Source organism: Oenanthe melanoleuca, chromosome 2, assembly GCF_029582105.1.
Source record: "Oenanthe melanoleuca isolate GR-GAL-2019-014 chromosome 2, OMel1.0, whole genome shotgun sequence".
Lineage (NCBI taxonomy): Eukaryota > Metazoa > Chordata > Aves > Passeriformes > Muscicapidae > Oenanthe > Oenanthe melanoleuca.
Window position 1 is genome coordinate 134,957,909 of NC_079335.1, and position 72,089 is coordinate 135,029,997.

At 38.8% G+C, this 72,089-nt stretch overlaps 1 long non-coding RNA gene across 1 annotated transcript; it reads left to right on the top strand.

The window, feature by feature from the left end:
• The first annotated feature begins 1,007 nt into the window (after positions 1–1,007).
• On the top strand, positions 1,008–23,961 carry LOC130250422 (uncharacterized). The gene is made up of 3 exons (XR_008839972.1): positions 1,008–1,056; positions 18,243–18,329; positions 23,835–23,961. It is a non-coding gene; the product is annotated as an uncharacterized LOC130250422 (long non-coding RNA).
• Positions 23,962–72,089: the final 48,128 nt, after the last annotated feature.

Below are 72,089 nucleotides of genomic sequence, written 5' to 3' on the forward strand. Positions count from 1 at the left end.
CTGTGATTAAAGAAGTAATACATTGCAAATTTCCCATATGGACTAAATATCTGACTATATTTCCATTGGTGGCAATGACAAAATCCCACTGACTTCAAAGGAGAAAAGCAGGCCCTGTATGATGATAATGGACCCTTAGATTATAAACTTGTTTTTATCAGCTTCAGTTGTTTCCATTTGCTTGCATAATGGGTGTATCAGTGTCTGTGTTTACACTAAGATAACTGCTGCAAAAAAACAAAAATAGCAGTTCTTTCAAAGTAAGGTTTTGCCAGACTAAAGGTCCATAATCATTAAGAAGTAGGTAAAGAACAGTCTTAGATGTACCTTTGTATTTCTTGTCTTGCTCTATTTTTAGCTGGAAAATTAGTGTCCTTCTCATATAATCTATTCATCCGTAAAGGTCCGTGTGATTATATCATATTATTGGGAATTATGTGCACTACTTCGTACGTGCTACATCTGATAGAACAACTCTAGGAAGGGTGCAATGTTATTAGGGAAATGGAAGCTGTCACAGCAGCACTGCATGGTTGTCATGCACCCCCTTTGGCTACAGTGCAGCAGTCACAGTAAACAGGCAGTAGAACTGCATTCATTACAGACCAGATTCCCTTCCTCTGCCCTCTCTCATCTTCTTCAAGAGATGTTCTCTATCATAATTTTCTTTGTCACTTATTACAGCTGATGTTAAATGGCTTTTCAGCTAAATGCTTGTTTGGGTTATTTATTAACTAGGGAACATTTACATTGGCATACTTTGATGTTAAACATGCAGTGGAGAACCCATTTGTAGGCTATAGTGGATTAACTAGAAATTCAGGGAATCGTATTCAGAGGGATTAACTCCTAGGCAGTGGATTACCTCCAGTCAGTCAGCTTCATTGGAGGAGATGGAAGCAGCCACTAGCAAACAGATCTTTATTCAGGTGATTACATATAATGATAGGAGTATTATTCAAACAAATAGAATATAATTAGTTTATACATCTGCTGCTCTTGTTCTTGCAGTGCAAGAATTTGGACTGAGATCTGGGAGGAGCTCTTAGACTCTGCGTGAGTAAATTTTGTTTCATATCAGTGCTTGAAAGTGTAGAGCAAGAAATATACTGGTCTGATCTACTGGGTTCATTTCCAGAATGTTGGTTGTTTCCAGTATTTTCTCCTTGTTCCTATGTTTGTAGGAATATTGCTCTTAAATGTCATGTTTCATAAAATATCTTTGAAAAAAACCACCACCACCACAGAGTGGAATTTCGTTTTGTTATTTTATCAGGAAGACACAATCGAAACAGAAAGACGTTTTTGGTATGGAATACATGTGGAAAATTTTGTAAAACTTAATTTACAGGGGGCAGTAGAGAGATAACAGAGAAACCCAATGGTACTGTTAGAAAATTGGATTGGCAAATTCCCTGGTATAGAATTAGAAAAAGAAATTAAAAGAGAGTCTGAACAAGGAATAGGAAATTTTATTTTAAAAGGCCTCACAATTATATTGAATTTGCTGTGTTTGTCTTTTTTTTTTTCCCCAAGCCTCACTTTTCTTAAAAAAAAGATCCTGTCTTTTCTACTTTATTTTTAACTGTGTTGAGACCACTTTGTTGCCAATCAAGTCAACCAAAGAACTGTTTTGAGCTTTGCCTACCTTGCTGGGGAAAAAAGTCTGTAAAAGAAGCATCAAAGCACTAGCCAAAGCAGTTTTAAACATCCTCATAATCTTCTCAATCTTATTTTATGAAAAGGGTAACAGAATCATTGTGTCAGGTTTTTCTTTGTCATCTCCCAGGTATAGTTTAACATTTCTTACAGACCTTTCTGCAATCTATTTTTCATCATGGGTTCATGACTTTATATAATTCAGACAGGTTGTCATGAGGAGAAACACAGTTGTTCAGGTTGTCATAGCAGCTAAAACTTTCTTTTTTGTGAAATTGTCACCAGGCCTTTGGCTTCTTGTAACCAAATCACCAGAAACATTATTAGTTTAATGAAGAAGCTCTCCAAAAGGCTGTTTCCAAATCTGTAAGTTATCTGTCCAACAAGTATGTCACTGCTGTGTGCAGTATTTTATTCACAAAGGCCATCTGGACAGCCTTGACAAAGGATTCATATCATTTGCCAGAGAACATCTTGTTTGCTGTGAAAAAAAATTAAATTCAATGTTATTCTAAATCTATCCAGAGACATTGCTTTTTTTGTTCTCAACTGCTCTGTTGGCTTTACTGTGTTGAAGCTTCTTTGTCATCATTGCAGAATTTATAATCATGACACAGTCTCTTTTTTCATCACTGTAGTTAAAGTCTTACACACACCTTTGTTCTTTAAGATTATTTCAGACTCTGATTAGTAACAGTCCTTGATTTATTCCAGTGAGATTTGTGTTTGGATGCAAACTCTCTGACATTTATATGTTACGTTGTTTTTGAGATTTCCTTCATGGCTTGTTCATCATGCCATAGCATATCATAAAACCTTCAATTATTTCTCCTCCTTTGGGGCAAATTCTTCCATCACAAAGATCTTAATGAGTAATAAACAGACAAAAACCAGGTACTACATATAGACTAGAAAAAGGTCAAAGCCCACTTTAACAGCTTGGCAATTGCATGTAGTGAATCCAAAAGGTGCTTGGGTTTTATTGACTGGAATGAAGATGATTTCAGCTAGGCAGAAAATAACATGCTGTGACCAATGGCCAAGAACCCCACTTCAAATTAATCCTGCAAGATATTGAGCAATCTTATAAAAGAGTGAGTAACCTGAACTGCCATACACTGAATAGGAGCTGATGTTTTTTCAGCTTCTTAGTAAAATACTAAGCACGTTGCTGGAAAGCTCTGCATCCTTCATGCAGAAAGTTCACATGTTAATATAAATTCAAATGTTCTTTCACCCAATTACCCATAATTAGAAAAGGGCTTCTAGACCTTTGTGATACTGTATCTGGATGAAACATGAGAAAATTAATGAAATTGATTTTTTGACATATCCAGTATCACTCCCTGAATCTAATTGAAATAACATTTTTGAGAACAAACAGAATTTACCGGATTTATTAAAAAGGCTTCTTTTTTATTTGCTGCCTTGATTTTAAATTTTGCGGCATACACGTATGATCCTGTTGCAGTCAGTATATAAATAACACATTTTGCATTAATTCATATATTCAGAATCTCTCCAAGTCTCCATTGAAGTACAGACACACTATTTTGAAGAGTTTAAGGTGAATTAAAATTTAGAACCAAAGTGTATAAATGGTTCTTAATTATGTAAATGTGGTACCTGAAGAAAAAAAAAAAAAAGTTTGTGATGAAACAGTGGTAACAAACCATTTCTTCTTTTAAATGTAACCTTTTTTATGGCTAAAGAGTACCGGAGGTGTGCTGGAGCTAATTTTCCAAAGACCCACACTTTTGCTGCTGAAATTAGATTTTCTGCATTGACCATTAAAAAAAATAAAAGAAGTACCTTAAAAGTTTAGTATCCCTAGACACAGCGACAAGACTGCATGCAGATGCTGAAACCCAGCAAGGCAGCAACAGGTATTTAGAGAGGGGAGGGATATTTGAGTGTAATCTCTCCCTTGGTGAAAGGGGAGTGCTGGGCAGTACAGCTCGCTATTATGGTCTGTGGCTGCATTCTGGCCCAAGCTGCAGCTCTGCCAAGACACACTCAGGGTCTTTAGCCAAGACATTAACCTATTGACCCACTGCCTCAGAATGAGAATGCTGCCAGCCATAGTCACCTCCCAGTGAAGAGTAAGGTATTGCAGACATTTGAAAGAAACAATTCTTTGGCAACTAATCAGAAGATTTGCCTAAGAAACACTGAACTAAGTCAATGTTTCTGAGACTCTGCTACTTGTCTATGCCCCATGGAAAATTGTCTTCATCAAACTCAATTTCATATGTATTAAAACAGATTAGGTTAATTTTGTTCAGTTGGTAACCTATTTTCCAGTCCAAAGATAAGTTTCTCAGTCTAAAGGATAAATCAAGGACAGAGCGTTGCTCTGTAACTTGAATTCATTTCAATCCCTGCTTATATCAACTTGAAATAGTTTCACATTTCAGTGAATTAAGCAGGCCATAGTTGAACTGATACACTAATGAGGGTGTGGACCTGAGCACTGCTGATAATTGTCATCATGATTTCAGTGTGGTTTTATTCACTGCGAGCTAGCACAGGCAGGCAGCGCTAGGGGAGTAAACGTGGGTCAGTAACCATTCCCCAGAGGAAGTCTGGGTGAAGATGTCCTGCATAAATGAGACTGAGTTAGTTGCCATCAGGCCAGAGCACAATCTCTAACCCATTTGGTCAACAAGTATCCACACAGCTTTAGTAGCTGCACAGACAATTACTACATCTTTGCAAAAAGTGGTACTGTCCAGCAGATAGAAAACCATGTGAGAGTTAACCAAAATGAAGGGCTACTTTTGATTAACATGTTTTTGGTATGGAGTGGAGCCAATCAAAGTGAAGGGTGATCCTACATACTGCAGGATCAGGCCCTGCAGATCTTCCAGGCAGGGTTTCTAGCAGGGTTTTGAGCATGAGTTCATGCAAAAGATTCATCCTCCCTCGCTTCCCAAGTTCCTATTATTCATCTCTTAGGTGATAGCTCAGATTTCTGTGTGAAAACCTGGGTGCACAGGGCTTTCAGCTGCTCTGGCTGACAGGTCTAGGAAGCCTTTCAGTATTCTAAGTGTGAGATCTTGCTCTTTGCCAAGGGGGAGTGGGTTCAGTGTCTGCCAGTTCAAACGCCCTGCTGGAGGGAGGGGGATGTCTTTGAGAGGGACGGAGGGGCACCACCCCATATTGCTGTGTGATCTGCTCCCCACCACACCCAGGAGAGGATCTCACATTTTCTACAAGAGGGGCCTTGTTCCCACCACCCTGCAGAAAGCTATCTGTGTGGTGGTGACTGAGAAAACACTGAAGTCACTGGTAAATGTCCCCTCTCATGCCACACCTCCTGGCTTCCTCTTCCAGCTCTCAGGCCTGCCCGGCACAGTGCCCACCTTCTGCCCATTTGCTGGATGATTCACAGATATTCCCTGTGCTTTGTGTCAGGCCCACAGAGGTCCTTCTAAGCTCACCTTGGCCAACTGTGAATGAGTTAAGTGTGAACAGGTATCAGAAAACTGCGTAAGGAGAAGGCAAGGAATGACTTTTAGGTGTTGCTGTTGGGATACTCTCATGGTAACTACTGTTTTTGAGGTCCTGTGGTGCTACCAGTATGGCCTCTGGATGGTGCAATACCCTGGTGGTTCCTTCAGGGCATCTGGCTGGCTCTCCCGTCCTGGGATTTCCTTTTTCACCCTGCAAGGAGGGTTGCTGTCTCTGTGAGGCCCAGGCTGGCTCCTCAGTGCTCCTCAGACATCTGTTGACATGGTGTTAACAGCTCTTGTCGTCAGGCCTGGGTCCACAGGCCAGGCTGCTAATGAGGAAACCGCCTTACAGCCTCAAGAGTGGGATTTCAATAAGTGTGATGTGGAGAGTATACACATGCCCTGGAGTGTTGTGTGAATATTTTGGGTTGCATGTGAGAGTACGAGGTCTTCTGGGTTAATGTTGGAGGATGGTGACAGATGGAGTCAGCTAAACACAGTATGGCTTCATCCATGCTGCTCCTTGGTGGAAGCTAACCTCGGGATGAATCCAAGCTTCATGTTGAAGAGATGTAAGGGGAATAGTCCAAACCACTATGAAAGAGAATGCAGAACAGACATCAAGGGCTCAATGCTTAAGCTTGCACCCTCAGCCTCTTTGATTTCACAGGATATGGAGATGCACTGCCAGTCCTCCTGGAACTTCTGCCTTGCCTTGGTAGGAAACGTAATTCCATTGATTTAATAAATTATGGTATTATTTCTATCAGGCTGGAAACACAGTCTTAAAATACTTTAATTTAAAAAGTCTTACTGTGTTGCCTATGATCCACCTCTGTGTACTGACACAAGAGGGTGTCTGAATTTCAAAGCTGGCGTTGTTTGACTCACATCCTGGTGAACCACAGTCACTATCGCTCCTGTATACCGTGTTCTGATTGCTGTTTTGCAAAGACATTAATGAGTTTCCCAGATCAAAGCCGGCTCTTTCTCAGCATAGTTTAACATATATAAACAAAATCTGTTGCAGTAACTGTGAAGTCATTTGCATTCATAATTATAGTGGTTTTTCTCATAAATTGCAATCATGTCCAAGAAAACATATAAAAATAGAAATACATTACTTATGCTTTATTGTTCAAAATGGGCTTCTGTTTTATCAAGCTGCAATGATAAAAAAATACATTTACTCAAAACAAGAAACCTGGAATATCATACTGTGGCAAGGTGGTGAAAGATCAAAATCAAGAATAGTGCAGTTATCTCCTAAAAAGGAGCTAGAACCTTTGAAATCACTATCACTGTAGCATTAAAAGCCCCCAAATAAAAACAACACCATGCCGTGCAGACATGAGATGACATTATTCTAACTGAGGGCCTCAACTGAACCAAAACATTTGAATTTTTTATAAGGTTTTACATTTTTGATGAAAATATCTTGGTAAGGAACTGTTAGTAGATTCAAAAATATGTCTGTCAGATAGATATTCAGGTCTGTAGTGTTGTGAAAGCTCTTGGAAGTGATGGTGAATGTGCAGTTGATCAAAAGTCTCAGCCGATTTAAAATGCTCAGTAAAATCCAATTAAGCAAAGCAGAGACTAAGGAATCAAAATGTCTACTTTTTCCATCCAAGCACCTGCATATCTTTAGGAATTTAAATTATTACTGGCATATGTAGTCTATATAGGAAGTAATGAAATATTTTCCCTTCCAAGAATTATAAATTATATCTAAATCCCATTTACTCAGAGTATTTGAGACAGAGACGTTGTATTCAGATAACAATATCTGAACTGGTCAGCTGGAGTAATGGAGGAAGGAATTAGATTCTTGGGTCTATTATCATAAAAACCAGATTCTGCCACTGTTACTCTCATAAAGTCATAGCTCAGTCCCGAGTGTCTTACACCATTTTGGCAGTTTCACTGCTGATGGAGAATAGCATTATCTGACGTGGATACAGATAACAATATTTGTCTAATAGAAAATGTTTAAGTATTCTGCATTAGATACTTTGTAGTAAAACTTCTGACAGGGGTATTCTGCTTAAGCTGTCGCCTGTAATGGATGATTTGGCTGCAATAAGAAGTGACAGGCTTTTCCTATCTTAAAACTAAACAAAAAGGCCTTCTGGAATTTGAGAGGAATTTTTTTATGTCCTAAGATTTTTTTCTGTAGGTCCTGGTTTTAGCAAGAATTAGAAAAAATAAGTGTTGAAATGTAATAAATAAGGCTACTCTCTTGAGCTTTCCAAACCACTTTGCTGACCCAAGAGGCAGGTCAGAAAAATATTGAATCCTGAGAGTGCTTATCTGAACCACACATTTTGAGGGGCAATGGGTCACGGATGGAATCTCTAAAATAAGAATCCAAAGTTCAAGCTCTTGGTGTCAGTTTAGTATAATTTCATGAGGAGTCCAGAACTCCAATGCAGTATTAATGATGTTGTTAAAAAGCTCATGAATACCGAGGAAATTACTACAGGATTCTCAAACCAGTCTATTGTGATAAGTGTGGTGATAATCCAAAGCTACGGAGAAGTGAAGGGTCATTTACAGTGCCAAGCTTAACACATTTGGGCTCTGTTGGAGTAGTTGGGGAAGCCAATTTTGAAGCTGGGAGCTGTTTGTTTTAAAAGCCTTGCTACTGCCTCCTATTTGTTTAAATCTAGAGCTCTAACATTATACTGTCAGAAATTGCTTTGAGACTTCACTTGGCAGGAGATGTTTTTTCAAGAAGATAGGACCCAGGTCATTTAACACTAATTCAGTGTAGAAGCCAGTTTCAATAGGGAGGGAACCATTCCTTTGATGGGGAGGAAAACATAACTCTTGCCAGAGAAGCTATCTAGTATGTGCTCAGTGGTTCCTGTTGCCAGCCAGGCAAGCAGCTGGTTTCAGCACGCACTATTGTTTCCAGTTGGTCCTCATCTGTAGCCCCATATAGAGCACATCACAATAATTAAGTCTAGAATTTAAAAAGGCATGGATTAGAGGTGGCAGTGTCCAAAGCCAAGAAGAAATGTGATAAATGTCTAACTGAAGCAGATATGAAAATCTGTCTTGGGCCCTCAAAGCCACCTGCGATTTGAAATAGCAGTAGGAATCCAAACACGCTCCAGGTCAAAATCCTCTCAAATGGGAAGTGGAAAAGAAGTAAGATCACACCTATTTTCCCTTACACAATAGCCCCTCCTCCATCTTGTCCAAATGAAGCTTCTGTCGGCTTGCCCTTATCTAAGTATTAATCTCTGCCAGGCACAGGCAAAGCAAAGATGCTGCACCATCTGGGTTTGATGAAAATGAGGCATAGAGCAGCGTGTCACCTGCATCTTGAAAGCACAACAGCCCAAACTGTGTTATTATCTCTCTCAGCATCACATAGAGGAGGTGCACTAAAATATAGCCTGGCAGAACCTGTGTGAAAGTGTTCTTTGGGCAGATGAGCAATTGATCAAAATCACTTTCTTTCATCTCCTGGGGCCCAAACCTGTTTTAGTTGAAGCCTAAAGCAGTTTTGCTGTTGAGTTCAGTGGGAACTGGAGTTGACGTTTGGAGAGGAAAGAATGAAATCACTCAAGTGAGTGATAGCATAAAAGCTGTGCTGTTTATCACAACACAGGACCACAGGTATCAAACACCACTGACTGATCTAAGAAATTACAAGAGACATCCGAGATTTTGTCCACTGCTAAGGAGAAACCAACAATTAACGAGACCAGAACAGTCTCTGTGCTATTCTACTAACACAAATGAACCTGAAAAAAAACTTGAAGGACACATTAAGGTTCCAAACTCGTTTATTTATCCTCATCTTCCTTCTTGAAGATCCTCAGAAAGAAGATTGTGGATATAATAGCAACAGAATTGCAAGGACTGAGGCATGCATTGTTTCAGACAACTAATGGTAATATAGTTTTGCAAAAAAGTTATCTTTGGTTCTCATGATGAATCAGAAATATCTGGTCTAATGCATTTGTGCTCAGCTCAGTTCCAAAATCTAGGTTGCAAAATTGAGTTGTTCCTCAGACTTCCAAGCTGCTGCTTAAACTGGCTGACATATTGCCAGAGAAGAAGTCACATTTATCTCCTGCAGTCCCAGTGGTGGGATACACTGCCTGTCTTGGAGAGCACTGAGGGTGAAGGGTTCATTTGTCCATCTCCTTTCCCCCAGGTAATCAATTACAGTGAAGTAGATTGGCTTGGCTTCCTCTGTGGGGTCACCTTTATTCTTCTGAATGGAAACCCAGCTTTCACTATCCTTCAGTGTCTGCACAGCTTAAAAGCCTTATGTAGTTAACCTAGACTGACACTCAAAATGTGTATAAAAAATGAGCGACAGATACATACAGGATGAAGGTGAAGGGAAAAATAGCTGCTTGTAACCAGCTTTCCTCAATTGTTTTAGTTAACCACAGCATGCAAGGTGGGCAAATGTCCTGTTGAAGTGAACACACATGTACTACAGACTGTGCTTTACATCAAGTCTGCATGTATGTCCTTTGAATGGGATAAAAGGTTTGTTTCTCAGCAACCTGGCTTTCAGGCTCACGTGGGTTGAAAGGAAATCTTTGTGGTATTTTAATCCTAGCAATTTTCTGGAAATTTGTGAGGGGGAAAAAAAGACTCAGATTAAAAACTTAAGCTCTTATACTAGTTAAGAAAACCCAGCATTCTAACATGATTAACATTAATAAGTAGTGATTTTAAAAGCAGCAGAAGTGGCTAAGCCACAGTGGAACTGCATTTTAGGAATTTTAAGATAATAATTTGAGTATTAAGCTGTGAAAAATTGGTCTGTACCAAGAAGGAAGCAGCAGGTTTGATAACTAATGCAGAACATGAAGTGAAGAAGACAAAATCCTCTTTAGAAGTGGTGATTTAATGCAATAATGATGTGGGGACATACATGAAGAGTATGTACCAAAACACCTATGTCAGAAATGGCTATTTTAGAAAATAACTAGCTTTCTTTTGATCCCTGAAAGATAAAGTATTAAAAGAATTAAAGAAAAAAAGGACACTTTAACTCATGCTAATATATTTTTTAAATTTAAACACAATTTTATGATAAGCACTACTGCCTTGGAGTTGTAATGGTATTTAAAAAAAGAGTATGCACATTAGCTTTTATGGTGTCATCATGACCTGTAAGTATTCAAATGAAGAAAACATCCTAGGTTTGTAATTTTAGAAAACAAAAACATTTAATAGCTTATGGAGAATAAAAAGCATTATGTTTTGTATAGGAGGGAGCAGAAGGTTCTGGGTGTTATCTTCCTTGAACTGCCATTCTTGTCTTTTATATAAATATTTTCAATTTTTTTTTATTCAGTAAATACTTTGAGTTGTAAGAAATAACACCAAGAAATGAAATTTGTTTTTCACAAAATCATCCGCTTTTGTGCAATTTTTATAATGTGGTATGTTTCTTATGATTTTAGACTTAGCTGTGCAGGATGTATTCAATATACTCACATTAAGATTTTGATGACACAAAAGTTCAGAGTTCATTTTGCCTAAAGCATTCTTTCTCTATTGAGATTTCAGTGAAGAACAGTGAAATGTGACCAGAATAACCAAGTAACGACCAACTCCCTAAGTTATCAGAAAGATAAAAAGGATTAAAGTGGCACTTTGAAATATAGTTCTGAGTGTGGAACATAATGAAGAAAACATTTTTGAAGGGAGAAAAGAGTTTATAAACTACATATAGATTAGCAAAGTGCTGTTAAGAGAGGTGGTTGAAAGGTGAGCTCAGTCCTGTCAAAAAAAGGAAATAAACAGAGAAAAACAAGTCTTTCATAATTTGAACTGTGTATGATCCATTCATACTTACACTTTGTATAAATTAAGCATGTAGTTCTATAGCATAGATGGAGAAATGCATCATAGAAGCATTTTCTAGCCAAAAGTCGTTTTAAGGGAGATAACAGATCTCCTATCCTTTTCCTCTCACTGAAGTAAAATAAATCATGTCTGACTGGAATCTACAAATAGTGAACAAAAACATTTAATCCAGGGATGAAATCAATTCCTCCAAATTTTCATGCTTACACAGATGCTTTTTATATTTCTTTCTAGTAGGTATATAAAATACCTTTTCTTGGAATGTTTAGTAGTGTAAAGGGTATGTGGTTGTTTCCAAAGGATTTAGGTGTCTTACTGATGGGACTAGGCTGCAGGTGCCCTCCATATACTGGGATCTAAAGATGACAATTTAGAGTGAGGCAGGTGTAGGGGGAATTAAAAAGAATATTTGGAATCGTTCTTGCAATTACACGGTCAGCATGCATATAGACATAATTACTTCTATCTGTGCATAATTTTCTCTCTTGAAATTGCCTAGAGGAAACAAATATGAGAAATTGCTTGGGATGAACAAATCTGGAATTCCTGCCCGTTCTTCCCTGAAGAGCTCTGTTTAGTAGGTGGGTGAAAGCACACCTAGTACACTGGCAGTACTGACATCCACACTGCATGATGTTCGCAACAAATGTGGTTGGCAGGTTACTAGAAACAGTTCCTATAAAAGCCTGTTGAGTACCAGTCTACTCAGAAATTAAAGACCTGAACTTTGGGCATGGGGAAAACACCATCTTTCCATATTTAAACTAGTCCCAGAGATAGAGGTAAGGCTGAAAGCCATGGCTTTATGTTGATGTCCTACTCAGGAAAGAGGGGTAAGAGCTGTGAAATTGAGATGCTCTGATCTCCAGCAGCACAGGACAGGAGCCATCTCTGTGGTGGCATTCAGCAGGTGTTAGTGCTGGCCTTGCCTGGTGCTGAACAGGAGTAAATAAAAAAAGTGATCAGCAAAGTGATCAGGGTTCCCATTTCTAACGTACTCAGATCATAATAAACAGCAAGGTCTTCCTTCCAGCATCAGAATACTGGAAATCCCTGTCTTTTACCAAACAGAAATAATTAATTGGTTATGAGGTTATGACAGGGTTGACATAAGGTGTCTCTGACAGCAGTTACTGAGATCAGTTCTACTTTGTCTCAGAGTATTCGTTAACTTTAAATAATCAGATTTCTATAACTGTGTTTACTCACTGACCATGTTTACCTTCTACATACATGAAGTACATCTTGGCAGAAATATTCACAAAACAGTGAGAAAAAGGCCTGAACTTCTGTGAATTCTGCCTAATTCTAGTAGTGCCTGTTTTCCATAGCAATTCTAGTTCAAGCAGTTTTGCGTTAATTTTGAAGAATTTATGATGATAAAAATGAAGTAGTAAAATCAAGCACACTCACATTAAAAAGGTCATAGTGGTACCCATGTTATCAAATAAAAAAAGCTAAGGTAACCTGAATATCAATTATTTTTGCCACTATAATTTTGAATTGTAATGATCAAATATATTCAATGAATTGTTCACAGATGAGTTACATAGCAAAAATTATTTGACAAATAATTCAGAACAATGGTTACATTGAAGGAAGTTGTTATCTCTTCATAGACAATGCATAGACATAAAATAAAAGGCAAAATTAATCAAATAAATTATGCATTGCAAATCAACATCTCAGCTCTTTTGATATCCCACCCCTTTACTGTAGCTCCGTCTTTCACCATATGGAGAAATAAAATGCATTTCTAATTTGTTTTCTAATAAGTACTAATTAGTTCAGGCCTTTAAGATCCTTAAGGAAATAAAGTGTGTCCTTGTAGCCTTCCAAATAAAGCTCTAAAGCTGCAGCTGGTACAGTCCCACATTGCTCTTCCTTCCATCTTCCAAGTAAAAACTGAAATCTTCCCTTATTTAGATTTTAATGCGAGATTAATTTAAAATCAAATTGACTAAAAGTAGCAGCAGTCATTTAGTCAATCAGCAGTGTATGGAAGCTACTCCTTTGTGGTGATGTAAAAGATGATCTGAAAGAAAACACACAAAAAATGTTAAAGTAGAAAGAAGCAAGTGGTTTTAAACTGCTTTTGTCAGATGAGATTATTAGAAATAGTTTAATAGGGAAAGCCCATTTTTCTGTGCAAGTGTCTGCTCCCTGTGCAGAGCCACTCTGAGGCAGTGATGTGTGGGGCATGGGGAGAATTCCATCATTTATCCTTCAGCAATCCTCCAACTAAACTTTATTATGCACCTGACTCTTTCTTTAATCTGTGGACATTTTTAATAATAGACTTGGATACTTCAGCTTTTCCTCTTCTTCCACTACTGAGCTTTCTGGGGGATGTACTCTGGTGTATTTTTAGGGGCTTATCGTGTCATACTGAAAATTTCTGCAGATGTACTCATGGTGTGTGAGAAGAAAAAAAAAATGCTTTATTACATTCACTACTTCCTCTGCCCCCTTCAGCCAGCTTTTTTGGGGTCTCCACCTTGTGAGGTGAAAAGCTGAAAAAAGGTGAAAAAGTTGAAAAAACATTTTGTGATTTTTGCCTACTCCACTCTGTATTGTTTTCTAGTGTCTGTTCTGATTCATGTGATCTCTCCAGCTATTCCCTCCAAAGTTTTTTTTGTCTCTCACTTCAAATGTTTCCTGAAAATCTCTTTTTGATCCAGGGAAAAATAACTGCTCATTAGTCCTTTGTATAGAAACTATATAGAGGAAGGTTATTTCACCTTTTAGAAGATTTAGAAGATTATGGTAGTTTTTTTTCCCCCAGCATTTATTTGGAAAACAAAACTTGATGTCAAAACCAATCCACTTCTGCCGGAACTTTCATTTTATACAAGTCAGCAAGTTCTGAGGCAAAAACACATCCCTGACACTTCTGTGACCTTAGGAAGGGTGGCTGTATCTGTGGGGTCCTGGGTGAGCACTCCCCACGGCATGAAGCAGTGCTCAGTAATTGCTGGTGTGGTGGCAGGGGTGTGCTGGTCCCTGGGGCAGGAGCTGCTCTCCTCTCCCATCCCACTGGCAAACTGGGCTCTGCAGCCACTGTGGGCTCTGCTCCACTCAGCTGAGCATTAAGCACGTGCTAAACAGAAGCACATGAGTCATCCTGCTGACATGAACTTGAGCTGATGAACAGCAAGTAGGGGAAAAGAAATAACAAATTCCTTTTTTCATGCGTGAAGCCCTTTGGTTGTGCAGGGATGCTGTTATCTGTGTGAGTAATACCATATCCAGCAATGTTTGTCTGAATGCCTGAGGAGAAATGGGAAAAGGGCAGGGTACTGATACCACAGAATTGTAGTTTTTGGAAGTCTTACAGTTAAGGTCATTGACAAATATTTTTGTTACTTGGTCATCTCTTGTAAAGACCATCAATAACATTTTCTGGCATGCCTAATTTTCTTCGACTTTGCATTCCCAACTGGACTAAGCCCAATTTCTACTTCCACCTCCTTAGTATTTTAAGTGTACCCAGAGTAGCTGTTTTTGGTGGAGCTAAATTTTTCTAGGTGCAGCCCCAAGAATATTGAGGAGACTGTGTTACAGACATCCAATGTTTGTCAGTCTGGACATCCCCAGCAAGAAATAAACCCTAGGTCATCTAATTAATAACATTAAGTATTACCACCTTTTTATTTGTTAGAAGATTATTTGCCACCATTTATGAAAATAAGAGTGTCTTTGCTGAAAGCCTCATTTCATGCTCCAAAGGAAGCTTAGATGGCTAGATATCTACTTCTTCAGATAGAGATATTATTGACAGAGTTTTGCAGGAAGTAAAATTTGAATATGTAGAAACAAATGTCTGCAGGCACAGAGGGAACTTTGTAAAAAATAAATCCCAAAGAAATTCTGGCAGCTTTTGAGTTAGGTAGAGAACAGGGAAAAAGAATTTAGAATAGCATTTTGTGTTAAGGATACTCAAGCTCCATTGTGTACACCTTCATCATTTGCTGTATCTAGCCTGTGGGGATGTGCTAAATTTCATTTTACAGTCACTTTTGTTTTCCACTTCTTTTTCTGAGGATTATAATTTTTAAAAAGAACACTGGATGTCATAACCATTTTTGGTACATGGGATCTTAAAGAAGATAGACTGTGATGTGAATTCCTAAAAACTGGTTGTGATCCAAGCTCATGTTCTTTGCTTGTTTTCCATTTTTACTGGTACCTATTTGGCTTCTAGCTGGTGTGTTACTTTTTCTGCTCATTTCCATAAATAAAATGTTCTTTCTCTGCCATGTTGCTGTTCCCCCTGATTATTTCCTGCTGTGGCCTTGGTGTAATAGTGTTTCTTCTTTTACTTAAAACAGCATGCAATTGCATTTTGAGTTAAGTTAATGGGGGATGGAAAGGATGTAGCCAAATCTCTGCAGGACTCCCTGAGCCTCACCACAGCATCTCTACAAAACCTTTCTATGGGCCTGGCTCAGTTTTTCTGCTGGTTTCTGTTGGCTTTGTTTATTACCGACCAGTGTAGAGCATTTTGTATGTCACTTGCTATTTAATGAAATACCCTGCAGTAAGTTGGATTTCTAGTATTAGCTTCCAGGGAACCAGTAAGAGTCCAGTTATTGTTACTGCTATTAGGGGTGTATTGGTTCTTTGCCATCATTAAAAGAATGAAGTATTACATCTGCTAGGCCTGCATTACAAAGCAGCTTCATAAAGCTCAATGTGAGCTTTATTATCTGTTGGACTTCCCATAATGTCTAGCATACAATACAGTGCACCTATTTAGCAAAAAGGTTCCTTCTGCAATTGAACCTTCTCTTAGAAATAGAAAAGGATTTTCAGGCTGTGAACCTGCAGGTAGTAATTTTAATAGCCGCTAATGTGAATTAATAATTCTAATAGCCTCATTTCTGATGCATTATCAGAATACTGGAGAGTGGGTTGCCATGGCTGCTATATTTTATCACTCACAGCTGTGTAAACTCTTTTAGGCCAGCCTTTTTATTTTTTCTTTTTCTTTCTTGTTTTTTTTTTTTTTTTTTTTTTTTTTTTTTTTTTTTTTTTTTTGTCTAAGAAATCATTCATGTGACTTCTTGCTTTTAGAGCTCTCATTCAACATGGACTAACATGGCTCCTAGGAAAGTACTTTTTCACTCTGGGAGACTGGGCTGTTTTATTATCAGCTGAGAAAAAATTCACTATCCAGGGAAATGTTCAAGGTAAAACCAGTTGTCATCATGCTGGCATATTTATCATTAGGAATGCATGGTCTGCCCAGTATTCCTCAAGAAATTCAGTTGTGCAGTAAAGAAACAGTGAGACAGAATAATATATTCTCCATTTCCCAGGATGCAGCAAGCTCAAAAAAATACAACACATTCCTTGATTTGCAAAACTGTTATATGTGGATAAATTTGCATGGATATAAATTTTGCATTCTTTGTCTAATAGCAAGACAAATATTTAAGTATATGAGTAACCTCATTCTTGCTTGGCAAAACACTTGAGCATATGGAACTTAAGTCCTTGCTTAAAGTAAGCCCTTAATTGCTGTTTGTATCAGTTGCTCATCTAAGGTAAAAAAGTGAAAGCTCAGGAGGCACAGCACTCGGTTCACAGGCCTTTTTATTGCTGACATTTTATTTATCAAAATAAAATTATTTCTGTGCCATTTTTGGGCAACTCAGTAGTAGCGTTGATTTAGGGAGCATCTTAATCATGTTGGCTGGCATCACCAGTCCATTCATATTTATAAATCTCTTGAAAGCAGCGCTGCAAACTCTCGTGTCAAGGACATCCGACCAGATTTGTACGATAGTTATGCTTCAATGTACTTCAACGGTCTAACCTGCTAATGGATGGGCCTTAGAGTGGAGATTTGCATCTGGTAATGAGACAAACTTTCAATTCCTTATCTGAAGAACATCCAGATCTCTGCAGTCAGCAAAACATCTCCAAATCTTACAGCAACAGACGTTATAGAGATAACGATGGTATTTCCCAGAAGGGCAAGAGTGGTCTTTCTCACAGAATTTTGGTACTGCTATTTCTGGCTCTGGATTTAAGAACAGAAAGGGAGGGGAATTTTTAAAAATGTAATTCACTCATGAAAACATCCCCTTTGTTTCTGTTTTGGTTCTACAAATAGGCACAGGGAGACGAAGGAACTCATTCTCCTGTGCTTTCTATACAACCATGCCTACTTTACCTCAAGAATTCTAGTGAACAATTTTCAGGCAAATCTCTTCTCCTGTGCTGCAATTCCTGCTTATCTGAGGGTGGGATGCATTCCTAGAAACCTCTTTGTAGCACTACTATTTTGGGGCAGTGGAAGACCTTTCTCCACAGCTCAGGGCTCTGTGATGCAGACTGCACTGCTGTTAGTCGATTCTCCAGTTGGCTTCCCAGCCTCTCTGCTCTCATTTACAGCATATTCACCTTCACATGATGACTCATTTGCTTTCACAGTTAAGAGTCACTTCAGGTTTTGTGCTCACAGTTCCTGTACATTTTGTACCCTTAAAAACCTCAAAGGATGACCATGGCAAAGCAGGGATTAAAAATGTTTGATGGATGACACCCTTCCTCTTCACAGAAAGCATTTTGTCTATTTTATATTAAGAGAGTTAGACAAAATTACATCTCTAAATGTCCCAGACTATGCCCTCTGTTACCATGAATCACACCAGCCACCTAAGGCAGGCAGCACAGCACAAAAACAGATCCTCACGACACATCTAAGCAACTGTGTCTCCACTTACTTGGACTCCAAAAGACCATTTAATTATATATATTATATAGATATAAGGTACATGTACACATACATACAGTTAATTTGAAATGTAAACTAATATAAGCATACTCTATTTTTTAACTATGGAAAAATTCTTTAGGTTTTTATTTTCTTGACTCATTCTGCTTTTTAAAAAGGAGCTGATAACTGAATCCTTTTAGATAACAAAAAAGGATATTTTATAGCAAATATAGATGCCCACACACTGTCCCTCAAGAAATAAGTATATAATCGGATTAGAAGATATTTCAGATTTGGACAACTCTAATTAAATTACTTCTAACTTTTACTGGCCTCTGTGGATCAATCTCTTCTTGACCTTCACAGTCCATCAATATAAGCAAAAGCAAAGCAAAAAAATTATTATATCTGAAAGAAGTGTGCTTTTTTCATCTTTTTTCATATTAAAAAAAAAGCCTGTTGTTGGATGGATTTGTTTGGCACTTGACCTCATCATGCATTAACATTAGGTTAAAAAACCCACTTTTTTTTTTTTTTTTTTTTTTACATAGGCTTTATTCCATGGTACAATCCCTGTGTAAAGAAATTTCTTGTGCAATCTGGTTTTCTTTTGCATACATCATTTACCATCTTTCAAGGTAAAGAATTTAAATGTATGCTGATGCCTTTATCATCTTGACAGTTTAAGGATAAAAGTTCTGTCCAATGTGATGAACAAAAGGCTTTCTCCCTTAAATGTATAAAGTAGAAGACATTTTCTTTAAATCTCTTAGAAGATTAAATGCCACATAATATTTTGCATAACATTTAGGAAATCTTTTACTTGAGGAGCCCAGAGTATGTGTCTTTGAGGTTCTATTCTGATCCTTTGCATCTACATAGTGTAATGGTAATCTGATTGTGCATCTCCTCACTTGCCACAGTAATGAATGAGGACACACTCTGCTGGAATTCTGTTCTTTTGATGTAAATGATGTGCCTCAACAGTAGCCAATTTAAGGGGTCTGGAGGTAGGACTGCATATTTAGTTCCTTGGCTCCTGCTGTGACTATGTGTGCTTAAATTTTTCAATTTTAGCATTTATATAGAAATAAAAGTAAATTAAAAGTTTTTAAAAATTAGATTTCTTTTATGAATTTAATTTAATTACGGCAATGCCAGTATGCATTAAAGTGAATTTTGCTGCTATGAAACCACACAGCCAGAATCCAAAACAGTACTTGGTCAACCATGTACACCCACTATATAAAATTTAATCTTGAAATAAGCACAAGCCATCTCAATTAGAGATGTGACATTCTGCCTGTCTCAAGGCTAATTTTTTCCCACCAATTTTTGTGCAATGTAATGAGTGTATCTGGAGGAAAAATGCAGTCTCATGCCTTTATCCCATCTATAGAAATGATTAATCATGGGCTTCACACTGTTAGTGCTGAGGATAGTGCATTGACCTTGGATGACCCTGGTTCAGAAGGATGGCCCATCTTCAAAAGCTGAGAGAACTGTTCATTGTGTCACATTTAGGAATGTACAAAATATGCTTTTGGACTGATACAAAAATATTCAAGGTTCTATGAAGTTTTGAAACTTCACTGAAATTGAAAGCTACTTTTTGATTAAAAAAAAAAAAAAAAAGACATTTGTAATTTTTTTTTTTTTTTTCTTCTCTGAAAGATGAAGCTTGACTGTAAAAATGAGATTTTCCACTGAAGTTCAAAGTCAGAACATTTATTATTTATTTTTATTCCACATTTGTAACTTGTTGGAGAAAAAAATCTTTAGTTGCTAGGAGAAATGTTACTGTCTTTCCTTCAATAAATGAAAAATAGCAAATCAGGAAAACTTGAGGTTTGCCTTTTGCAACAGAGACTTCACAAAGACATATGACTTGGAAAAATAAAAGATAAAAAAATCCCTTCACTTCTGTTGCTCACACTTTTCTGCTACCCTAAATGCTAGTCTACACTTGTCTTCCTTCTCCAGATATTTTTTCTTCTTTTCTAGTCTCTTCTTTCTCATCAGGCAACTGAAAACATCTTTATTTGTTGCCCTGAGGGAATGCAACCATTTAACATAAAATTACCCAGGGATTCTCCAGATGGAATGCAAAGGACATTTCCTAAAATACCAAGTGAACATTTTCTCTGCTGGTGAGCTGAGAAAAGAGTCATTTCCTGATCAGTTCCCAAATTCATCCAGCTACAGTATGATGGATATTGGGTTCATGAAGCCTCAGATGCCTTCCAAACCACTTACTCCTTAAACTTCTCTCTTCCCTTTTCTCCTAAATGATCACTAAACTGTGACAAGGGAAATACAGGTTGGATATTAGGAAAAAGTTTTTCACTGGAAGAATAATAAAGTACTGGAATGGTCTGCCTGGGAAGGTGGTGGAGTCACCATCCCTGGATGTGTTTAAAAAGATTGGACATGGCACTCAGTGCCATGGTTTATTTGAGGTGGTAGGGCACGGGCTGGACTCGATGATCTTGAAGATCTCTTCCAACCTAGTGGTTCTGTGATTCTGTGACTCTATTGTTGCAAAATCTGACTACACACACACCATCCTTCTGCTGTCATGACTAATGAGGAGCCATTCCTCATGAAGCTCCTGTTCTTCCTAATTTCAATCTAAGCAGGGCTAACACAAAGGGAGTTTTTCAGTGACCATAATGGCTGTTGAATTAATCCCCATGGGCCAATTAGTTACAGCACAACTTTGCAGCCCGTGTGAGCTGGGGTTCTCCTGCAAGCTGTCTCTTGGGCAGCCCTGCTAACAAGCCACATAGCAGTCTGGGAATGTCACCAAATGTCTTTTCCTTTGCTTCAAAGACCCAATTGGTAAAGTATTCTCCATAAAATAATAGTAAACAGTGACTTGGGAGTAGTGGGAAAATCCGCTATAAAACTTCCATTAGTTAATGAAAGTGGCTGTCACAATCATGTGAAAAGTTCAAGGAGACAATCTTGTTAAGCAGCCATTTTGCATAGAGAAATTTATTTTGCTATAGACCTTTTCAAATAACTTTGAGGTTTTCCAGAACAATTTATGAATGCTGAGCTTTGAAAGAAGAAAGATCAATCCACAACAAAATGAAGTTGGCTAGCAATGGACATTTGGTCCCAGCTCTGGCACTCTATGTTCATTTATAACATATTTTTATACAGCTCAGTAGGGATTTTTCTCTGCTGAAGAGCTCCACAAGCTTCAATTTCATTTTGTATTGGAAGTTGTTTTAAAACATCTCTGCAATCACATTAAATGCTCAAGCATCAACACAGAGTTCCCAACACTGATGACAAATTACTCTTAAATGCATAGCACCAAAGCTGATGGCCTCACCATCACTGTTTTCATTTGTATCACCCTCTGAACCCATCAAATCTGTCCTTGTCTTGAGGCAACCAGTCTTCTGAGGTTAACATTCTTAGGACTCTGAAATTCTTGACCTACGCAGACACAAAAACTGCAGACTTCAAAGATGAAGGACAAAAAAACAGAGTTTCAATTTACTTTTCCAGCCAGTCATCTCTCATGCATCTAAATTTAACAGTTACTCCCCAAAAGCATCCAGCCAAACCAGCCCAATGCAGTTAAAAAATGCTAACCCAAACACAGGTCCCTTAAAGGTTTGGCTCAGACAGTGTTTACCATGGGCACATGTGTCTCTGAAATACAGGGTAAGGGCAACCAGTTGCTCTCATGGCAGTCTTGTAATAAACACACCTAAAACCAGCCCATGTGTGGTACTTGTTATGGGTACAGCTTCATTACACAGTTCACCTCTGTATCAGTGGGCAGCTGTCAGGTCTCTCTGGTCTCTGGTCCTCTCCTCTTCCTGCACTCCAGGGTCTGTGGTACCTGGTTTTCTGGGGGGGTCCCTGCTGCACTGTTAGGATTGATTTCTCCTGCATTGGTCCTGTTCATGTTTCAAACACTTCTTCGTTCCAGAGATACATTCAGGTGACTGTGATCTTCTGATTCAGTTGCCTAAACCATGCACTCTCCTAACCTGCATTGGCTGGTTATTGCTGTGTGCCTGCTGCCTGGACAGCACTGGGGATGCTTTGGCCCTGCCTCATACTGACCCTTTGGTGATTATTTGCAAATAACATTGCTGCAATATGCAAAAGTTTTCCATAAACATTTTAGTATTACAATGATACCTAGAAGATTCCCAACTGTATTACTAAATAAGCAGTAAGTGGATGAAATAAGACATGCAGTGGTTTAGATGCTGTGGAACTGCAAAATGTACAATCCCATAAAAACATCGTTATTGTTTCAAATTGTAATGCCATGTTTTAACATTTTACTGGATTTATTGGGTCTTCCCTTAATTTTGCTGTAATTCTATTACTGAATAGTTCATTATAGGTGTAGGTGTAACGTTTTTTCCATAATTTCTTCTGTCCATTGACTTAGTTGGAGTAGTTTTAAATGAGCTTAAAGCCAGTGTGTTATTTTCAATTACAACAATGTCAGATGTGTAAGTTTTATTATGCACTTGAAGCCATCTGACTGAGAGCACAGAGCACCAAACATCTTTGGATAAAGTTTGGTTTTCAATTACAAAGTGTGATCTAACTGCCAAGATACCACATGACAAAGTACATAAAGTGAGTGTTTTTTCCAGACTGAAAAAGATAACTTTTGCATTGAGTGATTCTTCATGGTGATGGATATTTGCTGTTATTCTCCCAAAGCAAGAGAACAATTGTTGGACATTTCTAAAGCTACTTGATCAGTTTCTTGAGAATGAAAGAATCTTTCTACTAAATTGGTACATGCTTGCAAGTACAGATTTGTAGTATTTTCATTATCAGTATATCTCCACAGTTAAAGAATTTATGGCCTCTACCATTTCTTAATATTTCTTAAGACAAACACAAGGCCTCTGACTTACACATATTTATTTTAAAATATTCTAAAATATTTCTACATTTCTAAATCTAAATATTTCTAAAATATTTTAAAATATTCAACACTACAGAAAGTGTCTTCAATCACAAATATAATGTAAAGCTTCATGTAATGGTGTGCAGCCTTCAGAAATAGAACTTACTGAAGCCAACATTTTCATTTTACTCTTTTTAAGTTTTGGAATATTTTCTTTTGTAACAAGGTTTGCACACCAGATCATCACACAGTCCAGGTAACAATCCAGATAGATTCTCATGCTGTGTATATAACACCTGAAACTAATGAAAAATAGATGTTGGAAATAACATAGATCTACTTTGTAATTTCCTAGAATGTGTAAACTTCCATTTTCCTATATAGATGCTTTCAGAACGTCATTGCCCATCAAATTAAATGCAAATACATTAGATAAGCATATGAAATCTCTACTATTTAATGTCCCACTCACTACCTGCACACCTCTCATTAAAGTACATAGGTATCTATCTTTCCATCTCACTCATATATTTTTTAATCCATTATCTGCATGTATTTATCCCAAAGATATCTTCCAGCTGATAACTCAAAAATTTGTGTTCAAAGGAATATTAAGTTGATTTGTGTAATATGCAAGTCTTTAAATTTGAAAAACCTTTCACTTTTCCATGGTGGCTTCAAATATGTAGATTTCCCATATGTCTGAGAATAACAATAAAACTCTTAATTCCTCTCTTTGTTTCTTTCCTATTTCTTTTGCCATCACATGCTTTTGTCTGCAGTATTTTTTAGGACCAGGCTAACACTTTGGTCCTGTTTGCTGGATACACAGCTGCATCTATTACAGTCTTACCCATTACTGTATTCACCTGTGAAATATTTTTGACCACCCCCACCCCCTTACTCCTTTAGACACTGATTAGAGAAGGCTACCACTTGAATAATTTTTGCACCCCTTCCCCTACTTATTAACTTGGTAGGATTTTAACCCTCACATTGTTCCTGTAAAATTTCTTCAGCTCTTCACACAATATCTAAGAAGTTGTCCAGTTTCATGGTTTCTGGATTTACTGAGCTCAGTTGTCTCTTCAGCCTGCTTCAGTGTTTTGTGTATGGCTAGTGTGAAACCCTCTTTATAAATATTCACCAATGTTCTCAGTAACTACACCCTGGCTGTGGTACCCAATAATTTATTTTCTTGTGTGTACCCATTGGTGATTTTAATTTGCTCTTTTTTCTGCAGGGTGAAAAAAATGTACCAACAATTTGCCAGCACCTTAAATGAACTGCCAAGCCTGTCAAGTTTCCTTCCTTAATACACTTTTACCTTTTGGGTTACTTTGTATTTTTGAGTGAGTAAAGTCCAGCTAAAATTTGTTGGGGCTGGCTGATCAATTAAAGATCGATTTTCACTGTTTAGCCCTGGATACTCCTCCAATGCTACTACCCAACATGTACTGTTTTCCTATTTAAGGATACAATGTCCTTTTTTGGTTGTTCTAACATGATCAGTATCCAATTCTGCTGCAATAGTGACTAATTAATTTGTCCTTGATTTGGAAAGTAACTTGGAGATTACTAGTTTTGCCATTTCTTTTTGTTTGTTTGTTTTAATGTTACTAATTTGCATACTCTTGTTAATGAAGAGAGGGTATGATATTCTTGTGGATTCACACTAAGTTCTATGAAATTTGGGTCATACTAGATATCTACATTCAAGTTGTTATTCCTCACTTGTACAGCTGTTGCAATATCTATTTTTTATGCTTATGCTTTTAAGTTGGTATTTTAAAAAATGTTTTCAGACTGTCATATTTCCTGGTAACACAGCATGTGATCACATTTCTCCTCTGATTCTGCTTTTTATCTTCCAGCACAACTTGAAAGTAGCCTCAGTGTCACTTAATTTTGCTTTAGCTCTTGCTTCCTCCTACAAGGATTGGTTATTCATTTTTATTATGTTATGTTCCTTTTTCTACAAACCTCAGCACTGCTGCTGCTCATTCCTTTTCTGCTGCAGTGTCTGCATTCATTTTTTTCTACCTTCTGTTTCGATTCACATAGTTCACCTTCTGGTCTTTGATTTTAATTATTTTTTAATCTTGTTTAATATTCGCCTTCTTTGTTCAACATTGTTGGGGCTCTTTTATCCTTCTTTTTTTTTTTTCTTTTTTTTTTTTTTTTTTCCTTGTTGTCTGTGGTTTTGTTTTCAGTGTCTTCTTCCAGTTTCTTCTCCTGTACACTGTGATACCCAAGTGTCTCCTCTTTTGAACACATTGTAGCTGATTTCCTCATTTCATAGTAACACTTAGACATCCAGAACTCATTGTGCATTTTCTAGTGACCCGTTCATATATTGGGACCCCATTGTGAGGTCCATGATTTGTGGAATTCTATGGAAATTATTCTCTGAGAATTCATTTTCCTGATTCCTACAGATGATGAGACAAAGCTTGTAATCATTTCAATCCATGCCTCAATTTTTGCTGTTATGGGTCTGTTACAAGATCTGGTACTGATTCCTGATTTCATAGGATATTTGGGTACCTAAAACTGTCAGTACCTGATGGTGAAGGTGAAAAGACAACTGTTTCAATGGGGTTCTTTGGCTGTGGGACTGAATTGCAGCTGGATCATGCAAGTAAGATAGAGGATGTTTCTGTCCTCATGTCATATTTTCAGTACTGCTTGGTTTTCTGTCTACATTCTCCATCAATTGCTGCAAGCAGAGTTAAGTCAGGCCCCAGGAGGAGCTGATCAGATCAGTCGTGCATGGTCAGACACCAAAACACAGTTATGTTTATGGTAGTAAGACAGTAATATCCTAGTATTAACACTATCATGTCACCACCACAGCATTAAGACAGGATTTCAGGATAGAATCTGAGCCATAAATTCTGCACACCTGATTCTGAAATACAGCCTAAACTCAAAAAATTGCTTTTGTTGCTGTTGTATAGGTAAAGATTATCTACCTGAGCTATCCTTTGGGGCATCTACACATCTGTTTTAATCACCATCCCTGTGTCTATCTGCTGGATCTCTGGCCCCCTTTTCTTCCTGTAGTTCCAAGGTCCTTGCTCCTCAGCTTTGTGGTTCTTTCTGTTGCATACACCCTTATTCTAGAGCCACTGGTAGTTTTCTCTGTCTGACCATGGTGTTGCAAAACACATATGTATGTGCATATGCAATGCTTCCTTGACTTGTCATTGATATCTAATTCTGGTAATGTTATTATTACAGATTTGGATTTGGTTCTTTTCAGGTTGTAACACCCAGAAGAGTAAGCACAGAATATTTACACTAAAAATGAACAGTGTGGAACTGTGACAGATGGGCATTAATCTGTCATCAATTACATCGGACACAGAACAGAACAAAGTTGGGAAGCTGTAAGAAAATATGAACCCTATCTTATTTAAAGGAAAAATAAACTGGACACAGACTGAAACCTCTAATCAGAATAAGTAGACTTTAAATCCTGATTTTTTTTTTTTTAAGGGAGGATCTTGATGCAGATGTGGAAGCCAGCTCTAAAGAAAAGGCTTTATCCTCACTCAGAGTCCTGTGAGAGAGGAGAAAAAAATCGAGGATCAAAAATCCTCCATGTAACTGTGAGACTGTTGGTAGCATTTTCAGAGACCTTTTATGTAACTCCATGTGAGGGGTGAAATAATGGAGGCAGAAAAGTTTCATAGTAAAGAGTATGACTGGATTTACCAAAAGAATGTGAGGGGGCTGTTAACCCATAGCATCCATAACAGTGGTTATGGTAGTGCTGGGATGTCTTTGTGGCAAAAAGATCAAATGTAAATTAAAAAGCTGGACTGTAAGAAACTCTCTGTTCTTGCAGATTTTCCCTCACAGGGTTAATATTTGCACTGTGTAAGTTAGTTGCAACCATAGTTTACTTTATTTCACTTTCCTATTCCTGCCTTATTGATAGTAAATATTGTATTTCTGCAGTGTCTGAGGCTTGTGAATGTCATAATAGAATCATCTCAAACATATAAAATCTTCCTATCTACCTATGTATTTTGAATTATGTGTTTCTATAACTTGTTGCTCAGAGAAACACAGAGTGAGATCTACCCAGCCTAGGATGCTTTGCTGTGAGGTCTGAGAGCTGACAGGGGTCCTGAGCTCAGAGGAGAGCTGAGCTTATGAGGTTATAAAGGGACAAAACTGTATTTTGTCACATGTCTAAAACATCATTCATACCTGCAATTACCTGGATAAATGCTTACACTGATTTATCCCATGTATTTGTTTTTCTCATATAAATTCAGGACTATCCTTACATTTAACTAATAATTGTTTACAGGATCACTGTAAAACTCTACCATTTTTGTAGACAGAAGGAACTCCAGGGTAATTATCAGTTCCCATAAAAACATAAACAGATGCCCCATAGCAACACATATTTTATTGCTGAGAATGTAGATTTTATAAAAATATCCAGAGACAGTGCTGTGAGTAAGACTTGTGTGACTAGCATTCCAGATGCCCTCATGATGGGCACTGCATCTGATTTTCAACATTAAAGTTTCTGCTGAATTTACAGAGAGATTTGGAAACCCGGAGAATCTGGATTTTCAGAAACTCAGTCTGCTGCTTTTGTGGATGAAAATGTGGCCCGTTTTTACCAGAGTAAAGACTCTTCTGGGTGAGGCTGTACTGCTGAGCCAGTGCCAGGTCCCGCTTTGGGTGCAGTGTTTGGGCTGTGCTGAGCTCTGGCTGGTCTCACAGCAGAGAAGCAGAGCTCCTTCCCTCAGGCATGGAACAGCACTAATGTAATTATGCAGCTTTTAGGACTAGAGCTAATATTTCCAACAGAAATCAGAGCTGTGTTATACCAGATTGGCCAGTACTAACCCAAGGATCTCTTTGTGAGAGAGGATAAAGTCTTTTCATGGATACAGGGATATCTTTCTTGTTTGTGCCAACACCTGGTGCTAAGCAATTATGTTACTGATACTGAGGCTATCAGTAGATCTCACTGCAAGTGTTAAACATGGGACAGAAATCTCTCTTTTTAATTAAAAAATAGGATTAGATTGAAACCAACTCCATTATATGATTCTGAAAGGTAAGACTGGAGGCATATTGCTAAGCCTGAGTGAATAAGAACTAACTTTGCAGTATTACCTGTGCAAGAAGAGCACCCAAATACCTGTTTAAATCATCATCAGAGACAGAAGGAAGGGACAAATCCCTGATGGATAGAATACCTTTCTGAAAATACTAGCTCTGGTTTTTTGTCATGAGTGTATCCTTGTACAACTCATTCCACTGCAAAGAAAAAAAATAAAGGAACATCTCTCATGAGTAACACAGCAAGACAGAGTCATATAGCACAGATTAGCACATCTGATTTCAGAGTCATCAAACTGAGCAAAGTCTCTTTAACTAAGCTTGAACTGTTAAACTCATTTTGTTATTGGCTTTGTACTATTATATCCCAATTTTTAATCTGTTTTTGGGGGATCCTTTTCTGAGATATTTTGTGCAATGCTTCCACTGCACCAAGAAGTGTTTGCCAGGTCAAGCAGCACATACATTTTCCTGTCAAACAAAGAGATGTGTCCATCTGTTCAACCTTTAAAGGTATACTCTGCCTGCTTTTTACCTGGCTAATACTTGAGGTCATGGAAACATTTTGGAGATAAGGAGTTAAATAAGAAGTGTTTTTTTCACTGGGACCTCACAGTCTGACCAGGCCTTCTGCTTCAGGTCACTTCTGCTCTGCTCATGCCTGCATGGATAGAGTGCATCTCCATCTGTCCTTGCCAAGCTGGAATAGCACACTATTTTGCCCTACTTTCTAAGCAATGATTTTTGGATACTCTTTAGCCACAGTAAATCTTTGTAGTGAGAGATGAAATAGGACTTTTTTTTACAAATTCCGGGTACAGGTGATGCCTGTATCTCCAGTAATTTTATCTAACTGGTAAATGGCAGTGAAAATGCCAGTAATGCAAAAGCCACTTACATTTATATAACATAGTTCAATCACAGAGCTGTAGAATTGCAACATTACAAAGAAATGTGAAGTTTAATTTACTCTGTCCCTGCCCAAAGACCACATTGATTACACTTCCCTTTCTTGGCAGGTGTCTTATCCTTTAAACACTCCAGTGAAAAACATTATTCTCAAGAAATCTGTTGCATTTCCCTGTTTGTGTATTGCTGGAACATTGTTTATGCACATGCAGCTTCAGTCTCCTTTTCTCTTTCACCTGGAGGTTGTTATCATGTGGCACCACTTCTCTGCTTTAGGCTGTACATTCCCTCTTCTGTCAATCTTTCCTGATAGCTCATGTTTTTTATTCCTCTGATTGTTTTTATTCCTCTCCTCAGGGCTTCCACACAAAGTCCACAGCTGGTTTTTGTAGTGTAGTAGCCAAAACTAGTAGAAATATTTTTTCTAAGTCCCTGTCATTGTTGAAGAGAAGTGGCAGATTAGTCTATCCTACAGGCTAACATTCCTGCTAAGAAATTCATATACTAGCAAATGCATACAGTTTAGACAGATGACTCTACAGAATGCAATATGGAGCATTCACTAAATCAAGCTGCAGTTATGGGATGCATAGCAACATTGTGGTTTTTGTTTTCAAGTCATATTGTTAAATATCTTGTCCAGTTGTTACAGAGTGAATAAATACCAGCAGCATCCCAAGAGTTTTGCTGCTTATTACCCAAAGGTAGACTTAAATCACACTACAAACGACAAGCCTGGTCATTATTAATTCTCAGCAACCTTCAGTCATACAGCTTGTTCCCCTGCAGTCAGTGAGATTCTTCACACAGAGAGGATGGCGACCATGGAGGTGGCCAAAGGATTAACACTACTTAGTTTTGAATGGATATCAACCTATGTGAAAACTGAGGGGAAAAAAATGCTCAAATTGCACAGTATTTTCTATATTATGTACTGATATCTCTCCTCTGTAACTGAAAATCGAGGATTTAACATGCAGTGTCTGACTGAAGCTTTCAAAGACCTTGAATGAAGCTTTACTGCCATTGGGTTTTTATGCAGTTTGTGTCTCTAAACCAGCACAGAGGTCCTTGCCTTAGCTGGAGGCTTGGTGGTTATCGATAAGATGTTAGGAGAGAGCAGACATTAATTATCTGTGCTCATAATTCAAATTCATTTTTTAAACATTGCAGCATCTTGTCATTAAAAATATAGATGGAGAATGATTGGAGCCTAGACCCCCACAGAACTCATCAGCAGATTCCATGGTAGCTATTCCCTTTGGAATCAATTAAAAACAACATCTACAAATCCATTTCTTCTTATCCACATTTAAAAGGAAGGCACAAACAGCGTATTAGGAAAAAAGGCTTTAACATCAATTACACCAAATTGGGTAAAGATTCTCCAATAAATTGCTAAGCTTGACATGATATGAATATACTTAACTGAAACCTTGACTTGATATATTCAAAATATTCACTGTGTGTCATGAAAATAATTTTAATGGGTTTGCCATTAAGACTTCCACTGTTTTAGGAATGAAACATGGACTTAATATTGAAATCACTCTTTCAGACCCTTTCAGACACCCTTTATGCCATATTTAGAGGTGACTACAAGCAAAATGTCTGATTCTGCAAGCACTTGAGCATTTCAGCATCTTAATTTCTGTGACTAATGGAACTCAAAGGTTATTTGTTTGCCTGGATGTTTATGGTCTTATGTCTTTTCAGACCGAGGTCATCAGGACTATTCTGGTCCTCTTCTGCTTTAACTAAGTTGTAATTGTATCTGAGTGTAAGCAATCAGTGAAATAATAATACTTCACTTCTTTTTGCTTGAGAGACTACAAACTATTTTTTCCTTGCAAGTGGCAGTATTTGCCATTAACAGGAAGATGCACACAAAGGCCCCTCTCCTGAGACAACTGAGGAATGGAACAATGCCCTGGCAGCAATCAGCTTCTGCTCAGGCCTCTGTGCATCCTCAGCATAAACAGGGTGAGACATTGCCCCATTGGCTCTTTGTCCTACCCTACAGTCATTAAGGTGTTTGGGGCCAGCTGAAGTGGCCTCCCTTACTGGCTTCAGTTTCAAGACAATGACTCCAAGTTCAGGGTGGTGTCCCCCCAAAGCTGTCTGATTTCTGTAGAACTGTCCTGGCTTTATGGACTTTAAATCCAGGCCCTCTGGGAAGTCTACTCCAAAAGGAACAAAGTTTTTTAGGTAATTAGGCTATGGAGCATAGAATTGAATAGATTATTCCCATAAATAAAGAATTGATTTTTACAAGAAATGAATATTATGGCAAAAAAGATAAATGGAGAATTATACTGTAGCAAAATTGTATGCTGAAAGCAGTGTTGAAGCTCCAGGGTATTTACATATGTTTGTGGATCTATTAAAAAAAGATTGTGACAAAATGTTTTTCAAAGAAAAAAATGGTATCCTAGGTCTGATAATTCCATCCATTCATTAAATCATGGGTTATGATTAATATCAGAGTTTAGTGTATTTTAGGACTAGGAAAAGGCCCTTCAGTACAAATGCCCCAAAATATTCTCTCTTAAAAGAGGAATAAAATCCCCCAACCCTGTCTATACTCTCCTATTCAAAGTTGTCTTGGAACAGACATGCTTTCCCCTTGCTGCCCCTTTTCCTCCTTTCAAGGGACTGCTGAAGACATTCCTTCCTGTCTACACCTGGGATAAGGAAAATGACCTGGAAAGCAGAGACACAGAAGACTCTCTCATGGGAAAAAGTGTGAAAGGAATCTCTAAAGAGTTTTGAGACGTAAATACACATGCCACAAGGTATTGGCCAGTTTTGTCAAGATCTGAACCATGGATCCCATGGTTCAATGGGTAATGAACTGGGCAGTAAAAGGGAGACTGTTGCTTCTCAGAGCTGTGATAAAAGGCTTCTATATCTGGCAAAGTATAGAAACTGGTGTGACAAGATGTTTCACAGAGTCACTGCTCACCAGAGCAGAGTGGAGAGTCAGGAGATCGAGGTCTTTGGTTGAATTTTATCACTGGTCCACACATTCGTATTTTTAGTCCTTAAACTGTGAAATGAAGAAAAGACACAAAATACTTTTAAACCTGGTTTGGGAGTGAGTGGTTAAAAAATATATGTATCAAGAGAGAAGAATATATATGAAATATTTTAATATTTATAAATATCATGCAACCCAGAAAATAGTGTTTGCGATTAAAATACAAATTAATCTTTTCTTTATACCTTCCCATGCTGTGATGATCATTCAGATATTAAATATCATACACTATTCTCACACAACCAAATGTATAACAACTATTTTTTGTCAAAATAATTACCTTTTTTATATTACTTTCCACGGCTTATGTTTCTTATTATTTTCTTTGTTATTGAATGTCAAGAAGAAAAGGCACTCACATTCAGTTCTGTATACAGAGTCAATAAAAAATTGTGTATGCACAACAGGGGAAATCAGAGTATTGTAACTGTCTTGATTGCAGTTGTTTTGGTGCAGATATTAAAAATAAAAAATAGCATTAGCACAGTGTACTTCCCATTGAGATATTCCTCATGGAGAGATTAGCCTGCCTAAACAAAACATCCATTTGAGACACCATCTGGGGTGTCCAGGACAGTTGTAAGAGCCAGCAGACACAAACCACAATCTGCAGATACTTGCACCCTCTAGGAGTAACAACAGGCAACTGGGCAGTACACCCCAGTGCCAACTCCTTTCACATGTGCCTTAAAACTGAGATATTTTTGACTCTGAAACTCTTTATAGGAAGGGTAATAAATACAGTTCACATGTAACACTTCATGTGAGAAAGACACCTCCAATCTTTCAAAGGCTCTTGTCATATATTTCTTCTGTAAGACAGAAACATAAATCAATTAACTACCCCTGAAATATGGATCCAAATCAAGGTCTCACAAAATGTGCTGTTAACAGAACATACTGGTAGTGTATTTCCATTGCATCAATTGTTTTAGTGATAAATAACCCTCACAAAGTGGAATGACTTGTTGACAGACAAAAGCACCATCTAACAATGGGCTATTTAGACTTGCAAATAACAGAACTTAATTATTCCAAAATAACATTTCCCTGTTAAACTATGATCATTAAATCCATCATCCTTCAGTTTATATGCATGAAACATTTATCATGTCTTCTACAAACAGGAGTCAGTCATCTCAATATAGATTTTTGGACCATTCATTTCATCATGGCATTTCATCTAAAGCCCAGGATTTCATTTATTTTCAGTTACAGAGATAAAGTGTTTGTAAACGATGTGATAAGACCATAAAGAAAAGTGAAGTGAAATTCTGCTCCATACAAAGATGATAAATACAATACCTACTTTGAACACTGGGATTATTGTGTGAGAAAAATGAGATATTGGAAGTCGGTAGCTATGTTTAAGATAAGAAGTTTTTTGCCTGTGAATTTTTATTAAAGTCAGGGGCAAATAAAGAATTATCTGAATGATTCAAGCTTTCTTTTAAATGGCCATTACAGACCTTAAACTAAAAATAACCCAAACAAATGTAGAACAACTGGAACTAAAATAAAGCAATTTCTGTGGTTCTTTACTTCTTGTGTTGTGCAATTACTAAAGGACAGTTTTTCAGTTAAAAAAATAAGACAAAAAACATTTGTATTGCATTAACATGTGCTCTGGTGAGATGTGTGATTTTCAATGCTCATTCTAGACAACAAAGCCAAAATCTCTTTTTCCAAACAATATCTAATCTTTGTGTTTCTGATGTTTCCAGCAGAAGCCTGAGCTTTCAGTTCAAAACCTTATTTGGGCAGTTTGCTGACACACACATTTGGGGCATTCATAAGTGCATTTAATCTGTACCTCTTGGCATTTTGGCTTCACCTTTGCATGAGTTCATTTTGGCAGGATTTATTTCTTTCATTTCCCCCCCCCCTTTCCACTCTTTTTCTATTTGGCAGAGTGGCAGCTTCACTCCACATCCCTGCACCCAAGCCTCTTTGAATGATTGTTTTTACTTTTGTAATGCAATCTAAATCATAACTACCATAATGAGAATGTGCATGCATAATTCCTGTGGGACTTATTTTGCACAGTGGAGAACATTTTTATTTCATTTGCCAAGGTAACAAAAGTAGCGTTTTCTATGCTTTTTCTTACTGTAACTATATAGCAGATTAACTTTTCTCCTCTTTCTACCTGAGTCTTTTTCTTTATATAAAAGACCTAAAGAAGAAAACTAAATAAATAATGGATGTACAGAATGTTCTTGGCTTCTGTGTATGCCTACAGGTGTCCTTTCATCATATTCATTTGGCTGGGGAAGTGGAAAAGTGCTTGCAACCTGAGGGTTGCAAAAACAAACAAAATTCAAAATATGTTACAAAAAGGGAAGAAAACATTAGGTTTGGTATACAACCTCTTTTTGGGAGGAGAGGGGGAATCTATGTCTATCATACCAAGTACTATATTAAGAGATTGCTGGATTACAGAATGGTTGAAGTTGGAAGAGACTTCTGTAGGTCATCTTATCCAATCCTTTTAACAGAGAAAAGAACTGAAAAGTGAGGAAATGCTAGTTTTTAATTGGTCTATATAACCTTAAATTGTCTTTCCCCTGAGTATGCATTTCAACAGAATTTGATTAAGTTTGTTAAACTTATTTTTTTCCATTTTGCCCTCATATTATTTAATGCACTGGATTCCGAGAGCTCTCAAAAGGGGAATTATATGCTAATGTTTTTTTAAGCTGACTCAGTTCACTTTGTGATGTCTCTAAGCCTTTGCTTTTAACACACACTATTTAAACCTTTATCACTAACAAAAATCATTACACTTCCTCTTGTGTGTTTATATCATGATCAGAGGGTGGGAGCTCATTAGGATATTTTTGCCTCTAGTCCTCATTTTCAGTGCTCACAGAAGTGTAGATTTCTGCCTCACTTACTCACTCTGGAGCTCTTGGAAGCACAATGTTAATTCAAGCACTTTGTCACTTCTGAAGTTAATGACCCTTCTACATGTTAACGGCTCACCCTTTTTCCTATGGGTTCCTTAAACTTGTTTGTGGAGCAGCCTGTTAGCAACATTCAGTTCCTTCAGAGGGTTCAGCCAAGCCCAGGTCAGAGCAGTTGGCTGCAGTGGTCACAGACTCTGATCAGGGCAGCCCTCAGTGTTTTTGGGCATGGCCTCTGAGACACAGGCGTTACATACCTGGTGTGCTCACTGTGAGATTAAGGCTTGAGGGTAGGTTTAAGCATCCTGATTCATGATACAAGTGTTTCCTGGTCCTTGTTGCAAGTGCTGCTGTCCTCGTGGCTGTGACTAAAGTCTACATAGTCCCTGAGAAGAGCTGAACTCTAATAGTGTGGATAGATGGGTCTACAGGGCTATCATTCCTGCCATATGCAATGAGTACAAATGACAGGGAGAGCCCTTGCACGTGTTTTTATATGCATATAAGTGTGAGTATTCTCCACAGAGAATGCAAATATACACTGTGCCTCAGATGTCACAGTTGTATGAAAAGACAGCATGCTTACTGCAGATAGAGTATTTGGGGAATTTACATTTTAGCAGAATATGAGTGCGTGAGAATTTCGTTTTTTAGGAGATTACAGATGGATCAGATTTCCACAGGAGTGACAGAAGATAAGTCTTGACATCAAAGTAATTTCCTTACTGAGTTTCAAACGTCAGCTCCAAAACTTAGACATGATAGAGTCTCTCAATATGATGGTTGCAAGACTTCTTAACATGACTAAAATAATGTATTTTTACTATGTTCTTGGAATTATCTGAGCTATTTTATTCAAGACTTTCCAAACCCAATTCAGTTAAAGACAGATACCTACCATGGAAAATTTAAGCTGTAACAGTTGATTTTTGGCAAACTGTATAAGTAATTGAAAGTAAGTTCTTATAAATGAGCATTAGGCAATCTTAGCTAAAGGCATTACTTCTCCTATTATGTATAAACATACATGAATAACTAATACATTTACTCCTGCTATGCATGTACATATACATTATATATGCATATGTATAACAGGGAATTAGTGTAATAGTTTTTAGTGCAGTTGGCAGTCAGGGAGACACGGCTTTATGTGGAGCAGTGGCTTGTACTCTAAGAATCCTTGTACTCAGGCAGAATCCTGAGGTTATACACTAACTTCCAAAGCCTCCAAATTTTTAACATAAATTTAAAGTTCATGACAAGTGTCAGCCCAGTGCTTGTTAAGAAGGAAGTTCTTTGTTTGGGTACAGCACGGGGCAGCATGGAGAGCAGCAGCCCAAGCTTCCTATGCAGCTCTATCAGATGTTTCATCCCTGACCTGGAATGCAGGGGGGGAGGTGAAAGGTTAGTCCATTCTTCATGCTCATTCAATACTTCACTTCTCTGCTGAGTGCCAAAAGAGTATCAATTACTGCCAGTTGTGTGTTGCTCTTTGTAATGTGGACTTATGTCCATTAAGAATTGGACTGAGTCCACAAAACCATCTCATTGAGCCTGTTGGAAAGTCATCTTGATGGCAATGGCTCTTCCATCATTTCCACAATTGTTGAATTTGAAACAGGTACCTGGGTTTAATGTACTTCATTACTTGAGTCATACAGCTTCCCAACTTTTCATTTGTGTTTGGAGAGGAGATGTCAGGGCAGGAACTCTCTCTACTAATACTGATAAAATAGAATGGTAATTGCAATCTTTCAGTACAGCCAGGATGCCTGGTAAATCTACGCTTTTTTAGTCAGGACCTTTTGCAAGAAAGGTCACAAAACATTATTCAGATAAAATTGCTCTAGTCAGGCAGTGTATGCACATTCTTGATACTCCCTGAAACAATCTAATTTATGGGATACTGCAGTGAGAAACAGGCTGTGATGGTGCTAGTGTAACAGTATCTTAGCAGCAAATAAACACAGTGTGAGAAACTCTTCCTTTTAAAAACAATGTAAAGGAAAGACATTCAATCCCTCCAGCAATTTCTTTTCAAAGTGTTTGAATTCTACAATGCCAGAGAGATTCTCTCTTCTTATTGCATGGGGGATGTGGACAAATGCCATCTATAAGTTAATTAGTTTTGCATATGCATTTTAGAGACATAATTTCAAATACTTTGCCCTTACTTTCACTACTTTTTGGTCTGTGTGCATGTAATTTATCCTAAAAAGGCAGAACTGCATTTATAAGTGACAACTTTATCTAAGCAAGAATGCTGTACTAATTTAAGTCCAACATTTTCTAACTGGCCATTGTTACACTTTTGTATAAAGCTATTATCCTAGAGCCTGGGATTTTCATCTTTCCAAGCACAGACTTTCTGCAGCCATTCCTCTTTCTCTCTTTGTTCTTCCCCATGATCCCTGTTTCAGACCTGCCCTTCTCAGCTCTCTCACACACATATACAGCAGCACTGGGACTTTAGAAATTCTCCTTTCCAAATGTTCACCTTGGGAGCAAGAGGACCAGGAACAGCAATAGGTAATCCAGAAAGGCATGGCTGGTGCCAACAAAGAAAATTCTCTGGCAACACAAAGGCTCCACCCCAGTGTGCAGCTGGGGCCAGGGAGCTGAGCTGGGGGAGTATTGCTGTGTTTGCCCTGTTTCTTACTCTTTTGTAGGCAGTGGCTGTAGGACAGTGTGAGAGCCAGGACACTGCTGGGGAGCCCTGTGTCTCGATTCTGACCACGCTGGCAGCAAATATTGAGCCCCTCTCTGAGCATGAGTACAGCTTGTTAAAGCACAGCACACGATGAGAGGTTGAAGTTTGGCCTGCTAATCAGCAAGGGCCTCAAATTGTGGGGCTCAAATCTGGATCCAAACTCCTCTGGATTTTCAAGTTATTCAGGTCTATGGTTTTGGCTCTGGCTCATCTGTCCTAAAAACAAAGTGAAGTTGACAAATGTCTCTCTTAGGCAGCTTCCCCAAAGGACTGAATATCATTACAGAAAAGACATTAAAATACAAAAGGCCTTAGCAATTTGTATAGGGTCTAGTTTCCAGTAATGTTGTAAGAAGCCTGCCAGCATTTTGGTGAAAAGGGACTGGAGCACAAATCTTGTTAACCAAACTGAATGAGGAACAAAACAGCCTCACTATGCACTCGCAGAGAAGTCAGTGGCAGAACTCCCACTGGCCGTGGCTGTGCATGATCCAGCTTTTCAGGACAGAACACAAGCACTTTCCATTTATTACCTGGTCAATAAGTTACCAAGGACTTTCCATTCAAAAAAGCAGCCCCATTTACTACCCTATTTATGAACCACATTTAGGAGTTTAATATGGTCTGAAGTATAAATAGATATAATAAACCTGGTATTTTTTCTGAACATGAATCTCTATGAAAAGCAGAAAAAAAGTATAATGAATTAAAAATCTAATATAACCCAGGATCTGGTCATCTTCATAAAAGACTAACCATATTGTATTCCAAAGTGAAAATTGTAAAATACTTCATACTTAGCACTCAGTCTTCATGAGGACAGGGTGAAGCAAGTTTTACTCCTCTCTCAAAAGCTGAGAGCTATCTTACCATGCTGCTTACTAACTGCAGGATCCACTGAGTATTTAGGAACAAAAATCATTCTAGACCCAGTGAATCTGTGTGTGATAACAACATCCATTCAGAAGGTGAGAGAGATGTATTTGTTGTGCTCTAAATTGATGACCTGGATTACTATTAGTGACATGATGGAGCAGAGTTATTGTTGATTGTGTTGCTGGACAGTACGTGCCTGCTGGTGCTTACTGCAGGTAAGGACCAACTCCTACTGTCATGGCAGAGCACCATGGGCTATGGACAATGCTGCAGAGAATTCATTTTTTTTCTTCTCACACATCATGCTTATTAAAAAAAACCATCAACATGATTTAAATCAAAATTTTGACATTAATGAATGAATTAAAAGAGCATCCTGTCCTGGACTCTAATGCAGTTTACTCTATACTGATGATTAATTTTTATTTATTTTGCTCTTTTTTAGTTCAATGATCTTGTAAAAGCTTTTCATTCTCTCCAGTCTTCTCCCACTGCCAACACAGCTCAGTATAATCCAGACTTCTTAGCAAACATTACTACACATGCCAGTATTCTGTCTAATTTTAACTAAACATTCAATAATGCTAAGCTATTTTAGTACCTTGGGCCCACATTCTCTAAGGTATTTAAGCACAGAACTCCTGTGAGGATCTTGGCTTTGTTGCTTTCTAAAAATGCTGGAATTCTGATACGTGCTAACAGGGCAATGGTAAATGAACAACTAATTCTGCTGCTGTATTTACATAAACTTTTATAAATTACATTCTTTCAGTGTAGAACATGATTATTAATCATCCCATTCAGTACTGTGTAATATGCAACTAAATAAGGAACACAGTGGACCCTTTGTAATTACTTACCCCAACTTCACTTTTAAAGCCAAACACATTGTGACCTTGTACTGATTTGGGGTTTATTAAACAGACTCCTATATTGTATGAAAGAAAAGAGAAGAAAATGTTTGCACACGATTTTTTGACATTTATTAACCCCTCAAAATTTCTCTCATACAGTAGTCAGTAAAACGTGCTGGGTGTGCACATGGGCACAGTAATTAGCACGTATGTCAGAGTAACAAATGAACTCTTTCTGTCAACCCAGAAAAGGCCAGAAGAAGGGTAAATCATGATTATTCTCTAGTTATGTGGAATCCAAATAATTAAAAAATAATCTGCTGTCCTTAAATTCTACAAATTATTAAAAGCACTGAAATATTCAGGTTTATCTTCATGATTCCCTAAATTATTACCTCCCAAAGGTGTCAAACTGCTGATCTCGCTCCCCTTCCACTGCCTGCTCCCCAAATCTGTTTCACTGCCTAATTTTCTCTTGTTTAATTAACATTGGCACTAAATTTAGAATTGTCAGAGCCTGAAAGGACAATTTATGATCTATGCATTCCTGTATTAGCACTAATGGAAATAGTGCTTGGGGAAGTATTAATCTAAATTTGAACATTAGTTTAGGGTCATATTTTTCTCTGTCCTGCCTGGTATACTTGCAAGCAGATGACATGTCCATGCAGATAATAGACTTCAGATAAGAGACTTTCATGCACAGGAACTCTAAAACATTGGTTTGCATACAGAAATATCATGTTTTGACTCGGTCAGTCAGGGGTATTTACAACAGGAAGTTGTACTGACCCAGGAAAAAAAGCCAGGGTGTTACACTTTTAGAAAGGCTACAATACAGCTCCATAAACAGTGCTAATGACTAAAGCAGAGAAACCTCCAGCTCTGCTCTGAGGCCCATCGAGATGGGAAGCAGGAGAGTGCAATCCCTGCTTGGCACTGCCAGCACCCAGAGCAGCAGGGGAGAGATGCTGCTCCTGCCTTCCTCCCACACTGCCTGCCTGAACGCTGCTCTCTGTACTCTGGCCCAGAAAACCCATTTTTTGAGAATCTGCCCCCTGTCTTGAGCTATCTTGAGAGAACTGAGCTTTCTGAGGTTCAGCATCTAATAAATCCTGCCCCTAGGCAAGGAAGGGAATGGCCATTTCGAGTTTTCTGCAGCTGCCCAGACAACATATGCAGAGCAGCACGAGGAGGGAGAGACAAGTACAAGAAGCAAATGATGATACAGGGAGAATTTTTTTTAAAGTTCTAAAAACTCTAATTTAAAATTTTAAAATAGTGGACCAAATGAGGAGCTGAAAGATGCCTGTAGGCCTAAGAAGGAAGGGCCATGCAAACAGTAGGGGAGATTTGGGAGGGTGAGAGCCCTGGAAAATAGGAGTCATACAAGTACCTTGAGAAAAAGGAAGGGAGGGGCATGGTGGGGAAAGTGTGATGGAGAGATTAAATTCTGGAAGCAGATTTAGAAATATTGATGTTAATGAGGGACCAATAGGAGAAGCAGTGAGCAAAGTTTAAGTGATATGCACAGTGCAGAAGAAGCTGCTGTGGGAAATACAAATAGGTTCCAGGCAGGGAAATCCAGGAATCACCACTAAGGATTGTGTCTTGAAGGGCTTCCTGTGGGGCACCTAAATATAAATCTGTGGTGTCTTTTAATGTTGTTCATGCCTTTTTTTTATGTGTGTGTGTGTGTGTGTTTGGTTTTTTGTTTTGTTATTTCCTCTGACACAAGAGTAGTTTCATGAGACATAACTGAGAATTTCAACACCTTGCTGTGAAAGGCATTCAAATGATTGAATGGAAAAGATTTCAGAAAATGTATGAAGTCTTTGGGTGTCCTGCTAGTTGTTCAAATATTCTCCCAGGGAACATATTTTTTTCTTAGGAAAAACAGTATGCTTTCAGTTTTGTCCAAAAAATAAGTGACATCTAGCCTGACACCCTGTTTAGTTGCCAGTGAGAAACAGCTCTCATGGACTACACACCATTATGTGTGGCTGGAAAGTCCACTCAAAACAAAATAATTAAAAATGTCTCAGATATCTTCAAAATTTATTTGTTCTTCCAAAGAGCAATGCTTTGAGATGTATGTGGAGATCATTTGCACAACCTCTCACACTGAGGTTACTTGGACTACAACAGCCAAATAGATAAAAATAGTTTTCTTTGATACAAATTCTGAGAAGTAGTAAAAGTCCATTTCCCATTACAGTAAGAAAACCCACAAATAGTCTCCTGTCATTGGGTTACTCCTTTTTTTATGCATTTTTGATCATTACTTATTATGCATGGAAAACATACTCATGCTAAAACTCACATTATCTTCTGCTTCAATGGCCTGTGGTCAAATGTATTTAAAAGCCCAACACTAATAATATATAATATCCTCTTTTTTTTTTCCCTGATAGGTAACCTTAGGAAATGTTCTGAAATATTTCAGATAATTTTGCCTCAGGAAAAAACATTGTTCATTGAGTACTGTTGGCTAAAGCTTTTAAAATTTCTCATTTGGGTATACCACTCTTTCTCATCTCACTGTCCCTGAGATAATACAACTTCACACTCCTTTGGTTTTCTGGATCTAAAAAAAGGTTTTTGATATTTCTTATGAATTTTGATTCTACATCTCAATCATGTAGTAGCTAAATAGCCAGAAGTTTGAAAGATTCCAACTATTAGACACCATGACTAATTGTTTTTTAAAAGAGCTTTGTGCCACACATGAGTGACTCCTTATCTGCAGTTTGCAGGGGGAAAAAAGTACAGGGAAGTAAACATAGTGATCTGTTAAATTATGGATAAAGAATGCACTATTTTATGGCTATTTATAAAAATAATGAGCAAAGCATCAAAGAAACTTTGTTTTTGGATTCTAATGAAGGAGAAATTATTTCCTTCAGTTTTCCCCTATCACAATCCACACAGAAAGAGGGACAAAGAATGCAAACCCGTAAGAACAACTTACAGACTTTCCAGAACTTCTCCACAAAGTGACCCAAGAGTTGCTACAAATGTTTGGATTTATGTATGGATATTAACCAAACACTGGACACTAGGAATACATGTCATGCACAGAGCAGCAAAGACTCATCTGATAATGTGAGCAATGAAGGTAAATAGTGATCTGCATATGAAGTATAAGATAAACAAAAACACCAGGTCAAATTTTTGTCTGCTTTTCTCTGCTCAGCAACAAGCACAGATAAAGTAAGCTTAAACTATTCTTTGAAGATTTGTGGTTACTGATTTTATTTTCTTTTATTATTCCACTGGTAATGTATTTCTGCTTGGAAAGGGATCTTCACATGTCCATGTCAGTTTATTTTATAATTTCCTTTATAGTAGTTTCTACATGTCTTCTAAATTTATGGGGTTAGCAGGTGCTTGTAGACTAAAACTGGATGGTGAAAGTCCAGAAAAACAGTAGTGGGAAGCATGCTGATCCACATGGATATTGCCCTAACTCAACATTTTCATGGTGCCTGCAGATTTTGATAGGAAAAATGAATGTAGAGGTCTTTACAAAAAACTCAGTGGATGAGGGTCTTTAGGAGAAACGGGTATTAATGTCTTTGAAAGGGGTCTTAATGTCTCTGCCAACCTCAAGCCACACAAGTCTGTCAGAACTCAAGACAGTTTGACTACAGTTTAAACTCCTGAACTTCAAGGAAATAGACAAATGGGTCCATGCAAAGCCATTTGCAGAGCCCAGACAGTCAGAACTTCTGAACTCTGGGGCAAAGTGGAATGTTCAAGGCGGGAATATGCAGTAGGTGGTTCTGGAAGGCTGTACATTCCTAATTCCTCAGCCAATGGGGAAAGGAAGAGGGCAACATGCCACCTGGAGTTTAGGATTAAAGGAGGCTGTGTCCTCTGAAACCTCTGGAGAGAAACTCCACGAGGGTATGCCCCAGTAGACTCTCTCCCATTATTCAAATAAAGTTGAGGACTCCTTTGTCTCCTCCATGGACATTAGCTTTCCATAGTGTGTCTCCACACAATACTGACTGTAGGTGCAGTGCCTCCAATAGTAGAAAAACAGGAGTAGAATGATGCTGACTGAAAAGGATGGATGATTTGGATAAGGAGACAAACCAGAGTATGTGCCTCTGTTCATCAGATGACTGAGTTCTCGTTACACATTTGTATCATGTGCTCAATGGAAGTCAAAATGTCTCACTTTTTTAATATCTTCTTGCCATAGGTAGGAATCAGTGGCTTCTTCCCAACCTAAAATTTGGCCTTGGCTGAGGATATAATGGGTATCTCCATTCATTACTGATGGAATTTCCTGTATCTGGGACACTGCATGAAAACCCTTCAGGCTATATGCAGGTTATTGCTGCTGTAGGCTGCATAGAGCACATTGCTGCAGCCTCAGCACTGCTCAGCATTACCCTCCCTTGGCCTTGATCCTGAAGCTGCTGCCAGCTCCAGTTGCTGCTGTCTCAGGGACTGCCTGCCTGCCCATAGCCCATGGCATCCATGGGGATCCTGTGGATCCTGACAGAATCTGAGGTGTGTCTGGCACGTGATCACAAAGGGTTTTCTTCATGTGTGTGCTGACTGGATTGGAGAGCCAGGGCAGATCACAAGTGGTCTTGTAGTGCTGCTTTCTCCCTTGGAGTGGAGAGCCTACAAGCTAATCCTGGGCAGCCAAGCACTACAGCCATTTGCACATGGCAGTTGACAACCAGCCTCTGTGAGCACTCAGCAAAGCTCAGTCTCCAAAGAAATTATGGAAAGTGAAAGGATACAGCACACCTGATGGGAGCCCACTAATAAGGCTGCAGCCTTTTTTGGTTTTTTTTCCTTTTTTTTTTTTTTTTTTTTGGCAGTGTTACCTCCAGCCTGGGTGCTTTTGGCATAACAGATATTCAAGAAGTGAGGTTTTTCCCTTACAGCACCCGCAACCAGGTGGTTTCCCCAAGGCTCAGCATCAGTTGTGGAAAGGGCTGGCAATGAATGCCAATCTGATGGGGATAAGGGGCAGATGATTTCAGCCAGTGCAACCCTGGCATGCTAATGTTATTGCCAGAGAACTGAGATTTTTAGTTAATCCATTGCTTATATGGTAAATGCATTGCTAAAAGAGCCCAGCAATATTGAGAGCAGGAAGTTTGTTTTTCCCCAAATTGCTTTTGTTTTGTTATTCCATTATTATAATATTTCTTCTGCTTCCTTTCAGCATGATTGTTTTTCAAATCCTAAACAAAAGAATAAGGCAAATTATTCTGCAGCAGCATATGAGTTGGCATAGAGTAACAGAAGGAGCTATTACGATCTGTCAGACAACTACTTATTTAGGGACTTTTGAAACTACTGATAATTGACTTAGTAGAATAAAACAGCTTTTCTGGAACTGATGGAGCCTATTGTTTAAGTACTTACTAGATTTGCTGCAAGTCATTTGAAAATACTGACCCTGGAAGGAATGGTGGAAATGTGAGGTGCAATGGGACTATTTTAATATCATTTTACTAAACTGACTGCAGAAATAAGATTTGAAGTGTAAGGTGGTCACAAATTTAAACCCCAGTGGCAAAGTCAGTAAGAGTCAGCTGGAGACTGGAAGAAACAGATAATAATATGCAAGGCACTCGGCTGTGTCAGCCTGACAGCCTCTCTGTCTGCTCCACAGGACTCCTGTGAAGGTTGCCATGGGCTCAGATCCATGTGTCCCTGATGCATATTCAATACCAGACCCCATCTCAGTCTCCAGAACAGGGTAAGTTGTGCAGACATACAAGACTGACACATGCACATAAGCACCACATCAGCTGGAGCAGGGTACTGCATGCTTAGTGATACCCAAGGACCTGTGGGAATCAGTCCCCTAGGTCCCTTGGAAGCACAGAAAACCCGAGAAGGCATTTGTAAATCCAAATCTTAAAATCTGGGCATCCTGTCAAGCTGTGCTGCATAGTCTCATGGCAGTGGTTGCTGTTCATGGAGACAGATGTGGGCTTGCTTTAATGCAGCCCAGCATAGCTGGGAGATGCATTAAGGAGCTCAGAGGTTCCTAATTTCTGTTTCTATGGTTAGGACACCCATCTGGGAGGTGCAAAATAGGAGTCTGGATAATCTCCATCTGACAAAGATACTGAACCAAGTCTCTCACATCACATGCTCCAGCCTCTGACAATTTTGATGGAAAATATTCTGGTGGCAACTGCCTGTGCTTTGTATTAGAGAGGATAGCAGGATCAGTTCCCAATGAGAGGCCATTGCTTTGTTTCATTAATGAGGGGAAGGCAGGTAAGAACTCGCTGGCCTATTCTTTTCTGTGTTTTCTCAGGATGAAGTTCACAAGCCCAGCAGGTCCTGGCAGCATCTGATCTATGTGGTTTACACTCATGTGCTCCCACAACCATTCAGCATGTTTGTGAGAGGAGCAGTGTTGTCTGGATTCTTTCTAAGCATTTGCTGTCCTCTGATCCCCATACATGCTGTGGACACAGCCAGGATTCCTGTACTGCTCTGCTGCTGCTCTGATTTGATTGTTGGGCAAATCTTTCTAATATGATCATGTGCACGTGATATGATCTAACATGATCTAATATGGTCTAATATGATCATGGGAAATCTCATTTCTAATATGATCATATGCACAGTCCTTAAATTCTACTCGAGCAAAATTTCTAGCTGGAAAAAAAGCTTCTTTTATGTGCCAAAATATAGATTTAAAAAGCTTAAAAACACTAGCAAAATTTTTGAGGAACTGTAAAAACATAAAAATTGCAAACCCTTTGTGTCTATTACAATGGTGAAATATTTTAGAACAAAAGCTCAGCATACTTTGGCAATTTCAGTACTAATATGGACATCTTCTTACCTGAAGTATGAAAATATTTATGGAGGTGTATGTTTGTTGAAGGTGTCATTTACCACTAAGAAAAACAGAGACCCATCTTTTCCAAGCTCATAGCATGGCATTGGGTATAGCAGTGAAGAAATTATAAGGTCTGAATTTATCTTTACTGTGCCTGCACAAATCTGACTCACTTGGCTTTCAGTGGAATTAGTCCAGATTTGCACTGATATGAGAAGAGAATTTAACTTGCCTAGATTTTTACCTACACAAAACAAAATAAATGCCTGTCTAAAACTCTGAGTGCCCTTGACTGTGTTTGAAGAATATTAGATAAAACTTACTGGCTCCAGCAATTATCTTCAAATCATGATAACTCAGTTGCAGCATAAATGTAGCAAATATTCAATTAGCATAGCAACAAAATCACTAACTTCATTGCTTGCTGAGAGTGAAATTCTTCTCCTCTCTGTGACAATGTCAATGTTATGGGTAAGACAGATTCTTGTTGTATATGAAAGCAATGTTTATGGAAGAGACCATTTATCAGCTGAAGACAATAAAGACCATTACCAAATTCACAGGCTGAGACAGAGAAAATGATACTGTTTTTATGACATCTTTGCAGGACTGCACAGATATATTGTGCTGTCACTCTATAGATATATTTACCTACACTAAAATAAACACAGAGCTGAATCTTAAAATTGGATGTAAAGCAAAGCAAGAGGGTATTAAAAACATGAAACTTGAAGACACACTGCATTTTTTGACTATCTTTTACCAAGACAAAATCTGAGGAAAAGGCTAAGACAAACTGGTCCACTGGGAAAACAGGTCACACCCCTGTTTTTTGGGAACAGTCTGAGTGATCCATCTGAAATCTTTTGGAAAGAAGCTTATCTGACAGGAAAATCTATTCTGTAGCAAGCACCAGTCACTGACTATTGAGTAGAATCAAGCTTCTTCAAAGCAATTCCATGACTCCCTTAGGAGGTCAGTACCTCCACCTTTGTTAGGGGATCACCAATTATATAAAGTGGTGAGTTATGGGGGCACTGTATTACACTTCTATCACATAAGCCATCAGTGCACGTGCATTTGGACCTGTTGTTTGCAGATTATGCTCTGGTTCAAATCTGGTTTGTGGACATCTTTCTGGAAAGTGGCCTTTCCCTGCAGGAGTAAAAAAATCTGTGCTCAGAAGAGCCATTCACACACAGCTCTTAGGGCCTGTTCCTGCCAGCTCTCACTACAGGCTGTTGTAATGAGCTTTGCTTTTCTGAGATGCTCTTTTCTCTTCTCACTGTTCTTGTGGTTACCCAGGAATGTCAACATGTTCTCATGCTGAAATTGCAACAACAGTGTGAAAGCCCTTTCAAATAAAGGAGTGAGAATGAAACAGAAGGAAGAAAATAAGAGAGAAGAAAAGAGGAAAGAGGGAAAAAAAATAAAAAGACAAGTTGTATCTATTTTTATGTCTTTGTTTGGTTTAGTTTGTTTATTTGTTTGTTGTATTTTCCAGGAAAGAATGTTCACTTGAAGAACTTCGTTTAGAATTGGTGAATAGTGCTGAAAATCCATCAGCTTCTAGTAACATGCCAGGTACATTCTAGTCCATTTTAAGCCATAAATTATTTGGTCTGGAGTGGATTTATGAATGTTCCTTATGAAATCATCCTCAGAATAGACAGAATTAGCTTGTAAATAAAATACTTTGTGAAATAACATTGCATATGTTTTATAGCACATAACTTTGTCTTGTCTTTTTTCTTTTGTCATTAAATATAGCCTTTACCTATTATTTTCAGTTAAATCTTAATAACAAGTATTGGGTTTTCACAGTGTATTTGTAAGACAACTTCTGTATGTAAATATATTTAGATGTACATGCAAATTCAACACAACCCTTAGGCTGTCAGAATGGGAAATGTTGTATTTTGCTGCTCTAAAGGCCAAGGACCTCTGGCTCAGAGGGAATTTTTATAGATGTGTAGTATGGGATACTAGCATTATCCTAAGTGGTGGCACTCTATAATTTTGCACATGATTATGTCTTAGCATTAATTAGGGAGCGACAGATTAGCTTGGAAAAATCAGAAGTGTAAGTTAAAGTAGAATTTTAACCTTGTGCTCTTATAACTGCCTGGTAAGAGTAATTTTCTGACTCCACCTCCCACAACTGACTTACCCTTCCACCCAGACTTTTCCCTTGACATTTGATCCTTCTGTTGAAGAGCCATGAAGGGAATCAGCTCTTGGCTGTCTGCTGATGTCCAACCTTATATACACTGTGATCTAGAGGAAAAAAATATACAGGTTCAATATTATTATTCAGATTTCACAGCATCTCTTGCTGTCACACAGACAGTATGGTGGGACAAAAATGAGAAGCTCTGAGGGGTTTGTCTGAAGACATATGAGGTTAAGGGTAAGTGAGAAGCCTTTAAAGAGTAGGAAAGGTCTGAAGACCCTACATGAGCCAGCCAAAATGCTTATTGAATTTACAGTTCCACCAACTGACACAGCTTGTTGCAAGGTAACTACTTTGCAATGACAAAGTAAAAAATATAGAAGGACAAAGACTAGTGCTCAAAGGCAATCTTCCTTAAGAGATAAGTGTGACAGAAGAGAATAGTTAGTAGAAGAAACAGAGAAATACTGCAACACACTCAGGTAATCTTATGGTTCCTGAAAAACAAGATTGCTCAACATTTTAAAGTTTTCATCCCTAAAAATTATATTAATATTTACTTTAATAATATGAAATTGAAAAAATTTTCCTTCATAGGTGTTAATTAAAATGCAGTATATTACAAGGTAATTGCTAAATGTTGTCAGAGATATGGGGAATCTATTAATCTAAGAATCTATTTTATCTGTTAGTTATAACAATTCTTCAGTTTTATCACATGTGAGCAGACTGTAAATTATACAGAAAGCTATATAAACCTGATTATTTTAGTAGTCTTGGGTGAATGGAAAAACAAGGAATAAGTAAGGTTCCCCTCTCTTAAAGCTATCAGTCAGGTGACTTAGAAATGGCTTGACTCTTAAATTTCATCTCAGAAATTTGAGTTTTGTTAGTGAGATTTTAAGGCCACCTACTGTTAATTCATTTTCATAAGTGTATTAAAACATTATTTAAAGGTACTCCATTCATACCTGAAGATATAGAGAATAAACCTGTTGATGGTGTGATCTCTGCTCAGGTAAAAGGATCTCCATTCTCTTGAACAAATTTTGTGTATTCATATTTCATATGCTAAAGAGCTCTCTCCACATCCTAAATTTTTAAGTAAAGTTGAAATTAAAAAAAAAAAAAGGCAACTAAAGGAAATGTGTTAAAAATTAGCTGATTAAAAAAGAAAGGAGGAAATTAGAATGAAGGAAAAACATGAAAGTGCAAGAGTTTGGGCAAATTCTGGAATAAGTCTAGGGATCAAAATGTGAAAAAGATGTCCAGGAAAGAAGGTTAAAAAGAACCATAGTCCTTGACAAGTTAAAACCAAAATCACAAAAAACATGCCAAAATTTTAGAGAAACTAATCTTTAATGAAGAGAAGCTGCTTCTTATTCAAACCTATCATAAAAAGAAAGCTAGCCTAGTTCCAAGATCTTGTTAAGAAAGAATATTTTTCTAACATGAAGTGACTGCAGACAGGCTGACTGGATCATTCCTATATCACAATCATTCTATAAAGGGAATGAGCCTGAGGAAATGTTTCAGACTGACCTGTCAATGAAAGAGTTTTAAAATAAGTTAACACACTTAAGAGCAATGAATCACTAAAACTTAGTACCACTGTCTCTAGTCTTCTATAAAAGGTAAATATAAAATTGTTGAGCTGCTAATTGACACTTGAAATTATTGTTTATATCTATTCTTATTGGCAGAGAAAAGAACATAAGAAACATGCCATCAAGCTTTAAAATAAAGCTCCACTATGATTCTGGGAAATATGAATCAGTAAATCTGATTTCCACAAAACCATTGAAATTAAATGACATGATAATAAATAAATTTAGTAATACAGTGAGGAATATGGCATATTTGGGAATAGGCTTTTGGTGAAAGCCATAGTTTTATTACAGTTGAGAAAAGAATAAATGAGCATTGGATATGGCTGATCCAAAGGATACAATGCATGTGGATTTTCAAAAGGATTAGACATTATCTCTTTTGCAGAAACTTAGCACTCCTGGGATAACAGAGGAATTTTTCTTATGGATTAATGGGTGATCAAAGAAGGTTAGAAACAAATGACATGTTTATACAACGGAGAAATGGAGAAGGTTTATGTACCCAAAAATTTGCAAAATCTTCTTAAGATCAGTACTGGGACATATATAAGTTCAACATATGAACTGAAATGGAACTGAAAATGAGGATGAATCTGTTGTCAGTCACTGTTAAGTCTCTTCAGCACATAGACATTTTTGGCATAGTCTGTCTTGAAGTTGACTCTGATCTCACAGCCATGAAAAGCTAGAGAATAACTCTGGAAATTCAATTCAATGTCAGTGAAAGTAGGAGAATGTGCACAAAAAGGTACATTTTGCTCCAGGTACACTGTCAAGGGTTATAAACATATTTTTATGAGATATAATAATTATGGGTAGTTCTCTGTATGCATCAATCCAATATTGAAGAACAGTGAAAATGGTAAAAAGAAGATTGAGCAAATAAAATTTGTGGAAAAAAGTCTTTCTCTTTAAGTTGGCCAATTTACATATTTTTTTAAAAAAGGGGTTAACACTATCAAGAACACTTCAGGTCACAAAATTCAAAGCTGCTTATTTAAAGGAAGAGGGCATAGCAGAAGAGATGCCAATCATTAATTAATAATACCACAAAATGATGGAAATGTACCCACTGAACTGAAAGGTTTGATTTCAAAAAAATTCTGCCAGCCCAAACATTCCTTGTCTTATGCTTTCTAATGTGTTCTAACGTTATCTGTTTCCCAAAGTGTTTTTCCAAATTCTGGTCGAAGCCAGTCAGCACCTGAGAGTGGAATGGGACATCTGTAAATGCTCCTCACTGTCTCAAAGCCAATGCTGGGCTGGGCACTACCTTGGGAACTTAGGGCCTTCACCTGTCTCCTTTCTGCTGGTGTTCCACCTAGAAATATTTGTTCTGAAGACTACAACTACAACACAACACAATCATACTTAAATCCTTTTTATTTTTTTTTTTCTGTTAGAAGCAAGCTTTTGTACTATCACCCATCTCCCCTGGCCCTACCTCAGCCTGTCCTGCCCCATCCAAGGGATGCTGATCTCCCACCCAGCCTTGGCCATCCCCATCCCCATCCCTGGGAAGCCTGTCCTGTCCTCTACTCTTGGGCTGGTTCTCCCTGCCCATCCCTGGGGAGCCCTGCAGCCCCAACCCCTCTCCAGGCATGCCACAGCTCCCCAACACCCACATTTGCTTCCTCATCCATGTGTTCAAAACAAAGTGAGTCTGGAAAATGTAGTTAATGTTGCTGCTAGGAAAAAAATCAAATTCTCTAACCTGAGTCCTATTAGAAGTTCCAAGCAGTGGTGTCCTGTGAGCATCTGAACCTGAACTTTTTTAGATGACTGCAAACAGGCAGAACAAAAAGTATGGAAGCAGGTTTTTGTTGTAAGGGGGAGAGTTGGGTCCTCAGTTTATCATTCTGCTGTGTAGTGGCACTGTGCCTTGTTGAACAGTAGCTTTGTCTTAACACAAAACGTGGCTATTATTTGTCAAAAGGGACATATTTCTGTTCAGAAAGGGAATTCTGTTCAAAAGTATCTATTTTTGTGCAGCATGTTTAACTTTTGAAGTATTATCTTAATAAGTAACAATTCATAAACATTACTCCTCACTAGGAAATCCTGAAACAGTCATTACACATAAAACATAATTAAAAAGAGGAAAAGTAACTGGTGCTACCCCTCCAGTTTTATATTTGCATAGCACAATTAAAGTTAAAAAGATTTTCCCCAGTGCGTGTCAGGACCTATGCTCTCTTTCTTGACTGGAAATACAGATACTCTTAAATTTCCCTGCCTATTTTACTTTAGAAGACCAAACTATGGAAAAGCATTGACCAATCTAAAGTACTTATGTATCATGTTTTGTAAATAATTTTTGTGTTTTAAAATAGAGAAATCATCTAAGAGACAATATACTGAATTTCAAAGTGGGAATCTCACCACAGGTAGCAGGAGACTAAGAGATAAACATTGAGATAAGTAATTTCTACCAGTACCTGAATGGCACCCTGAAATTCAAAGGCATGTATTTTAATTGAGGACTCCATTTCTAAATATTATTTCTTTAAAATAAAAGACAACTTGGCAACATGGTTTGCAATGTATTGTGGCCTTTTTAATAAATAAACACAGAAATCACTGATTGAAGATATTTAGTTAATTAGTGGAAAAGAGCTTTGACGAATGCCAGGAAATAATTTCACAGCAGAGGCATAGTTCTATCTCTGTTTTGAATAATTCATAGAAAATACTCTTCTAAAATGCCAAATATTTTATTCCTGGATAAAGCTGACTGCCTTATTGTCTACTTTATAAGTCAGTTATAGATTATGTCTACTTTTTAATTCCCACAAGAAAATGACATATTTTCATCCCGTTAAAGATTAACATTCACTTTGACCCTGTACTTTATGAAAATAAATTTAAAATGTTACATTTTTTGATAGCACTACAGCTCTAAACTTGCTGATTAATATCCATGGGGATATGCAACTCTGGCTGCAAGCTAGTTAAAATAAAAAAGTGCTCCTTGTGCAGTGGTTGCAGCTCAGAGAATAGCAGGTGGTCACTGTTTACCCTGCTAAAGGAAGCCATTCAGTGAGAGAAAGCTCATTTTGGACCAGAGCTGAATGCCATGCCTGAGTGATTCTACTCCTAATAAAATAGCCCAGAGTCTCATTCACATTGTTTCATTTGAATGAGAATTAGCTACTGGCAATGGCATGTCCAGGAGCTGCTGTTTTAAAATGGTTCTCCAGGCATGTTTATTAGACTTTCAGTCAAAGAATTTGAGAGTAATCTGTTAATGAGTCCACGCTTCCCCCATTTGACTTTGCCCGTGAAAGTCAAGCAAATGCAGCTGGGAAGGAGCAGGGAGAGGGGACAGAGTGTCCTCTCCCAGTGCCAGCCACCCTTGAATCCTGGTGGGGGGATCTATATATTTTCATTAGGTAAAGGAAATGTATCTGCTCAGTGTGGTTCCAGTGAAACTAGACAGGAGCCCATGCTCAGGGAGCACAGTGTCAATGCAATCACCATACATAATACCATGATCACGTCCAGAACTCGGGCAAAGTGTTCCAACAAGCTGAGATATGAATGCTTTTAGTTTTGCAGATAAAAGATTCTCCTACCAGCATTTGAAAAACTCTGTCCTGGAAAAGCTGGTGGCTTTTGCCTGGTAGACCTTTGCAGGGCAGGAGAGTTTCACCCTACATCTCTGAAGCCTGGTTGTGTAACAGGAGGGGCTGGGATGTCTCCTCTTATGTGCACTGAATGTCAGAGCTCCTCAAAATCAGCAGTTCACATGCTCTACTCATGAGTGGCATATTTCTCTCACCAGTCCACAGCAAAATAAAAGCTACTGAGGTCTAATTTCACCTTCCTGTAGGCTACCAAAACAAGCTAAAAATTCTGCATGCCTCATGAACTCACCTTTTCAATTTGAATTACTATTTTTTATTTTCTGTAACTTTTTTCCTTCCATCTAAACTGTGGAATTAAAAATTATAAGATATTTAGACTGTTGCAATTGGTCAACAGCAAGAATCTCTGAAGTTACTGACTGTAAGGAAAATGGGAAAATGGTAAAACTCCTTATTTGAGTTCCTAAGGTATACAGGTCATCAGAAATATGTTAAGTAGTTTCTAGCCATGCAAAGTTAAATAAATAGAAGAGAGGTTAAAAATTCAACTCTCCTAGCAGGTTTGAAGTGGTTTAGTTGATATCTTTAATCCAAAATGGAAGAATTTTTTTTTAAATAACACATACATCTATGATCAAGTGAAAACACCAAAGTACTTTTAAACAGACTTGTATTTTGATAACATTCCAGATTGTGTGACAGCAACCAGTATTTGAAATCTTCTTAAAATTTGTGTGATTTGTAGCTTTTCAATCAGATGGATGGCTAAAAGAAATGGATTGACCTTTAACACATGGAATATTTATCTAGAAATTTCTGAGACATTTAGAATTTTACTTTACATTGAGTTTGGTTATTTGTCTCCCCCAATGTTTTTCTTTTTAAACATTTTTTCAATGCTAAATTAATTTAGTCAAAGACTTCTTAGAGTCTTTGACAGTTTCCTGCCATTTAAGAAATGTTACAATCTTAGTTAACATGCTTATCATTGCAAGAACAGAACCATCTAATCAATCAAAGGCAAATATGGAAACTAGTTTGTATGTTTTCTTTTAGATCACATGACACTGACTGCCCTGTAGCTCTTGTAATGTCTTATCAATACAGATTCACTTCTTTTTTAGATTATGTTTTGCATCAATTTAACAACAGAGGAATACTGAAAACTCCTTGGTAAAGCAGCTTCTGATTAAATGATGAAAAATACTTTGTGAGAATTAGGTATTACTGAACCAAGGTCCAAAATAATGACGGGTACAAAGAAACTCGGGCTTATTATGCTGTCAAACTTGAAATCCTTCCATTGACTTCCAATGAAATTCTTTATTAACATTAAAAGTTTGCTTGATAACTCAGACATTTTCTTGGGTTCACATGTTTTAGAGCTGCTGGAGAGACACTCTCCATTTCTCCCTCTCTGATCTGCTGACTCATTCATTTCCTCTTATCAGTGAAGATAAGAGGAAGACTGCTGGGTTAGAGCTTTTACTGTTCTTGTCCTATGCATCTGGCACTTTTTCCTTTAGAGATTAGACTATTTCCAGCTGGGGAATTTTTAAAATAGCAAATTAAAATCTCTTTTTGCTTTATAAAGTATTTGATTGCTGAAACAATAGGATGAGGGATAGCCTCAAAAGTTATTGTAAAAGTTTTTTTTCTCTCCTTTAATATTTCATTTTTATTCACCCTTGAGAGAAATGAAAATCATTTGTTTCCAGAATATATACACTGCCAAATTCCTTGATCTTCTCTGCTGCTCTCCTTCTGAAGATTTTTGCTTTTGCAATTAGAAATTGAGACACTTTCCCCTCTCACAGGTCTTTATGATAACTTAAACATACACCAGCAATAGAACTTTCAACAGTGTATATATTCACAGAGGTTTTGACCTTCTTTCCAGATTAGCAACCGACAAAAAAAAATCATGGCTCTTAAAAAAAAAATACCACCCACTGTGAAAACTATTGAAGGGCTCTTTAAAATGATTGGCAGGATTGAGGATTTTCTGCAGCCTTTTTCAGAGGGATGACTCACAGCAGAAGGTGGCCAGCTCTGCTGCCTGCGTGTGACAGGTAGGGAATAAAAAGCAAGATGCCAAGAGTGCAGGAGGAAAGGCACAGCTTGACAGGTGGCTGGGGATTCTTTCAGTCTCTGCACAGGGGGAGCCACAGGAGGAAAGGGGAGTGTTCTGTTCCAGTGCACAGTGCTGGGCTTTCTGGCAGAGGGTGATGTGAGTTAGAGGCTGTTTGGAGCTCAGGAATTTTTAAGATGTTTGATCTCAGATGACACTGATTAGACTGGTAGTCAGAAATTTGGTCATCGCTCTATTGTTAGCATTGGACTCTTGTTTTGATGGCTTTTTCTAGCAGATTAAAATCTTGCTTGGACCGTGGAGAAGACAATTTCTCCTTCCATTGGCACTTTATTGATGGATTTTGACCCAGAGCTTGCCCCAAGATAACCCCCTCTGGGCATTTCCCTTGGAGATCACACTGATTGCAATCATCCAGAGCCATTCCAGAGGCCCAGATAGCAGGCAGGGCTCTCACTGGAGGATTACCAAGCAAAGGTCCCCTGACTGCAGCAAAAATGTGGTAAAAGTTCTAATACCCTTGACAGCATTGGAACCAAAGAAGAAATTTCTTTCCCAAAGGATTTATCAAATCCCCCAGTTGCTTTAGATTGCAGATGTCTAGGAGGAAAATCATACCTGGCTCTACTCCATGACTGACATGAGATACTTGAGAGAAAAATGGGAGTGCTTCCAGATGGACTTTGCCACTGTGGAGTTAGTGCAATATTTCCCCAGCAGAAATGCTACAATATTTCTGCCTAATTTTTGTTCTTGTCATGCTCTGTGTAGTAGGGAAGAGATTGGTGACATTTGGGTCATGACTTGGAGGTTGAAACCATGAGTTTCACAGCTATTAAATCCTAGCAGGAGGCACTAGGTCCTGTGTAAATGAAGTAGTTACTTCAAGAGCCCAGGTCAGTAACTTCACTAAAAACAGCAGTGATGTGGATGGTGAAGCTTGTGTGGATATAAAGCTTATTGACAAGGTCACGGTGAGACAAAAATTACAGGTTTTAACTCTGTATACTCTCACATATACAAATGCAATATATACATATATATGTAATCAAAGCTTGTCAGGCATAATGTGAAGGCTGACTTTATTGGGCTGGCTAATGACTTTCCTTCTCCTGATGGATGAAGTCAGAGCAGTTATGCATATCCCCTTGGCTATTCATGGGATACTGTTAAAATGCCTGTAAACCTGGATGGTCTGCACTGCTCTGCTCTTATTCTTTACCCAGAGAAAATCCTTGTGAGTAGCTTCAGACAGCTGCTTACTCTCCTCTGAGAACTATTGTGCAAGAGTTTATCCTGCTCTGTTTTCCTTGCTCAGCTTGAAAACAAGGTTTGAAGGTGCTGGTGTGAAGCCCTGGTTAGCTGCCTTCATTGAACAGACACATCAGCTTTACTCTTCTCTCTTCTCTGCTCCAGATGGCCCAGTCAAATTCTTGTTCCTGGGTCTGGCTGGTACTGCCCCAGGGGTATGTGAAACTTAATTGAGCCTTGTGACAGATGATGTTTGCTCTGCTGCCATCTTCACAACTATATGGATCTTCCCTTAAGAGAGTTTTTGGGAGATGTGGGGCTTGGGGGAAGGGAAGGTGGTTCTTCCTCATCAGGCCTCTGAGCAGGTCTGGACACAAAGTGATGAAGAGAATGCAGGATGAACCTGGCAAAGGAGCAGTGAGATGGAAGCCCAGTGCTGGGAGAAGCCAGCCAGGCCTCAGAGGTGAGGAAAATAACTTGTCTAGGGAAGTATACAGGGAAAAGTTTGTTTCTACTCCACAGTAGAGAAGTTTCCAGGAAGCAAGGATGTAATGGATGAGGGAAAAGATTATGTACAAACAACAATTCTATTAATTTTTCCTTGGTTACTTCATTTTCCTTATTTGAAAATTTGCATTACTATTTTTTTCCAAACAAAATTTGTTTGTTTTGTCTTTGGTCTTTCTTGAGGATTTCTTAGTATAACCATGATCTAGACCAGTCCTATTGTAGCCAGTTTGGCATCCTGTCACTATTGCCCAAACCAGATAAAAAAAATGGGATTATTATGAGGAATATATTTTCCTGTTGGATTGCAGGTGTTTGACAGCCATTTGGCATTTTGGTTTACCAGTGAATAGTCTGATTTGATTCTCAATAATTCCATTATTGTCACAGTAGCAGCTGGAAAAGCTTTTTTAACCTTTGTATGCAGACAAGCACAACCTTTGTGCACAGGTGCAAATCCACACTAAAATGATCTATGTAAACTCTGCTTCTTAAATCTGTTGGAATAATTTTGCTAGAACAGAGAAAAGGACTCCAGCTATTCACTGGAGAAATGTTGAGATTATTATATTTTGGGTGCCCTGTGATTGCTTATTGATTTTTGGGTGGAGTTTAGTGTGCTGGTTTGGATTTACAATAAACTAACTGGCTTAATTCGTCCCTTGAAACTAATTTCTCTCTGTGTGCTGTAGTGCTGCAGCAGAAATCTGTGCAGATGCACATTTTATCTTCTGAGTCCAGGAGCTGGTGAGTGGAAGTTTATGGTTCATGAGGGACTCAAAACTTTAGAACTTACTCATCTTCTATAAGGTGACCTCTAAGAAAGCCTGATTTTAAGATGTCCATTCAAAGCCTGGAATTTTAGGTGTGATTTTGAGGAAGAATTTATTCATTGAGGAATGGTGTTCCACTTCAGGTTTGTCTGTTAGAAAGATTAACTTCTTTTTATTCAAACCTGTGGTTCCACTAAGTCTGAGTATTTCAAACCCAAAGCTTAGCTAAGGCTCAGCAAACAGCATATAAAAATAAAACAGGCTCATTTGCTTAGTTTTTCAGATAAAAAGAGGCTCAAGGTTATCAGAGAAGATAGTGGAAATTAGGAGATACTTGTTGTTTGAATAATGTATTAGAAGTCCAGGACAAAATTTACAAATATCAGAAGGTAGGAACAATGATAAAAGTGAAGAATGCATACAAATATATATGGACATTGTAGTGCTCAGAAGATAATCTGTCTTATTAGATTTTTCTATTTCCTCTTTGTGATGGCAGGTGAACATTATTTCCTGTATATTAATTGCCCATGCTTTTTTTGCATTTTCATTAAATGTATAAGTAAGCCATTACACACACAAAAACATGAAACAAAAATGAAACTCCAGAAATAAATGGACAGAAAATAATGTTCATAGGTGAAATATAACATGGAAAATATACCATCTATTGACAAAAGGCATAATATTTATATTAAAATAATAGTTAAAAATGTCTTAAACACTTTACAATTCCTGCTTGAACAATAGACTCTTTTACAGGATAAGCATTCTGGGCCAAATTATGGCATCCCCTCTTCTGCTGTACAGAAAGAACTGTAAAAAGCATCCCTGGCTGGGCAGTGGGAGATTCTCTTGGCATGCAGGTGCATTGTGACATCTGAGGGATTGCACTGGAGGATGTGCATAGATACATTTGGACAAGGAAGCAGGGCCAGCTGTGAAATTCCTCCTCAGGACATCTCAGTCCCAGCCCAAACCAGAGTCCCTGGGGGGATGTTGATCTGCTCCCCAGATCATATTGTATTGCTGTTGTACCAGCTTTCCCAAAACACATCCACAGCAGGATTCCTCATGCTCCTCTCACAATGAACCCATGTGCTGGTTTGGCCAGATTGAAAAACTGTGTCTTTATTAATGCATTGTAATGGGGAATATTCACCAGCCAAAAATGTTTAGCTATTTGCTCATAATCTGTCTGCCTATGCAAAGGAATGGTTTAGTCTGAGAATGTGCAGTGGATTTCCAGCTGCTCTGCACTGCAGTGATGCAGCAATGGGAAGACAGAGTCCTTCATTAGGAGCAGGTAACTGAGTCATCCTTGCATGCATTCTCAAGCACTCTGTTATGGCCCTAGCTTTCCAAGGCAGATCTGTGGCTTGTTGCAAAAGGAATTCTATATCCCACAAGAGAGTAGGCCCAGAGACCCTAAAAAAGAACAGGGAACTGACCCTTTAACTTGCAGTGGCGTCACCACACAGCTTGCTACAAATGAAAACTGACAAATTGTCTTAGCAGGATACAGGCTTTCAATTTGCTGTGGTCTCACATTTTAGCAATTCCAAGCTACAAGGATGACACATGCAATTGACATCTGGTATGGATGGACCTGTCCAAGGCAGGTGTGGCTTCAGCTGGAGAAGGGGAAGAAATGGGGGCTCCTGCTTTTGCCATTCACTGGCAATACAAGTCTTGCACATTCCTTTTTCCTGCTCTGGGAAAAGACCAGGAAAGGGTTTGGGAAGCTGAGAGCATAGAGATGTTATAATTAGCTAGAGTTCTTTTGCCAGACATTCAGATTCTAGAAAGTGAGCCCCTCTAGGTCCACTTGGAAAAGTTTGCACACTCTTTTCTGTTTCTCTCTTAGATTCAAGAGGGAAAGCAGGTCTGAAAGCTGCCAGTACTTCTTTATTGGAATCAGCTGTTTTAGCTGAATCTGAGCCCAGCTATATAAACAAAGAAAGAAAAAGCGTTTTGTGAAAGCAAAACCAAAAATAGCTTGTTTGAAATATTCTCCTTTTCTCTCTGTCTCTGTCCCCTTCAATTGATTTAACTTAATTAGGATCTATTTGCTCTCATAGATTAAAAAAAAAAAACCCCAAACCAACCATCACCACCAAAAAAAAAAAAAATAAAAAAAAAAAAAAAATAGGCATATAAAATAGTAAGAGATACTTTGCAATACTGAGCTTAGGTTTACTGGGTTTTGTTTGCCAATATAAGCCTCAAGAGAGACAGCACCTCATTTTCACAAATATCCCTAGAGACAGCAGGTGCTTTCCAAATTGTCCACATTTGCATCTGTTGAGTTCAAATAGCCAAATTAGTCAAAGCAGTACTTATCCACTAAATCAAATATCAAAGATCCCTTCCTGTTGTGTCCCAGACTAGAAAATGTCATGGAAATGGACAGCTGTCCAACTGCAATTCCATTGGATGGAAGCATTGGATGTGAACAAAAATCTGTTTGAGCTGAAGGAACAATTCCCATGAATTATGCTTTATCTGTTTCACTGCAATATGGGATATTGTCTGAAGTGTTTATGGAGTATTTGAAGATGTCTAACCAGAGATCTCCAAGATTAAGGGGCCAAGCTGGAGACTTCTGAAACATTCAATTTACCATTTGCATCCTTTTCTGGAAGGATGATAGCAATCTGCCCAAAGATGTGAACATAAACAGACACCTAATGAAGATGGCTTGCATTGATATTCTCTCTGGTCTGTTCAGGATACAGAAAATAAAGGTGGATTTGCTGCAAGAGATTGCACTGCAAACGAGCACATTTAGAGTCATCTCACTTAATCTTTGTTATCCACAGAGCAGACTGCTCACCCCAGGCTTCCATAAAAACTAGATACACTAACCAGACACCAGATACTGAGGATAACCTGGGTAACAGTCACACTTGCATTGGCAGAGAAATTCCCTTTACAGTCTCTGACACTGTTGATGAGCATCATGGTTAAGAAGAGCTCCTTTATGTATGGAGTTGAGGCCAAAGCACCACACACTGGCTGGCATAAACTTTTTGAAAGTCACAATGCTGTCAATTACAAAATGTGAGCAGTCATAATAAAAAAAATTTTAAAAAAAGTAGTGGTTTTGCCTGTCAAAAAAACAACCAATAAACTATAAAGATCTTGGCATACATTGTTAATGATTGTGGATGTCTTTTGCTATTCTAACTCCTTTATTAATTAATTTTTAATTTATTGACCTTTCCCCATGTGAAATTTGTGGCTACTGTAGGTGAACTCCTTTGTTTGTCAGCAATCCAAATACATTTGGTTGGTCTGCCACAGATGAACAGGCCACTGCATGGAAACCCCCTTCATCAGATGGTTTCTCTAGATACTGAATGAAATGACCAAAAAGTTGTTGATCTCCCAAACATTTCCTTTTCTTCATACTCACAAATATTTCTTATTCAGAGGCTTGATGTCTGGCATTTCTTTTCTGCCATAACAACTGGTGTTCTGGAGAGACACCCTGAGGCCCCAGCACTGCCTTGTGAACGATGCTCTTTCATGAGAGAAAAAGAGAAGAGCATTTCCAATCTTTAACAGGGGTGGTGTAGGCAGGCTGGCTGCACTAGAGTCATGCAGGACCACAGATAATTCCTCTTAAAAATGCCATGCTCCAGGTCAGTGTGGCAAAAGGAGCTCTTTGCAAAGATTTCCCCTGCTTTGCTTAGGCTGGTGCCACCAGACCTCTTGCAGAGCTGAAAAAGGGATGATGCTAATTCAGGAACCAGGGACAGGCCAGGCATCCCCACAAACATTGTTTGGCCAAAGCACTTCCTGTGCCTCAGCCTCCAACTTATCTCCCCAGCAAACATGACCCAGCACTCTCAGATTACAAGTGCTTATCTGCAGGGAGTGATGACTAACTGTGTTTTTACTCTCCTAAACAAGTTATTTTGGGCTTTGGCAGAAGGGTCAGCATCACATGGGCATTCTCTCAAAGACAGGGCCCATGTTTGCTCTCTCCAGGCTTGTGGAATGCTCAGTCTCATCACTGTGACTCCTCCAGGAACCCTGGTGGGTATTTCTACGATAAACATTTGGACTCTGGATAGCTGAAAACTCAGTTTTGGAGTTTTACAGCCAGGAGAAGTCAGGGGGAGGTTGAGAGGAGAAGGAGTGCATGAAACATGGCTGGTTCTTGGCATGCATGCTGAAATCTTTGAAGTCTGAAGGGACTTGGGTGTCTGCCTAAGCCAGATAACAAGTCTGGGAGAAGGGAAGAGAGTTTTGTATGTAGATTTGGCCAACAGCTTCTAATGTGTGGAGGAGACCAGTGGAAAAGAAAATAAGAAGCCAGAGGAAGGTAAAGGAACATTTTCTCACATCCGACAACAATGATCTAAGTGGTTCCAGCTGTTTCTGTGCTGGCAGGAAGGAGCATCTACTGGTTGTGCAGGATCAGGATGCAAAAATGACTGCTGGCTGTCAGAATCCTAGTTCCTGAGGATCCACACACACGGTTTTTCCTAGTTTTACCCAAGTCAGGTGCAAAATCTGCAGCAAAATATGATTTGAGATTATGCTCCTGCAATCTGTGCCAGCTTGCTGTTTGAAAGTGGTGGTGGCACCTCCAGCCCTGAAATGATGGTTAATACCTCTTACCCACCTCAGAACTCATCTGTCCTTGCCCAAGGACTTCTGGCATCTTCCTGGAGTGCAATAGGTTTAGCAAATCCACATTTTTAGGCCTGCTAGGCCTTTGCTTTCCTCCTAGCAAAGGAGTGAATTTGAAAATCTTTATAGGTGCCCTGAAGGGATAGATTAGAGATTCACAGTTATCAGGGAGGTATAGGTGGGATTCCCCATCACTGGAATGTCTGTGGAGGTGGAAGATGTGCTTCTGTGCCAGAATATGAAGTAGAAAATGACAGTCTCTGAGACAGTGTTGAGAGCAGAAGGTGGCTAGGTAGGTCTGTCCTGAAAGGGTGCAAAGGAGAGGAGAGGTTATGATGAAAATCATTAGGTGAATTAGAAGGGGACCATGTAAAAGCACAATATAAAGTACCGTATTTTAAAGTGGTAAATTTGGTCCTGATACAACTGGGAGTAAGTTTGCAACTATGGCTTTGTAGAACTAATTCACACTTTTTTTTTTTTTACCTTCTTTTAATGGACCATAAACAACTTCCTAGTGGGAGGCCTGAAAAAACATCACCATGACAGACATGATCACCAGGACCACGGAGCATAATGCTTCCTAGGAGGAAGGGATTTCTTACTGGAAAGCTGCAGATGATGAAAATCCTCTGTCAGGAGACTGGGCAGAGAATTGAGGTTAACCTTTTAGGTTTCTACTAGTTTTTGTTCTGCAGTTTTTCCATATAATTAAGCTGATAATTTCAATGTTTTGACTATTTCACCTGGCAAAAATACATATGAAAGACAAGGTTAGGTGCTTGGCAGCAGTGATTCCTTGCACTGAACACAAAGCACTCTGTTTCTGTGGTTCCGTGCTTGGAGAGGTCTTGCCGTGAAGCAGATCAATGAATTAATCCAGTTTGGTCCAACTGAGAAGGAGCCTAGCCTGGGGTTTTCATTGCCTTCTTCCCCCCAGATTATTTCGTTTGCTTGGTTCAGTCCGTAGCACCACAAAGACTGGCGGTGGTAACACTGGGCTGAGGTTTGGAGAGAGAATTCAGCCCCAAGGACTGGAATGGAGCCCCAGGGCAGAGCCAGGTCAGGGATTCGCTGAGCTCTGCTAACCGGGTCATAAACAGCTCTGTGGCCAGATGTGTAATGCTGCTCTACACTTCACACTCCTTTCCTGCTCTTTACTGGTTTCGTTTTGTCAACACTAAGGGGCTTTAAATTCCAAGTGAGACCACACCTGGGGAAGGTTTTTCAGTGGCAAGGTGTCTTCAATGTAGAACAAGCAGGTACAAAATTCTGCCGACTTTTGTTTCCAAGCAATGGATCTTATTATCCTTTCCCTTAGATTAAAGAGACCTTTAATACCGAAAACATTCCCTGCACACAGACTCTAAACCAATCAGGGTGTAATGTTTAAAGGTGCTAATGGCCTGCCATTAAAGGTCACTGATGTATACACATGCAGACCCTAATTAAAGGGACTGTGTAGGCTAAAAGAGAGTCTTTTGTCCGACAATTAAAGCTCAGAGGTTCCTTTGTATTGCAAAGTGGCACAAGGGGAGAGCTGATATTCAGCTCTCACCTTTGAAGGTCACAAGTTTCCAGCAGTTTTTAGGTGAAGGGCTTTTACAAGGGGACAGGAAGTTCTTGTCGTGGTCTTCGATTTAGTGTGAAACTTTAGAAGAGATAAGAAACTTCAGACAGTTGCTTTTTGGGCAAATCAGTGAGGTCTGTGGTCTCTGAGAGGCAGGCTGCCATTTGTTACCCTGTTCACAATCTGCTCCTCCCCACAGAGGTGTGCTGAGAATACTTTATAATAAACTAATCACATCACAAAAATGGCTCTTTTAATATTGCCAAAAGGACCCCCTGATTTATGATTTATGCTATTGTTTAAGAAAAGCTACTATTGATCTACAAAGCAGTAAGAAAATTAGCAGTACTGGAAGAAAAAAAAAGGACAAAACATTTAAATTGGCTTTTAGATGCTCCACAGGTTTATATGTAAACTTAAAGTTTCCAGCTACTGTACAGCTGAGGGTAATTATCCTTATTTTAAAAGGTGGAAGGCAGAGGGGCTAATTTCTACCTTTTGAAGATTTAGCACAAAAAAAAAATGAGATGCTTATGACTATATACAAAACCTATCCAGTCTGATTAATTCTTAGAGTCCTACCAGGAAAAGCTTCCTCACATGATCCATGAAACTTCCTGCTTTTGCTGGACTTGAGTTCAGAGCTGCAAAAAATAATTGTTTAGGTAATATACTGAGCTACTAAGAAAGGTGGATTAACACTGGAGATAAGATAATTTAATATATTAGAAAACAAAAGAGAGGAAAAAAAAAAGAAAAGCAAACTGAAAAGTATACAGTCCATGTGTTTTACTAGAAAACTGGGATTATGGTAATCTGTTGTCACAAGAACACAGTTTAGAAAATCTGTTTGATATCCTAATTTGATCAATGCTACACAAAGTCTCATATTCTGAGGATTTTCTTTTGGAGAGTTATATGTTGTTCACTTGTCATAAAATTTCTTTTTAAAGCACATCAAAAGCTAAAAAACTATATTAAAGATATCAAGCAATCCAGGTCCAACCCTCTGCTACCAGTTTGCAGAATAAGAATTGCAGAATAAGACATGAATGCAAACACCCAACTGAAAAAAAAAAACTTGGGAAAACTTTTGAAGGTAGAAGAGGTCAGTGACATCCTCAAGCTCGACATTCCAGCTGTGATGTTGCTCAGCTGCTCAGAGCTTCTGAATGAAGGTGAACTCAGGCCTGATTACCACATTTTATGCCTGCCCCCACCAACCTTTGCTTATAGGTGATCTTTCAATTGAAGTGGTTTTAAAAGCAAACCCACTCTAATGCCTATCTTAGTGCTGTCCTTGACTGGTATTTTGTACCTTCATGCTGATACAAAGGGTGCTGTTCTAAGAGCAATCTGGACTGCAAAAGAATTGGCTGCTATTATCCTGATCTCCCCTCTGATTTCTTCCACTACCCTATTCCTAGTCCTATGGCCCTGCTTACTCCTTTTTGCTCTGTCCTTTCCAGATGTTCCCTGGACTGCTTTAACTCACTGAGCCAGCAGAAATCTTGCCCTCTCTTAGTCCTCTCCCACCCTTTCCTCACTCTCTTTGAATTAGTTTCCTGCTCAAGGAAGTTAAACCAGCCCAGGAAAGGGAGAGAGACTGTCCAAACCTATTCCACAGCTAGCCCTGAACAGGAGGTTGTGGAGTAGAGTGGGATCTACCATTGTTGGTAGCAGTGAATTTTACCTCGTACTACAGCACTATCAAGAAATTATTTTAGTATTAAAAAATGTGCCACTAATTTCTTGTAAGGTAATACAAAATATAAAAATTCTGACCTCACACTTCTCTCCATTTTGAACTATCCAATCCCCCTTTTCACTCCCTCTTCCCCTCTTGGTGACCACTGAATAATCCCTCACATGCAAACCTCACAGGGTCACCCTGTCTGCTGGGACAGAGGCAGAGCAAAATATGAAGCTGGCCAAAGCAGGGATTTAAGACTGCTCTTCTTCAAAGACTGACCTGATGGAAGTCTGTGCCATTCCCATGGCATTGGGCAAAGACCAGGCTCAGCACACCAACATACTGTTCCTAAGCTGCCAGACCAAAATTCAGTTCGTGGTTACTATGTGATTTATAAATCAGCATAAAGCTACACATCGTAAAAGAAATTGAAATTGAACTGCACATTTCCTAAGCAGAAAAGGTGTGGAGTTAGAAAGCTGGGGAGAAGTAACAATTGCAGCAAAGGGGAAGCAGTTCTCCTGGTGAAGATTTCTTCGGCATTAGCTCTTCCTTCTTCCTTGCCAGAGGTGGAGAAGCTAGCAGCTACTTGAGAAGAATTGCTAAAAGGATGGGGGGAAGTGTTCTGCTTTGCCTGTGATGTTCCCATCTGTAGGAAATGATGGACCCTAATTATGCAGATTTCCTTAGTGAATCATCTCTCTCCACTTTCTCCTACAGGAAATAATAGAAAGTAACAGTGTTCATTAAGTATATTGGGCTGCTATCCTTGGAGACTAAAATCTCCCTGGAATGGCTCATGTGGTACATGCAGTTAAGCTCTCCACATTAGCAAGCTTCAGCCCTCCACAAGTCACTCTGGACAGCCACAGGAGAAAAGTGCAATTTAGCACATGGAAATGCACACATATTATTCCAGGAAACCCACATTTGCCCCTGGGGAAAAGAAAACCACCACAAAACTGCCCAGATGGCATAGCCCCTTGGCCTGAGGTGAAACTCCCTGAGCTCAAGGGATTCCAATCTGCATCATTTCCACCCAGAACTACAGCTACAGCTACCTTTGTGTGTGTGTGTGTGTGTGTGTGTGTGTGTGTGTGTATGTTTATTTGTACGTGTGTGCATTTGTGTGTATGTGTGTGTATTTGTGTGTGTGTACTTGTAGGTATGTGTGTGTATTTGTATGTGTGTGTATTTTTATGTGTGTGTGTGTCTGTGTGTGTTTGTGTATATGTGTATTTGTATCTGTGTGTATATACTGTGTGTGTATATCTGTGTGTGTGTTTGTATATTTGTGTATTTTTATGTGTGTGTGTATTTGTATGTATGTGAGTATTTGTATGTGTGTGTGTATTTGTATGTGTGTGTGTATGTATGTGTGAGCATGTATTTGTATGTGTGTGTGTGTATTTGTATGTGTGTATTTGTATGTATGTGTTTATTTGTATGTATGTGTGTATTTGTGTGTGTATTTGTGTGTGTGTTTGTGTGTGCAAGGCAGTTGCCTGCTGATGGTTCCCCTCACATTGTGCCAGGTAGTTCCTTCCTGGGCTATTCTGTCCAGTGGGGCAGAACCATGGGAACACTTTTCCATCAAGGGCAGTTTTCACCCTTGGTCTGAATCCTCTTTTGCTCCATCCATCTGTCCTGGTACCTCAGCCCCCTGCTCTTTGCACTCCTACAGACTTCAGTATGCAAAAGGGATGGAAATGGCCTGGAAGGGGAGGGAGAAATCTCAGCAATGTAGGGGATGACAATGCAAGGGGCTTGAGGTGCAAATCCTGTGTGGCTGGAGATGATGGCAAACCTTGCTGCCAGTGGGCCTGAGGGGAGCTGGCTGCCTCCCTGCCCTCTCACACATCTCCCCTGCCTCGCCCTTCAGGCCTGTGAAACCATTTCTCCTGCAGCCCTGATTGCTTACCAAGTGCCAATTAGCAATGGCTGTTCTCTAATGTTGACCAACACAGCCAGGAGCCAGAGGAGGCACTGCCAGGTCTGGGTGCAGAGGCATCAGATGAATTGTAGGGAGTCACTGGATGTCAATACCCAAACTGCTTGGTCTCTAAAAACGGACATCTAGAGTACACTGTGATAAACCCTTCTGCTTTTCTGTCTTTTGATTCAAGAGAAGTGACAGTGGTGACATTTTTGGTCACTTTCAAAACTGAGGCTGTGGCGTGTTGAGGGGAGAGGAGCAATATCCTGAGAGCTCAGTCTTGTATGAAACACAAAGTTGCTATTCAGAATGATGGATTTAAAGTCTTGGCATGTTTTTGATCTCATAAATACTTACAATATCTAAAGAGAACGTCTGGAATTCAGATTGTTTTATGTAGTGTTTAATATAGTTGGGGTAGATGTGGAGCACTACGGGACACCATAATTTTCCACATGGAGTATTGTTCCAGGATGCTTCTGAAACACTCTGGCTCCATCACCATCATATTATACTTGTTAAATAGAAGACATTAAATAGAAACAGGTGACGGCCCAGTGAGGGCAGGATGGGATGGTGCTTTGCATTTTGACACAGCACCCACAGAAGTGTATCCTGTCTGAGTGCTGCAAAGACTGTTAGAGCACAAGTGTTTGTTATTCAAGTGAGGCTGACATTAATCCCCAAAGCCAGTGTTATCCATTCCAGGCTGTGGGACTGTGTAGAGAGCAGATGTGCCAGTGCATATGCGCAATCCTTATGTGAAAATACAAACCACTTGTATTTTGGAGGAGCAGGGCTCTGGTATTGGCATTCTCCCCTTGCCTTAGACAGACAGTCTTTCTAGATTAAAAGACATCTGCAAACTGTTTTTGTGGTAGTGGGGCAGGAAACATTTTATAGGCATTACATGACTGTACGGTATGAATATTCAAGCTACATTTTATTAAAGTACATAACTCCTCTGACATAACTGGGTTATTTCTTCCTCTAAATTTAGCATACAGCAACACTTATTTGCTTAATAAGGAGCAATATTTACTTTAAGGTTCCCACGATATTTACTTTGGGACCCAAATCAGTTTTTGATGCCTTCAGTGGTGATTGGGTCAAATTTTTCCTTGTTTTTGTGAAAAAGAGATAGGACCTCTCTCACCATTTTTCCTTTCCAACTTAGAGAACATATATCAAAAGCAGATGTCCAAAAAGTGCTGCAGAAAGATTAAATGAGGAGGAGGCAACCTGGAGAGTAGATACTTTTATAATCGCTATATAGAGTTCGTAGCCAGTTTTCCATACTGAGCTTTTTATGAGAGTTCCCAGAAGATAGAAACCAATTAACTCTTTATTTTGTCAGTGATCATTCTAGGTGTTCTTTAATGGGCATTATTCTTGCTAAATTATGAATGAGCTTTATAGTAAGACAAATGCCATTATCAGAGTTATTTATTCATGGGCTGTCATCCATAACATCCCCATGCTAGTTTTTCTCAAAGTTTAGTATCGATCATTTGCTTTAATCAGATGCATCAAGGGACACTCAAAGAATCAGCAACTGCAACTTTGGATATCAGCATCTCTCTCTGGGTCTTTGCCAAATCTAACTGAGCACTGAGGCCATGTCAAGCATTAGGTAGCAAGGGCAGTAAGTGGGAGCTTACTCTCCTTTCATTAGGGTAAGTGTCCGTGTGTCCCCCAAACTTTAACTTGACTGATGATGAATCACACTGTGCTGACATGCCATTACTCTGCTTTTCCACTTTAGTCTGAGATCCCTCAGGGCTCTGCAGGGACTGTGCCCTGAAGAATTGCTGGGAGTGCAGGAGGGTCTTGCTCACCCTAATGGTATTGACTGCTGTTTGCTCTGTCTCGCCAGGTAAAATCTTTTAAGATGAGAGTAAATATTCTCTGCTCCTTGGTAGCTAGGAGGTTCAAAACAGTCTAAAATCAGCATTACATTGGATGAGGCAATTTAAAATGATACAATATCTATTACTGTTTATACTGCTTACAGAGCAGACAGGAGAAAAGCATGGTGTCAGCATCTGGCCTGTCTCAGTGAGTGCTTGCTCCTGCATCGATCTGCATGTGTCAGAGACTGCCTTATTTTCACTCTTTATTTCTTTACTCAGAGATTCAGCTTTACCAGACACTAGATCCAGGCACATGCAGTTAGAAATCTAACCTTTTTCTTTCTTCTTTGATTAACATGCATAGTGTCCCCGAAACACTCTGGTTAGCAGACACTTCACTTTAGGTATGAGAAAGTCAAAGCCTAGACCTGAGTGAATCACTTTAGATTTTTTCCAAACTCAGTGAGGAGAAATGGGCATCTCTAGGTGTCAGTTTTTCTAAGAAGGGCATTTAAGAGGCAGCAGACAGGCTTAGACACTAAGATCATTTTTACACTACTAAAATGAGCCAGGCAATTGCACAGCCCTGTGCACCAGTGCATGACCATCCATATGGTCAAATTGTGAGCACCAGCAGCAGCAGCAGCCCAGCAGCTCCCAGACAGTGCCCACACACAGTCTGGGGCTCAGCATGGGCCTGACACATCCTCAATAAGCGTGGTAAATGTGGTCAGGCTGCTTTACAGGCTAAGAGAGTTTAATCACGTGGATGTGAAAAGAGCCCAGAGTGAAGCCCAGAGATTGGAGGATGGGCTCAGTCCCATGTAATTTTCTAATACAGAGTGCATCCTTAGAAGTCTGTAGCCAAAGATGAGCTGAATCCTACGGTAAGTGTAATTTACAGTGTTTTGGAGGACACTATGGCACGTCTGTGATAGAGTGGGAGAACAAGTAACTTCCTCTCAGGGCAGTATAAAGCAATCCTAAAGCCCTGCAACATGCACTTAGGATGTAGATTTGCTGTATTGCAATCAAATCAATAAATTGACAGGAAGTTATTCTTTGAGGATAATTTTATTTTCACTTACCAGAGTACAGATCTAGAACAATTTCACTGAGATCCAAGGAGTTACCCTGGTGCAAAAAACTGCTGGAAACTCAGGCCTACTGACTTCTGAGTTTCATTCTTACACCAGCAAATGTCTCTCAGACTCAGGAAATCCCAATGATAAATTTCCAATTCAGCTCCATGCTTGGACCTTATTTGTAAAATAGGACATTTCTCTGCTTTCCACATAGTTCACTTGATCTGTCTAATATATGAAAAAAACCCCAAGTTTGTTTCTACTTGTAATTATTACCAGGATAATTAGCCCTGTATAAATTATCTATACATGGTGTTTTTGTAAATATCTTCTATTGTTACTATTAAAGGTTTCAGCATATTTTAAAAGCATGGTTTACCACAGCTTATTGTATTTCAGTACAGCCTGACCTCCTTATCTTCTTGCTGGAAAAGATAGTAAGAGACAGAGTGTATATTCCTTTTAAAATGAGATACACAATTCCCTCTTTCCCTTGCCACTAACACACTTTTTTGAATTCCAAAGTCCCATCGTTTTGCGCAGATCCATCTGCTTCTATTTTGAGGCAACTATTCCTTTGGCTCTGGAGTGCTGGGTAGCACTCCTGTTAAAGTCTGTCACTGTCTCTGGTTAATCAGCTGGAGAAGCTGCTGCTGCTATCTCTGCAGCACTCAGTGCCCATGACAGCCTGGGGAACAAGAGGGTTGGAAGAGAACCTCTTTCTCCCACATGCTAGTGGAGAACAGATCACTTGGGTGCCAGCATTTTTTTTCCCCACTTCCATGTATTTTTTTTTTTTCTGTAGCAAATAGAGATGCACAAGAATTTAAGGTACAGCCATAAAAAAAGGATTATGTATTATTTTTAAACAATTGAAACTTGAAATATCTGAGGTAAGTGTAGACTTCCCAGTAAAATGGCAGAGGCACTTAGGAGGCAAGGCTGTGTAGTTAATCAGAATACTAATTTCTTCTGGTTGATGGAATATACATTTCAAAGACACTTTAGAGTACCCTTTGTGAACATGCATGTAGAAATTCTACCCGAACAATACTAAAGTTTTGATAAAAACTGGATAAAACATTTGACTCTCCAGCCTTTCCAGCAGATTAAAAACACATTTGGGGAAGAATGCCAAGCTTCCCCGTGAGTCACTGGTGACAGATCCAAGCGTGGAGGGCCTGGGCTGGAGCAGGCTGCTGGTGCTGCCAGCCCTCTGCCAGGCTGCCCTGCGTGGGTGGCTGCTCCTTTCGGAGCCAGCTCCTGTCTGCAGCACAGGGGAGCCCGTGGTCAGGAGGAAGCTGTCTCCAGCTCCAGTTTGTTTGGCAGCACCAGTGTTGGGCTCTGATGCACAGAGAGAGCAGCTGCCCATGAACTCGAGGTGCAGCAGGCTGCCAGAGGCATCGTCCACAGCCAGAGTCTTGTTCTTAACTTTTTTCATTCATACAAACCCCCCTTGCATGGATTCCTCCTGGAAAGATCTATTTGCTCTGAAAC